At 35.0% G+C, this 72089-nt stretch overlaps 3 protein-coding genes across 13 annotated transcripts; all 3 read left to right on the top strand.

Moving 5' to 3' along the window:
* Positions 1–20410: 20410 nt before the first annotated feature.
* On the top strand, positions 20411–33438 carry ABCB15 (ABC transporter family protein). Its single transcript, XM_028204011.2, has 7 exons — positions 20411–20901; positions 21019–21073; positions 21169–21347; positions 21568–22025; positions 23756–24296; positions 28410–29309; positions 31872–33438. The coding sequence occupies exons 1-7, from the start codon at positions 20683–20685 to the stop codon at positions 33243–33245; spliced, it is 3726 nt and encodes a 1241-aa protein (XP_028059812.2). The 5' UTR covers positions 20411–20682; the 3' UTR covers positions 33246–33438.
* Positions 33439–36959: 3521 nt separating this feature from the next.
* Positions 36960–50858, top strand: LOC114263467 (paired amphipathic helix protein Sin3-like 2). 11 transcript variants are annotated; one of them, XR_014347182.1, is made up of 24 exons: positions 36960–37251; positions 37378–37453; positions 38360–38554; positions 38648–38831; positions 38913–39011; positions 39145–39318; positions 39531–39729; positions 40355–40491; positions 41059–41134; positions 41217–41246; positions 41681–41874; positions 41964–42118; positions 42500–42627; positions 42758–43012; positions 45900–46538; positions 46749–46837; positions 46998–47618; positions 47753–47853; positions 47941–48079; positions 48160–48312; positions 48404–48567; positions 49406–49577; positions 50283–50439; positions 50527–50858. XR_014347182.1 is itself a non-coding variant. In XM_028204016.2 (24 exons), exons 2-23 carry the CDS (start codon positions 37380–37382, stop codon positions 50412–50414), a joined length of 4053 nt encoding a protein of 1350 aa, XP_028059817.2. In that variant the 5' UTR covers positions 36960–37251; positions 37378–37379; the 3' UTR covers positions 50415–50439; positions 50527–50858. The 11 variants fall into 11 exon arrangements, 4 of the variants coding, with proteins under 4 accessions (XP_028059817.2, XP_082756007.1, XP_028059813.2 ...); XM_028204016.2 differs by having other exon boundaries at positions 41678–41874; positions 49406–49517; XM_082899881.1 differs by having other exon boundaries at positions 49406–49517.
* Positions 50859–57375: 6517 nt separating this feature from the next.
* On the top strand, positions 57376–59750 carry LOC114272416 (uncharacterized). Its single transcript, XM_082899887.1, has 3 exons — positions 57376–57631; positions 57782–57854; positions 58697–59750. The coding sequence occupies exons 1-3, from the start codon at positions 57563–57565 to the stop codon at positions 59557–59559; spliced, it is 1005 nt and encodes a 334-aa protein (XP_082756013.1). The 5' UTR covers positions 57376–57562; the 3' UTR covers positions 59560–59750.
* The last annotated feature ends 12339 nt before the right edge of the window (positions 59751–72089 follow it).

Consider the following 72089-nt stretch of genomic DNA (forward strand, 5'->3'; position numbering starts at 1 on the left):
TTCTTTTCCTTTTGCTTTCATTTGTATATTTCATTGGTTCATCATTTTGTCTTGTAAAACATCTCCTATATAATGGAGGCTCCATTTGGTTGCAATACACATCAAAAACACAGAGCTAATATTTGCTCTCTCAATCTATCTCAATTTCTTATACATCATAACACCATAAAACACCACCTAATTATGCTAGAGAATACCCAATAATTACCCATTATTAGGGCAGGGATCAACCCAAGTCATTTGTAACTTTAAGGCACCGAATCGATTCTGGGATCGAGAATCTCAACCACAATAACCTTATTGCAGCATTGGCACCAACTACTGCAGGGAACTATATATCATGCTACCTGTTAGCAAAAATATAATTTAAATCTAAACGGTGGTGATTAATCGATAAGTCTCAACTAATTTTCATACAAACATAAAATATTAGACTTGCGATTGAGTTCTATGTCTTAAGTAGATTAAGAATTTCCTTCAAAGTAATTAAATAAAAAAGAAATAAAACAGAATAGAATATGTATTATTCAAATAAATTGTCACTTGTTACAAGTTGCATTAATCTAAACAAGAACAAAAAACTGAAAATTACAGTAATCGACAAAAGAAAAAAAATGGAGGTTGAAAAAACTATCACTGATTTGTTCCTAAAATTGCTAATTTAGCTACTTTTAACTAAAAGCTAATATCACAATGTGTGAGTTGTTTGAGATGGTCCTTTTGATTCTTCGAGTCCTCTTTTTTGTACTTGCTTGATCATTCTCCAATGCAGTTACTCTTCCTGATATCTCTTGATCTTCTACTCCCTTGCATCCTTATCCCTTTATCTTCAATCCCCTGACTCTTGGCAACAACCAACTAATCTTTTTTTGTTTCGAAATTCCTCGTGACTTGTGCCTTTTTTCAAAAAACAGCCATGATCCATACACTCAGTGGGGGTCGCGCCCCAGTGACGTGGCGCGTCCCCACTGGCTGAAAACTTAAAAAAAAAAAAAAAAAACAATTTTTTTTTTGGACCAATCCGGGGCCGACACCTCACTGGGGATCGACCCAGTGGGGGTATGAAGCTTTTTTCTTCAAAAAAATCATGTCATGTGCCAACTCACCACGCCATGTCAACAACGTGTCGATTGGAAAAATTTGGAATTTAGCACCAACACTATCATGATTCATAATTACCTTTTTTTTTTTTCTTTTTTCTTTTTTCTTTTTTTTTGTGTTCCACCTCATTTTACTCTAGACTCGTGTGATCTCTATAGACGTTGATTTTGATTTTCCAAAGTGATTGTTCATTTATGTTACACTTTTTAATTGCAATAAAGCCAGGAAGAGTTCTCTTCTAACCTTATTTTGTTTATTATTTTATGTACATACACATATTTGTTGAATATAATGAGTCTCACATAATAATTATTATTAATCTCTAACAAGTGTGAGTGTTATAGAGTGCTTGACAGTTGTATCTGATTTTCATAAAATCAATCTTGTTTGATTTTCAAAATCAAAAAATGTTAGTGACATTTTTGTTTTTCATGCTTTTTCTGTCTGTTTAGCCTCCGTTTGGCAAGAAAAAGCCCAGGCTTTTTTGGCTAAAATAGCCACAAAAAACAAAATAGGCTATTTTAGCCACAAAAAACAAAACATCAAATCCAACCCATAATCATTACAATTCTCTTTCACAAAAAAAGTCAAAAAAGCCAAAAAGTCCTTCCCAAACCAGGCTAAAATAGCCCAGGCTAAAATAGCCAAAAAGCCAAAAAACCAACCCACTTCCCAAACGGAGGCTTAGAAAACTTTTTTCACAATTTTTTTTTTTTACTTGCACCCATGAACTATAATATTTTGTAAAGAAATCTAAAAAATATTTACTAAAGACAAAAAAAAAAAATGTGACGATTAAAAGTTCAGTAAAAACATTTTTAAAAAAAAGACACAATTCCATATTTTTTGTTATCTTTATTGAACTTTCAAAAAAATAGATCATTATAACATTATTTCAGAACATTTTTTATTTTTTCTGTGCATCTAGATTAAATATATTTAAAAAAATTGACTCAAATATGTAAATAAAAAAATTCATTAAAGATTAAAAAAAAAAAACTCAAAAACAATTTTAACAAACTAAACCAAACAAATTAAATAATATTTAAAATTTGATCATTGTAACATTATTTTTAAAAAAAATTGTACCCTCAATCGATTACTAATAAGAAGACTTGGGCCTCTTTTGGCAAATAGCTATTTTAGTTTAAAGTAAAAAAGTTACTAAAAAAATCAAAAAGTCTATAATTTATACTAAAAAGTCAAACATTCCATTTTCTCTTTATTTTTTGCATATATTTTCGTAAAAAGTCAAAAAATCATTCCAAACATATTAATTTTTTTACCTCATATTTTGACTAAAAAACTAAAAAATTACTAAAATAATCTATTCCTAAATATAGTGTTAAAACGTAAATAAACAACTATTACCAAGGGTTGAGCTTTCATAAGCTGCTCTTCCAATGATTAAAGCGTGAACGCTTTCACTGATAATGTGTAGTTAGGACCTTGTCAAAAATCTTTTATTGACCATAGCCACTTTTTATACCAACCTATCCTCAGGGACGGAGCCATGGCCCCTCCCATCTTTTTCAAATTTACTTTAATAGTATTTATAGGGTAAATTACCAATAAGGCTTAATAATTATATTTAATTCTCATTAAGTCTTATTGAAAATAAATTTTGATAAAATTGTCGTTAAAAATATTTTTTTTTGTGACAATTTTTTATATATGTCGCTAAAAATTAACAATTAGTGACTTTTTTCGGTCATGATTTTTATAAATTGTCACTAAAATTTACAAGTAGTGACGTTTTTTGATAACAAATTTTTTTCATAAGACTTATTAGACAATAAATCCATTTATTATGACCTACACGTAAGTACCCCTATTTTATAAGCATGTCTACTTATATATGTGATTGCCTTTAATTATTTCACATTATTACACAATAGAGTCTACACTATTAACTTTATTTTATACAACTTGTAAATTAGATTATTAATGTACATTATATCATTCAATAAAATTTCCTTACATGAAGGTCTAATCAAATTTTAATTATATAGCCTAAAATTAATATAAAATTTTGAAAAAAATATTAACAGGTGACTTTTAGTCCTTTTTACTGGTTACTTTTTTCATTATGTGCAAAAAAATTTAGTAATGTACCATAAGTGAACTTAATTTTTTTGATACACTTATCATGGCCCTATGAGAAACTAACTTTAATTTGGTTTTTGATAAATTGACCTTGGCCCGTCCTAAACAAAATTTATGGTTCCGTCCCTGTCTATCCTTATCAGAGATATCAGCTTATTGAATTTCTCAAATAATAATAATAATAATAATAATAATAATAATAATAATATCATAAAATAAAACATCAAAAGAATTTAAAAAAATTTCAAGTAAAACATCCTTAGCTGTAGGCATCCTCAGCCTAAAAAAGCTCAATGAGTTATGAGTTCTTTCTTTTATTGGAGTAGATGTGCCAGTTTTATACATTGAATCTATTAGAGCATCTCTAATAGTATTTGTTAAAATAACATTATCATTGTTATAATTTGACAATGAATGATGTTATTTTGTCAAATTATAGAAATAGTTTCCCATTGTCATATGTTTTTTTGACAAAGTGTTGTTTGGATATAGGTTTTTTGGTGATTTTTTTATTTTTTTATATCTTTTGCGACCTTTTTCTAATTATTTTAAACAAATTATATATTTACATTATTACCGACTAGACAAATATAAAAATTGAAAAAAAAAATTAAATATATCCCACCAAAAAATATACCACTACAAAATTATAGTTGTTGCTTGTATTTTTTATTTTTATTTTTTGAGGCAAAATAGCACGACGACTCTTTTGCATTTCCAAGACAAGATCACCACAATCCACATCCTCGGGTTTCAACAGTTGAGATGAATGATCTAGAATCATCCAACCCATTCCAAGCTAAAAGTGATGAAGTCTGTCTTCACTCTCCCTCTCCCTCTCACTCTCTCTCCGAAGACCATGGTGTTTCCTCCATCTCTCTCTTTCTTTCTCTCTCTTCCCTCTCTCCGGAGACCATGGTGTTTCTTCCTCCATCTCCCTCTCAGTCTCTCACACTCTCTCTTTTCGAAGACCAACTTTCCTCCTCCCCCTCCCTCACACTCACTCTCTCTCCCTCTAAAACCAAAGTGTGTAGAGAGAGAACCAACCTCCATAAAAATGCACTTCATTATTCTCCTCCTTCTACTCCACCTGCATGTTCACCCTTCCACCGCAACTCGATCAGCACGAATACAAGAATACAAAGCTCGCCTCTTCCTAAAAGCCTCCATCACCAACGACCCCCAATCAGCTCTCTCCATATGGAACATCTCCACAAGCCACTGCACAAGGGTCGGAGTCACATGGTATTTTTTGTTTAAAATCTACTTCAGATTTATTGATTATTGCTTGGACTGTTTGAGATTTGTTGAGATTACTTGAAATTTGTTTGAGATTGCTTGAATGTTATTGTTGTTTTAACGAAATTCTGTTTTAAAAAAACAAAAAAATTGTTGATTTTTTTTTTCAAATGTCAATTGCTGACACTGTTTAAACAAAGAAAAATGCTTTGGAGCTTTAATTTTTGAGCTCTAAAGCCAGGCAGTGGGTTCCATCTACTGTGATATGATGTTTTGGTCTTAATTTGTTTTTTTTTTTCTCTTTGCCATATTATTAGTGCTCTAAATCATGGCTGTTAAACAAATTAGTGAGTTTTGTTTAAAAAAATTCGTGAATTTCACAAAATGAAAAAATTGATCTGTTTTTGTTTGAGTTTTTCTAGAAAATGATGAGAAGGGAAGGGAGAGAAGGAAGAAAATCAATTGGTTTTGGGTGAGCTGGTAGATTTGCCATTTGCCAAAATTGTTGTCAAACTTGGCAATAGCTTTGGCATTTGCCATTTTTAATTGCTGCTATATCTCATTATTAGAGAACCTCTTTTTTTCTCAAAGTTGCTATATTGGTGGTGTTTGTTTGGACTTTTTTTAGCCAACTTTGGCTTCTGGCTTTTGAAAAGCTATTTTGCACTGTTTGGTAAAACTTATTTCAAACAGTTTCTGATTCTAACAACTTATTTTAAGTCAAAAAAGTTGATTCTGAGAAGCTGCTCACCCCTTACTTCTGATTATCAGCTTCTGCTGTGGACATGTTAATTTACGGTTATACTCTTAAATTTTTTTATTTTTTTATTTTTTGAAAATAGAAAAAGACCCAAATGGATTATAGAATATTATTATTATTTTTTATGAGAAATGTAGACAAGTAGTGAATGATAAAAAATAAAAATTAATTACAAAAGCTACTTCACAGCTTATTTAACAAACACTACTCAACAACTTAAATTTATAATCCAACAGCTACACCAAACAGATTAACAACTTCTGATTAAAGTCATAATTTATAATCTGTTAAACTATATAATTGCTATAGGGACAGACTTTATGGAGCAGTTGCAACCTTTGGGCTTTAATATTGAGCTTTGTAATATATATATATATATATATATAATCGGTAAAAGGGGAATGGTTAATTTGCATTTATTTATTTATTTAATTTGAGTCCAGACAAATTCAAACAAAGCAGAACGATAAGAAGGATAATTTGTAATTCACAATGAGAAAAAAAAAAAAAAAAAAGTTTCTATTTTCACAATCATATTGACTACTTCTATATATAATTTCTTCCAGGAGTTTATTGCAAGAATTTGTCTGCGTTACATTAATATATTTATACACATATATTATATTGTAATTAAAATAGTATTTTTTAACAAAATATAAAAATTTCAACCTTAACCCTCAACTAATGTAGTCCAATAGGCTTTTTTAAGGATTTATTTATTTATTTATTATGAATTGATAGAAGATTAATTACAAATATGAGAAGGTTTTTTTAGAGTAATCAATTTCACATGACAATTACTTTTATTACAATATATTCACAATACAATAACAATAATGCTGGAATGATAAGATTAAAGTGAATAAGAACTAATACATTCAAATTTATATTACTTCTAAATACATAGAATCAAATATAATACGCTCATATAAGATATGACCTATAAATATGTGAGTCCCACCTATATAACAGACTTATGACTAATTTAAAAAAAAAAATATATATATATATATATAGTATAAACCCCCAAAAAAGGGGGCACATCATAATAATTATTATGTCATTTTGCATTGTTGATTATACCAATTTTGTGAAAAAAATTACAAGTGAGTGATTTAATGGTGTGCACTTTTAAAATGAAAGCTACGAATATGGTGTGATTATGTTACGGACAAATCATTTTAGTGAAAAAAATGTTGTAGTTTTTGTTACATAATATTATAATATGCCCATATATGACCTATTTTTTTAAAAACTGCATACTTTAGCGGTTCCTTTCAGCTGGTGTTCGGATTCTTTAAACGTAAATAAATAAAAAAAATTTAAAAAAAAATTGTTAAATTAAATTTGGGTTGGCGTCCGATTGTTAGATGTCCTTAATCAGGGGTTGTGCTCGTAAGCGATGACGTTAGTCTCTTCTGTCTATGGCTCTCTCCCTCTCCTTAGCTCCCTTAAATTTCTCTCAGCCTCAATCCGAGTCAACACGGGACACACTCTCATACACACACACATACAAATACAGATACCAGCTATACACACAACATGTGCAATAAAAAGAAAGTTATCTCAACAACCCAAACTTTCATTCTTTTATGCTGTGTTTGGTTGGAAGATTTGGGGAGGGATTTGAAAAGGGAAATGGAAAAGGTAGGTGAAATGTGAATAAAACATTCATATATTTCACCTAGTTTCACACACCTTTTTCCTTTCCCTTTTCAAATCCCTCCCCAAATCCCTCAACCAAACACAACATTAATACATACAATCACGGCTCTATGTGACACACTTTCAATAAAAATAAAATCCCAACCTCTAATGCCGTGTTACGCTGTTTATAGCATAAATTATCTGGTTAGTTAGATTTATAGCATATGTGAATGTGATGCTTCTTTTTTAAAACACGTGATGATTTTGTTTTCCTTTTTAAATAAATTGATTTCGTGTCCCTCAACTGTTAAGTGTATCCAGTTAAGTGGATACACGATCACGGAATAGTCCAAACTTGTATCTCAACAATTAAAACAACCAAGACAAAGGCTGGCGCCAAAATGGTTTATTTTTAAAAAAATATATTTTTTGCCTGTTTTTTTAAGATAAATACAATAAAATAAAAAGTCTATAATTATCATATTGACCAAATTTTATTTTATTTTTGTTGATTAAAAATATATAGAGCGTCTTACAAAACAAGCAAATCGAATTATTGAAACCGAACCCATAATGACACCACATGCCCGAACACAACAGTCAAATTTGAACTTGAGAGAGGTTTAACTCTTTTCTAAAACACGTTTATATACTTTTATATACAATTTTTACACATTTCAATACATTTTGTATGTATTTTTCAACACTAGGCTTAAAGACTATTTAAAACATTTTTCATGGTTTTTTTTTTTCTTTTTTTTTGAGAAATTGTAAATAGGTGGGTCAATACAAAATAATTGTACTATGGATGATAATTTTTTTAATGTAACTTTGACACATAGGAAAGACTTACACTAACCATAAGAATGAACTTGCAAATTACACAATACACACAGTAAACTTGGACTACTATAAAAATATGTAATTATTTTTGCACTGCAACTCTTGTTGTCACAATTTAGTATATGTATGCATGATTGCCACTGAATAAACGAATCTGTCAATGGGATCGTAATTTATAAATAATGACAAAAAACTTAAAATACACAAATTTTTGTAAGTGATAAATTGATGACAATCGTGCTTAAGCGTTGGCATGTAAGCAGTGACGCATTTAGAAATATTGTAAAAGATAAAATTATATATTTTGAAATAAGTAAATTAAACTGTATAAAATTTTGAGGGCTAAAAAGTAATCTTGCTATAAATAAATATTTTAAAGAGTAATGCTAGAGACTCCAAATATTTTACCAAAAATTTTATCAAATGTCTCACATGGGTGTGGAACCCATGTGAGACATTTGATAAAATTTTTAGTAAAATTATTGAAATCTCTAACATTTTTGTACTTTAAAATTAATGTTTTTTTTGACGTTTGAGAGGGCTCAAGTAATGTGAATTTTATAAAGTTTTGGGAGTCGTGCCCCCACCCACTCCCAAGACTTTTATCAAGTGTGATGTTCTAGTTTAATTATTGTTATAAGAAAATTGAGAGAGATTGAGAGAGCAATTTAGTTCTGTATGTTTTTGATGTATTTAGCAATCAAATGGAACCTCCATTATATAGGAGATGGTTTACAAGACAGAATGATATGAAGCCACCGAAAGGTAGCAAAAGGAAAGGAAAGGCAAGCATCTCTGTGCTAGCACCAACTATGCAACAACTAGCAAAAGGAAAAGAAAAGAAAGCATACAACTATGCAACAACTATCTACAGATATTATCTATTAAATATAATATCTACATATATTATCTACTATTATAATATTAACATCCCCCTCAAACTCAAGGAGGACAAACATCAACCAACTTGAGTTTGGAGACAAGGTCAATGAAGCGGCCAGGAGAATGAGCTTTGGTGAAGATATCAGCAGGTTGATCAACAGAAGAGATCGGATGGAGATGGACAGTACCATGAGTAACGTGTTGCCGAATAAAATGACAGTCAATCTCAATGTGCTTGGTGCGATCATGAAAAACATCATTGTGAGCAATTTGAAGAGCACTGTGATTGTCACAAAAGAGGGCAGTAGCGCCAGAGGGAGTAACACCCATGTCAGCAAAAAGCCAACGAAGCCAGAGAAGCTCCTGAGTAGTATCAGCAAGGGCACGGTATTCGGCTTCGGTACTAGAACGAGCAGTAAGAGATTGTTTCTTACTGCGCCAAGAAATAAGAGAATCACCCAAAAAAAAGCAAAACCCAGTAGTAGAGCGGCGGTCAGTAGGATCGCCAGCCCAATCAGCATCAGAGAAAGCACGAAGCTGGAGAGAGGAGCGGGCGGAATAATGAAGACCATGAAACATGGTGCCTTTGAGATAGCGAATGATACGAATTAAGGCAGCATAATGTGTGGTACGAGGAGCCGACATAAACTGGCTGACAATATGGACGGCATAGGCAATATCAGGACGAGTAACAGTGAGATAGACAAGACTGCCAACCAGCTGACGATATAGAGTAGCATCAGAGAGAAGAGTGCCATCAAGAGGGGTAAGACGACTCTGAGGCTCCAGGGGAGTTGAGGCAGTCTTGCAATCGGTAAGACCAGCACGGGTGAGAAGATCAGATGTGTACTTAGCCTGAGAGAGAAAAGAACCCGTGGAATCATGGAAGATTTCAAGACCCAAGAAATAGCTGAGAGGACCAAGGTCTTTCATCACGAAATGATGGCTAAGAAATTGTTTAAGATGAAGAATACCATTGACATCATCACCGGTGATAATCATATCATCCACATAAAGAAGAAGCAAGGTGGTCCCTTGAGCAGTTTTGCGGATAAACAGTGCAGTATCATAAGAGCTGGAGGTGAAACCACAGTCATGAATAGTAGAGCTGAACTTGGCAAACCAAGCGCGGGGAGCTTGTTTGAGACCATATAAAGCACGTTGAAGTTTGCAGACTTTATGAGGTGGATAAGTAGACCCAGGGGGAGGTTGCATGTAGACCTCCTCAAGAAGAACACCATTAAGAAAGGCATTTTTCACATCCATTTGATAAAGATCCCAGTGTCGGGTAGTAGCAACTGCAATGAGGCTGCGAACAGAGGTGAGACGAGCAACAGGAGCAAAGGTCTCCTCATAGTCAATACCATATTCGTGATTGAAGCCTTTAGCAACAAGGCGAGCTTTATAACGGTCAATAGAGCCATCAGAACAGGTTTTGATTTTGTATACCCATTTACAGCCAATGGCAGTCTTGCCAGGAGGAATGTCACGACCCAAACCCGGCCCTATGGGTTTAGCACCGTAACCGGCCAGTAATCCGAGATTACCGAAGGCCTGCTTAACAGTAAATACAGTAAAACAGAGTACAGGGCCTGGCGGAAGCCAATACAGTAAATAAATAGTGTCCATTGAGCTGTGACAGTCTGTATGCAAAAAGGCTTTTCATACATTCGCACATAAACAGTACAGAACAGTATGTACAATAATCACATCCATTCGACTAGGGACTCAACCCTACAGAACAGTACAGAAAACATTCCGTCTGTACAAAACAGTACGGTCTATACCAAACAGTAAAACAGTACAGAAGGGGGAAAAGCAGACAAAACACCCCCAAGCCATAGCATGGCAACTCGGAACCTCACAGTGAGGCACAAAGGCTGGCTTGACAAAACTGGAGTAACCCTGGCGCCTCTAGCTGCGGTCTGGTGCCTGTACACCTACATATATATATGAGCAGTGAGCTAAAGCCCAGTGAATAACATAAAGCGTAAAGGGGTTTAGAATGAATGTCCTCACGGTATGAAAACAGTTCATTTCAATCAGTCATTCAGTTGTTCAGTACAGTAAACAGTCATATGTGGTACATCCATTAGCATAACAGTAACAGTAGGTCTTAAAAGACCGAACAGTAATGATGGCCATCAGTCAGTAAACAGTAGTGGTTCCACGAGGGGACCGACAGAGATCTCTGTGACAGTAACAGTAACAGTAAACCGTAGATACTAAGGATGCCACAGTACAGTTCAGAAATAAAGGACATACATTCATTCAGTAAATAATACCAGTTCAGTAAACAGTTCAGTTCAGTATTCAAAAGATATCAGTTGAACATATCTTTACACAGTTGTTACTCACAGAGTTTGGGCTACAGTAAGCTAGAGCGTGTCTTCCCAGTCGCCAACCCTACACAGTGAACAGATTGAACACACACTAAGCTACACAGTTGGGAAATATCATAACTTAATCCCTAAATTGCCTTGGTGTGTTCTACAACGATATCCTCATCTAGATGTCTTAAACTAGGCCTAAGAATGCCTAGAATGGGATGAGGATGCAAAGATGCACATTTAAAAGCATTTTCAGGATTTTCAGAAAAACAGAGTCCCGCTCGAGCGCAGGTTTCCCCGCTCGAGCGTACAGGCAAACAAAGGTACACGCTCGAGCGTAAACTTTCCCGCTCGAGCGTACTGTAAAAGTACTGGATGGGTGAAATCTCCGCTCGACGCCCGCTCGAGCTTGAGACAAGACTCCGCTCGAGCGCCCAATACTCCGCTCGAGCGGACTGCAAAACAGTGCAGAAAGATGCTGGTTGCTCGAATTATACGCTCGAGCGGCACTTCCTCCGCTCGAGCGGAAGTGCAGAATCTGGAAAACCCAGATTGCACCTCCAAGCTCAAAACCAAGTTGTTAACAACTCAAAACCGATCCCCTTGGGCTCATTTTCTGGAAAACTCTTATAAACACATAGAATATCATGTTTCAAAGCTCAATTTTAAGAAATCAAAGCCCAAGGTGAGTCAATTAAAACCATAATCAAACCCATTTTCAAGAACAACATTCAAACATGCGTGGATGAGTTTTAAACCAAATTAAAGCTCTAAAGCTTGCTCAAATGAGCTCATTTCTTTTCAAAACCAGATGAAAACATGGTCTATAACAACAATATGAGCATGCATGTACTAATGTCCATGTAATCAACCTCAAAATGCAACAATACTAACATGCATGCAAGAGATGAGCTTCAATCCACCATTAATGAACCAAATCATGACTTAGCTCTACAAATTAACATGAACCATGCATGAATCAACTTAAAGACAAAATCAAAAGATGAAATTCATACCTAGGTTCCTTGAATGCAAGTTTAGAGGTTCAAATATGCACTCAACCTTCAAGTTCTTCAATTAGCAAGCAATTTTTCAAGTTGAATTCCAATTTCTCTCACTCTCTCCCTCTCTTCTCTCTAAGTCGGCAAAGCAAGGAGAAAGGCTGATGAAATGTTTGGTTTGCTCACATACGTGGAGTGTAATGGAGTGTAAAAGGCTCAAGAGGTGTGATGTGGTGGCCACTAAGTGGCAGAACGGTAATTAAGTCCAACTCTTCAATTAGCTTATTTAATCTAATTTAATCATACCTAATCAATTTTCAGATAATTATACCATAAAATCACATTAAATATGAGGGTCGCGGAACATCAATCAATTTCTAATTCGGCCGCCGATATGGCCTTCAATTAGCAGTTCACACATATAAGCATGAACAGATAATCATACAGTCAAACAGATAGAATGCAATTAACTAACATATACTCAGTCAATTCAGTTTCAATTTCAGTCAGTCAGTTCAGTATTTCATTCAGTTCGATTATCAGTCAGTTATCAGTTCCGTTTAGCAGTAATCGGTGATTATCGGTAATCAATCAGTCCTTAATCAGTAAACAGTATGAGGGTTGTTACAAGGAAGATCAACAATGTCCCAAGTGTGAGTTTTGTCTAAAGCCTGTAATTCATCAGTCATAGCTTGCTGCCAAAGAGGATTAGAGCGAGCCTCCCGATAGGAGGTGGGTTCATGAGTAGAAAAAGCAGTAGAACCAACAATAAAGTCACGAAGACGAGTAGAAGGTTGGATTACCCGGTGTGGTCGAGCAGGAGGAGGAGGAGCCACAGGAAGAGACTCAACAGGGGGTGAGGAGTCCGAGGGAGCAAGATCAGGACCATCAGAGCTGGCAGGTGCTTGAGAAAGACCAGTAGGCAAGGCAGTCTCAAGAGAGTCAGGCATGGGCAGTGAAGGAAGCTCATCAGAAAACAGATCTGCAGAAGGGTTAGTAAAACACAGAGAGGGTGAGGGAACGGATAAACGGAATTGAGAGAGGGAGGAAAACATTGTGTGTTCCCAAAAGACCACATGACGAGAGATACGGAGACGCTGGGAGAGAGGATCCCAACAGCGATACCCTTTATGTTCAATACCATACCCCAAGAAGCAACAAAGGCGAGAACGAGGTTCAAGTTTGGTACGTTCATGAGGTTGGAGAAGAACAAAACAGGCAGAGCCAAAAACCCTAAGGGTGTCGTAAGGGGGACGGGTGCCATGTAAACGCTCATATGGAGTGTGATTATGAATGACTGGTGTAGGGATACAATTGATAGTGTAAGTAGCAGTGAGAGCGGCTTCACCCCAAAAATTTTCGGGACAAGAGGAAGAGAGAAGGAGGGCTCGAGTAGTGTCAAGTAGATGCCGATGTTTTCGTTCAGCACGGCCATTTTGTTGGGACGTACCTGGACAGGAACGATGAGGTTGAGTACCATGACTCCTAAGGAAAGAAAGAAAGTCAAAATCTTTATATTCCATGGCATTGTCGGAGCGAAAAATCTTGATAGTTTTAGAAAATTGGGTTTTAACCATTGCAGCAAAATTGTAATAAAGTTGTTTGAGTTCAGAGCGATTTTTCATAAGAAACAACCATGTAAAACGAGAAAAATCATCTATAAAAACAACAAAATAACGTGCGCCTCCCATAGTAGGAGTAGGAGAGGGTCCCCAAATATCAGAATGAATGAGATCAAAGGGCGCAAGAGAAACAGAATCACTTTTATTAAACGACAAAGCAGGTTGTTTTGCAAGTTGACAGGACACACAATTGAAAGCATCAGAACTTACAGTACCCAAATGACCACTAGAAATTAAAGACTTCAAACGACCAACAGAAAGATGGCCCAAACGATAGTGCCAAAGCTGAAAATGAGATAAAGGAGGAGCAGTGGTAGCAGTGGTAGGAGCAGTGATTTGAGAGGAATCCGGAACATGAAGATGGATAAGTTCGTAGAGACGTCCTTGCTTACGGCCGATCCCAAGAGTTTGCCCGGTCCGAGGGTCCTGCACCAAACAACCAGTATGGGAAAAGGTAACAGTTAGACCATGCTCACATAATTGACTAATGGAGATAAGATTTAAAGTGAGAGCAGGCATAAGATATACATGGGATAAAGATAAGTGAGAGGTGGAAACAGACCCAACATGACTTACAGACAGAAGAGACCCATCAGCAGTATGGATAGAAGGAACATGAGAAGTCGAAGAGAGAGGAGTAAAAATAGTAGGATCAAAGGTCATGTGATTACAACAAGCGGAGTCAAAGTACCAGGAAGTGTTACCTGCGGTGGTAGACAAAGCAGGAGATGGAGGAGTACCGGAATGCTGCCAAAAATGTTGAAACATGGCTTCAACATCGGTATGAGAGAAGACCGGAGTGGAAGGATCTACAGGGACAGAAGAAGGTGAATCTTCGGAGGCGGCAGCAGCAGTGCATGGAGCAGGCATGTTTTTAAATGGAGTCCCAGAACGGTGAGAGTTGCTGCGGGAAAGATTCCCGGTGGAAGGACCATGGCGAGAGGCACGGGTACGATTGCGGAAGCAATCTTGTTGGAGATGACCGGGGCCAGTCTTGTTGCAAAATCGACAAAGACGAACGGGACAATGAACCAGAAAATGAGTCGATGGAAGATTGCGGTTGTGACAATAGTTGCAGGTAGTGGACCGCTGTGGTGAAGGAGAACTCCGAATCTGGGGAGTAGCAAGAACAGAGTCCACAGGGTGTGGATGGAGAGTACCAAACCTGGTTTCCTCGGACAGGAGTTCAGCAACGGCTTGCTCAAGAGTGGGTAAAGGAGTGCGATGTAGGAGAGATGCGCGGACGGGCTCAAAACGAGGAGTGAGAGCCATGAGAAACTGAACCAAGCGTTGTTGGTCACGGTAGGTAGTAAACAAGGCAGCATCCTCAGTATGAGGCCATGGAGGCTCAGAAAGAGCGAGTTGATCCCAAACATAATACATTTGGGAGAGGAAATCATTAATGGTCTGAGTGTTTTCTTGGCGCATACGGTGAAGATGACTCAGAAGCTGATATTGGTGAGCAAGACTGGTAGTCTGATAGCGTTCTTGCAAAAAATCCCAGATGGCCTTGGCTGGAGAGGAAGCAGACTCAAGTTGGAACCTACCAAACTGAAGGCTGATGGATGTAATAGAAGTATTGCGAAGCCAGGTGATGATCTGATAATTTTTACTATCCCAATCTTCTAGTCGGTCGATATATTTGGCAGCGGAGTCCGTGGCAGCGGAGTCCGTGGCAGCGGATTCCGTGGTTGTTGGGACTGGTTTGCACACATCCCCAGTAATGATACGCCAAAGTTTCTTGCCTTTGAGGAAGCCAGACATGGCTTGTGCCCAAAGGACATAATTAGTCCCGTCAAGAATAACGGAAATAGGGTGATTAGAGGAATCCGGGCGATCCATGAGGGAAAAATAGCACAATGGCGGTAGAATCTGAAAAAACCGAGGTTACCAAAGAATTCAGAAGGCCGAAATTAGTGGGAAAAGGAGTGAAACGACCCAAAATATGACCACAGAGGCACAAAAATGAGAGGCAAAGGGGCGCGGCGCACGTTAGCAAGAAAGGCGCGGCGCACGTTAGCAAAAACAGGCAGGCAGTGCACGGTAGCAGAGAGGGCTGACGTGTGCTGACGTCAGAAACACGCAGCGCACGTTAGCAAGGTAGTGCGCGGTGCACGTCAGCACGGGACAGTGTGGAGGACGCGTAGAGCGCGTGTGTGGCGGATGGCGGAGGCAGGCGACGCGCCGGTCACAGAAGCGGCGCGTGAGAGCGCGTGTAACGTCTGATGGGGCTGAAATTGGTGGCGTTAGAATTGTCCGGAGGAGACGAAGGCTCTGGTGTGGTGAAAAATGTATTTCAGAGATGGACGAAAAAGGGATACAGATGAAATGCAATCTGTAGAAAAAAAAAATATGTTGGCAGAAGAGGCTAGGCAGAAAACCTGTGCTCTGATACCATATAAGAAAATTGAGAGAGATTGAGAGAGCAATTTAGCTCTGTATGTTTTTGATGTATTTAGCAATCAAATGGAACCTCCATTATATAGGAGATGGTTTACAAGACAGAATGATATGAAGCCACCGAAAGGTAGCAAAAGGAAAGGAAAAGCAAGCATCTCTGTGCTAGCACCAACTATGCAACAACTAGCAAAAGGAAAAGAAAAGAAAGCATACAACTATGCAACAACTATCTACAAATATTATCTATTAAATATAATATCTACATATATTATCTACTATTATAATATTAACAATTGTCGTTTCACATTGTAATTTTTTTTTCTTTTTCCTATCTTATCAATTGTCTAAGAAAGAAAGAAGAAAAAAAAAATGTTAACTGACGAAAATAAATTGTGTTAACTCTTAGATTTTTTTTTTTTTTATTATTATTCACAAATTAAGTGACAGTCCTTCTATATTCATGAATCATGGGATCGAAATATATAGTTAAGAAAAAATATAACCAAAAAAAAAAAAAAAATTCTCATAATTAGGATTGATTACAAGCCCCAGTATATGTAAAGAAAAGAGTAAAACCAAGAATAGTTAACTACATTACATTTATTAAGAAAAGCATTTAATTCTACCAATAGATTTTTAATGAAACATGAAAAAGCATTGAACACTACTCCAACTAGCTTTGTAGATAAATTAACTTGCATTTTTTATTTTTGTAACTTATTAACATACTTATCTATATATGTTTTATTTTATTTTATTTTCACTTTTTATACCTATAGATATTGATATTGGAGGTCAATTTTTTTCTTTTTTCTTTTTTCTTTTTTATAAAAATAAAAATAAAAAATTGGTATTATAAGGCCATTCCTGATATCCCTAACATGTGAGACATTTAATCATTGAGGTCCACTTTTGGTCATTTGTGGACCTCACACCCATATGAGATATTTGATCATTTGTTTGATAAAAAATTTGGTATCTCTAACATAACATTACTCCGATGGAAAATGTTATAGACCCCAAATTTTCTACTAAACAAATAACCAAATGTCTTACATGGGTGTGGGGTCCACCCACCAGACATTTAATCATTTATTTACTAAAAAATATAGTATCCCTAACATTATTCTCATGTAAGACTTTTTTTTACATGTATTCATGTAGAAGGTGGGGGAAAAATCATGAAATTCAAATTAGTAAGATGTTGGGAAGTAAAGTAAATTACTAATGTTATGTCACGCATGAGACTAAAGTATGACTGGATACCCGCCAAGACAATATACATGTATAGAATAATGTTTGACCTCCTTAACGCTGTCTGTTATGAAAGGGAATATCGAATCCTAATCATTCTAATTATTATTATTAACTTTTAATTAATGGTTTTAGTTATCCTGTGGTGAATCTTGTCAACAGCTATCCAGGGCGCACATTTACCTTTCTTTTTTTAATTAAAAAATTAAGTTGAAAACCTTTTATAATTAAAGAGGTTTGTCTCCCAAAGGGGATGGTGGGCATGGGTTCCGTTTTAAAATTTTAAATCATTAATTATGTTAAGTGTTTGTGTAGTTCATTAAGAAAAAAAATTAGTGTGATCAAATAACAATTATGCTAGGTATTATGAAAAATTTTAAGAAAATTTTTCATCTTTGAATTAATTTGTAATATTTTATTATATATTATACAATCACTCTTCAATTAGTTTCATGAAATTTGTTATAATATGCGTAGCATTACTCATCGAATAATCATAATTATATAATCTTTTAAAAAAAATGGATAGCAACAATCTTCATTTTTTTAAACAAATATAATAAATTTTTATCATTATATTTGTTAAATTAATTTAATTTTTTTTAAATACTATATTTAAAAATTTTAACAAATTAAATTATCGAAATAATACTGCCCAACAAAGAATTGAAGGTAAATCTCTTACTTCGATTATACAGTATGTTTGATTGGGTGGATTAGAGCATGGGATTGAGATTATTAATTCGTGGGCATAATTATCCTACGTTTGTTTTAACATTTTGGTTTAAGATTATTAATTCAATGGATAATTAATCCAACAAATTTGTAGGATTATTAGTAATGGAGTAGGGGTGAGATTATTAATCCAATAGATATTAATCCAATTGGATAGTGAATACCACACTAATTTAATAGGATTATTAATACTTCACTATTAGTCTTGTGAATCAAACATGACCGATAAGCATTAAATCTAATAAGATGTACTTGAAAATAGCGTAGTCCGGGGATGTGAAATTTTTAACAACAATAATAGAGAATTTTAATTTTAGAATTTTAAAGAGAGTTTTAATGATATGATAAGAAAATATATATATATATATATATAAACATTCATATCACATCACATCACATCACATGTAGATTTTACTCTTTATCACATCACTATAGTTCCAAAATTAGAGTTTTCAATCTTTATTCAATTTTTAAAAGGGACGACAAAATCAACGAGAAGTATTTTAAATAAAAAAACTTTGGATAAACAAAACAAAATAAAAATAGGGCGAATTACGTTAACAGTCTCTATAGGTTGGAGCTCATAGCACTTTGGTTATTGACTTTTTAATTGTGACATATTTGACCTTAAATTTTGAATATTGTTCCAAATAAGGACAATTGAAGATACCATTGTTTAATTTCGAAGGCAAAATCATCAATTTAATAAAATATAAACTAATTTGACAAAAATAAATGTCAAAAAAATATTTTTGAATTTTTTAAAATTATATCTACCCACCAATGATAAAATTATGTAAAATTAATAAATCTTTTACACATTTATTTATTTTACCAAATTAATTTTTATTATGTACTTGGATGATGATTATGTAATAGATGATTGTTGGGATGTTAATGTACAATCGATATTTAATATATAAAATGTTTTTAGTTTTAGATTTTTTGATTTAATGGATTAGTTTAATAATGATATCAAACTTGTTGTCAAATTTCCTTATTTAGAATAAAATTTAAAATTCATGATCAAATGTATCACAATTGAAAAGTTTTGGACTAAAGTGACACAAGTCCCAAACTATTGGGACCGTTAGTGTAACTCGCCCATAAAAATATTATGATCATCAGATTTAAATAATTTTCCTCATGAATGATGCACAGGAAGACCATTATAAAATGAATGGTTCAAATCATTGAAACAGAACTATCTACCTCCCAATTAATTCTCTTAAATTTCGATTTAAATTTGAATAAAGTACATTCATACATTATGATTTCAAAAATTTGAAGAAAATTTTATTTAATTTAAAAAAACTTGGAGGGTGATGGTCAAGTAGAGATGAGATTTTTTATTTTATTTTTTTTCAAATGACCATCAATACTATTGTATCTTCAATTTAATATTATTTTATTCTCAATTTTTAAAAAATTAATTCTTACTTAAAATATATATATATATATATATATCTAAAATTATTATTTTTATATCAATCCATAGAATTCACTGTCGTTCTGGTCCCCTTCAATCCCTGTATAGGTCAGTCAGCCACTAATTAATAAGGCATACATACGTTAAAAAAATTAATAAAATTATTTTTTAGATTTATAAAAAAAATTAATAAAATTATACATTACTTATTCTCCTCACATATCTTACATAATATATAAATTTTATGTTTTTTTAATACGTGTTTTAATTGGCACGTTATTAAAATTATTATTTTATTATTAAAGAAATTTTTATATTTGAAAAAGATATTTAAAAAAAAGTTTGGGACAATTAAAAAAAAAAACTTAAACTTTGAAACTTATAACAAAATAAATCCTACATTTTTAGTTTTGTGGATTTAAACATCAATTTTTTAATTTACTTTCAATTTAAACTATTCATCAATTTTTGTTTAGTAAAATTGATAGAAAAAATATATATATTTTAGTTATTAAATTTAATGTAAGTATACATAAAATATTTAAAATATTATTTTTTATTAAGTTTAATTATTAAAATACTATTTTTTTACTAATTTTATTTGATAAAAATAGAAAAATATTTAAATTAAAACAAATAAAAAAAATTAAAATGTAAGTTAATATTTAAAATTCAGAATTAAATTTGTTAAAAGGTGAAATTTTTATTTTTATTTTTTAATTTTCCAAAAAGTTTTGTTGGAAATTGATGAAACTGAAGTTGAGAGTGGTGGACCCCAAGTCCATAGCGTCGTCATTAATGACGACAACTGTGTAAAGAGTGGGTGTTTATTCAATACTTCTAAAATATAATCATATAGTGTTTCGTAAGGTTTTGATTGGTAAAAAAAAATATAAAGATTCACAATTTATGTTAGAAATAAAAGAACAAGATGAGATTAAATAATTAGTAATTAACTTAAAATAGTGATGTTTTAAGAGTATTGAATAATTTCTCGTAAAGGGTAAAATCAACCGTGATCCCCTCTCCTCAAACCACATGTATCGTACTTACCATAATATAATACAACCTGACACACGCTAGCACCTTAACTAAACTCACCATATGATGAACCCCTCCCCCTCTTCTCAACACTTCACCTCTATATATATAACCATCTTCATATTTACATTCTCTCATCAGTTGATAGTTAAATAACTGCTGCTTTTGGACCAAGCTACCCATCAACTCCTCTCACAATCTTACTCTATAGTATTTTCTCATCTCCATCTCAAGCGCGCGCGCGCACACACAGAGAACAACTATATAGTAGGTAAGAATTGAAAGATCAAAGATGGGAGAGGAAAGTATGGCGATTGAAAAGAAGAGAAACGGGTCTATTCGATCCATTTTCGTGCATGCAGACGGTTTTGATATGTTGTTGATGGCTTTTGGCATCCTCGGTGCCCTCGGGGATGGCTTTTCCATGCCCGTGGTATTGTTTATTACTAGCAAGATCATGAACAATATTGGTGGCACAGTTTCAGATTTCTTCACTCAAAACATCAGCAAGGTCTCTCTCTCTCTCTCTCTCTCTCTCTCTCTCTCTCTACATATAGACATCAATTGTGTATGTATGTATGTATTGTTATGTGAATTTAATTAATGTGTTTGGTCTCTTGGGTTACAGAATGCAGTGGTTTTGTGTTATGTGGCTTGTGGACAATGGGTCGCTTGTTTCCTTGGTGGGTTTTCCTACTAATTTTTTTTTTTTTTTACATGAAAAGTTCTCCTTTTTCTTTTTTCTTTTTTTCTTCTGACTTTGTGGGATATTTTTCAGAGGGATATTGTTGGACAAGAACAGCAGAGAGACAAGCTTCGAGAATGAGAACAAGATATTTGAAGGCAGTGCTAAGGCAAGATGTGGGTTACTTCGATTTGCATGTAACAAGCACCGCAGAGGTCATCACTAGCGTCTCTAACGATAGTCTTGTAATTCAAGATGCTATTAGTGAGAAGGTCAGTACTCTTTTTCCATCCTTTATTCAAGTTTCGTTGAGTTTTCAAAATCCGTTTTTGAATTTTTTTCAAAAAATTATCAACTAATTTTGATAAAAATAAACACCAAAAAAAGATTTTTTTTTTTTTTTTTTTACTTCATCGTGTTGTAAAGAAAAAGTCTGGAACAAAGGATTGTGTACAATGATATGATAGCTAATGGGTTTTGATTTCATAACAGGTCCCAGTGTTCTTGATGAATTTAGCAACATTCATAGGGTCCTACGTAGTGGCATTCGCGATGCTGTGGAGACTAGCAATTGTGGGATTTCCATTTGTGGTACTTCTTATAATACCTGGTTTGATTTACGGAAGATCATTGATGGGAATAGCAAGAAAGATGAGGGAAGAGTACAACAAGGCCGGTACGATTGCAGAGCAGGCAATCTCATCAATCAGGACCGTTTATTCTTTTGTGGGAGAGAACAAAACCACAGCTGAGTACTCTTCAGCTCTTCAATGGACTGTTAAGTTGGGGCTGAGGCAAGGCATGGCCAAAGGACTTGCCATTGGTAGCAATGGCATAGTGTTTGCAATATGGTCTTTCATGTCCTATTATGGTAGTAGAATGGTCATGTATCATGGTTCTCAAGGTGGGACCGTCTTCGCTGTTGGCGCCGCCATCGCCATCGGTGGATTGTAAGTCATCTCCCTCCTTTTATATTTCTTCGTCTCCCAAAAGGATATTACCAACAAGAAACAATTTTCACGTATTTTAAAATATTTTTTACTAATTATATATATATATATATATTATTTTAACTTTTTTTATATTCCAAAATTATTATGCCATATTTTGGTTTCTTTTGAGAAGTAGTCAAAAAAGTTAATTTTTTTGACTTTTTAATTTTTTTAATTCAAAAAAATCAATTTTTTTTTTATGAAAAATAACTCAATTTTTTGTTAAAAAAGTTATTAAAAAAATCAAAAAATAAAAAAAAAATAATTTTTTATCAACTTTTCAAAATGCTACTGTGTTGTTGAGTTGTCGGTTTTCCATAAGAAGCCTAATGTGCATCTTCATTTTCTAAAAAAATAAATAATAATAAAACAAACTGAAAACTGAAAACTTTCACAATCCACTTTATTTTTTTTTTGTCAACTTTACCTTGCCACCTAAAAGGATGAAAAAAAAAAAACAAAAAACACAAAACAAAACAAAAGGTTTTCTTTTCATTTTCATTTTCATTTTTTTTTTTTTTTTTTTTAATCTTGTTTTCTTTTGCTCTGTAAACCATATTGGGTATGGCTAATTTCATTGAGTTTTTTTTCCCCTCATTTATCAGCTCTATAATAAGTTGTAATAAATATAGGAAAGCAGTTTTTTTAAGTTTAAGTAATTATTATAAACCCCGTAAGGACAGCTCAGTTAGTTGAAAATAGGAGATCAGAAATTTAGAAATATATTCCTTTTTAAGTCTCAAGTTTGAATCTTAACGGGTCATTACGTCTTTATCTAATTAATCCATTCAAAATTTCGAAATTAATCGAGCTACGACGCTCCAAAATGGTGCTAGTCAGCACACTCGGTTATTAAAAGAAAAAATTATTATAAGACGAAGGTGGGTATAAAAAGTAAGCTGGACCCACCACTATGCCACAATTCCTGTTTTCGGCTTCTGTTTCCACTAATTTTGAAATTTTGTTTGGTTGTTGCTACACGAAATGTAATTTAACATTCAAAAACAAAATATAAAGATCATAAATACTATTATTCACAAAAATATTTTTTTTTTAAATTAAAATTAAACTTAAAAAAATTATTAAATAATCACAACACACATTAAGTAAATTGTTTCATGTCTCTCAACTATTTGATAAAGTCATATTTCATTCATAAAATTTTTCAATACATAATATTTAGTTGTAATTTTCCAGTATATAGATGCTCGGAATATACAATAATTATTTAATGCTTCTCTACGAAAATATTAAATGCTACAAACAGGTGTTTCCAAAACAACAATGCTACGTACCACGAAAAAATTTTCATAAAAATAATTATAAATGTTTTGTGACCCTTAAACTACACTTAGAATAAAGCACTACACACTAATCAAGGTAATCCAAGAATTATAAATTTTTCATGATCATTTTCATGAAATTTTTTTCATAATCCCTAACTTTTCCCTTTTCCAAAATGGAACCGCATGAATGTAACGCCTAATGTGATTTTGTGTTCATGTATGTGTGCGCCTTAATAGTGATGTCCAAAAAAAAAAAAAAAACATTTATACAAAACATTATTATACAGAATGATATATTTTTTAAAAAAATAATATCAATAATTATTATAATAATTTATAACTATATAGAAATTGTGTATAGAAATTTATTCTAATTATTTAATATTTCTTGACATGGATCAGATCACTCGGATCGGGATTATCTAACGTGAAGTACTTCTCGGACGCATCAGCAGCAGGAGATCGAATAATGGAAGTAATAAGAAGAGTACCCAAAATCGATTCCGACAACATGGAAGGCCAAACACTGCAAACCGTTTCAGGAGAAGTTGAATTCAAACACGTCGAATTCGCGTACCCATCGCGGCCCGAGTCGCCGATTTTCCGAGACTTCAACCTGGAGATTCCGGCGGGGAAGACGGTGGCGCTGGTGGGGGGGAGTGGGTCAGGAAAGTCGACGGTGATAGCACTGCTGCAGAGATTTTATGATCCAGTGGGGGGAGAGATATTGCTTGATGGAGTGGGCATAGAGAAGATGCAGTTGAAGTGGCTGAGGTCACAGATGGGGTTGGTGAGTCAAGAGCCAGCGCTGTTTGCGACCACGATTACGGAGAACATACTTTTCGGCAAGGAGGAGGCTGACATGGATGAAGTTATTGAGGCTGCGCAAGCTTCTAATGCTCATAATTTCATTTCTCAGTTGCCTCAGGGATATGATACTCAGGTTAGTCACTTATTCTTGTCCTCTACGGCGGTCTAAAGTACCGCCAAATTAGTCAAAATTACATTAAATCGTATTAATTTCTATCCTTCTATCGGTTAATTGCGATTTAGGTTCTATTTTTGAAATCGTTTCGATATAGTTAATGTATATTTTTAAATTATAGTAAAATATCAAAATAAAAATAAGTGTGAAAGATATTTAATATGTCAAATTTATTAAAAATTAGTAGTTATGTATATGAAAAATATTATGTAAAATTAATTTGTATTATATATATAAAAAATATTATACAAACTAGTGTTATATATTATGCAAAGGCTTGATAATTGATTAGAATATCCTTTAACCCGTCAATTCGCCCAAGACGCCTCACATCGTAATTTAACAATTTGTCAAGCTGCTAATCTGTCATTCAATTTATAATTTTACTTTCAAATCGTCTGAATTACACCGCGCCTCCCTCTAGCTATCTCACCTCACCATTCTTTAAATTTGATACTGTCACTCTTTTTTTTTTCAACACAGTTTTGAATATTCAAGTTTTTTATTTTTCATATTTTGTTTTATTAGTTTTTTTTTTTGATACACATCTAGATGTACTTTAAAAATAAAATATTTATAAAAAAAATTTACTAATAAATACAAAAAAAAATGAAAATATATTGAATTTTTGTATTTATTGATTTTTTAAAATTCATAAATTTTATAACTTTTAAATATATTTAGACTAAATAGATCTAAAAGATTGGTTAAAATATTAAAAAAATACTAATAATAAATATATATATATATATATAGATAGATATAGGTTGAAGACTCAAAAGTACTTTTAAAAATTGAAAATTCAATATTAATTACACAAATAATTATCACTAAAAAAACTAAAATACCCTTTTTAATGGGTATACAATTTTATAAGAGCAAAGTTGAATACATATAATTCGTACGCAAAAAATAATCAGAGTATTAAATGGATTGTCTAAAATCATTTAAATTTGAGTTTCACCGTATAAGAATTTCAACTTCACGTTATCTTTATAAATATGTTTCTGTGCAAGAATTATGTGCACATAATTTTATTTAATTTTATAATTACAAACACATGGCTACATGTGTAATTAGCACAACACTTAAAAAGTTATTGGTTGGTTCAACAGCAGTATCACGTGACGCTCAACATGTATTATAATTGGTGAATAGAGTGGAACCTATGATTTTGTGTTAGGTGATTAGAGAACGTGAGAGGACATAAAAATTTGTGATTGACTTGAAATATGATCACGTGATACTCCAAGACCAATCAATAATTTTTCTTGACAATCTAATGTCCTAACAATTACAAATTAATTATGGAAAATTTCACAAATCATACAATATGGATGAAAATGTAAGGCTCTTTTTTTATGTAGGTTGATTGATAGCAATGACAATTAGGTAGAAGTGGCCTTGTCAGAGATGTTCGATGTATCAAAATATTATACTATCATCCTCACAAGTCAGATTACTAAGGCTTGGTTTGCATCTTCAAAAAAAAAAAAAAAAAAATTTAAAAAGTTAAAAAGTTGTTATTTTATTTAAATCACATTATTCTATTTCACATTACTTGTCTATCAAATCACTTCAAACTCAACCCATATTTTATAAAAAATCAAAAAATACATTTATTTAAAACATTCTAAACTAACTATTTAAAAAGATTTATATACAGTTCACACTAGTTATTCTCATACAAATCCAGCAAGAAAATGTTCCGTGGCCCCCCATACTTGGAAAGTGGCCATCTCTTTCTTTATTTATTTTTTTTTTTTTTGGAAAGGGACAAGATTAGGCACAATTTCCCGAAACATCATAAAATTTCTTTATATGGATGCATTATTAAATAATAATACAGTACTTACTTAGATTTTAAGTTCCTTAATGTCAAAAAATTCTTAATTAATAAATCTTAAGATTGGGTACAGCCTTTCAACGGCAACATCATCTCTCTGCCTCCCACTACTATGGCTTATTTTGGCAACATAGTTTTTAGTCACTTTTTTTTATTAGTAGCAAAAGTCAAAAGTTGGTTTTTTTGGCTTTTTTTTCATTTGGGAAGTTGGTTTTTAGCCAACGGTGAAATTACAATTTTACTCCTCATGGGTCAAAATGTGTTACATAGATAAAGTTATAAATATTTTAAATAAATGGGGGTAGTTTGGTCATTTTATTATGATTTGACATCATAAACAAATATTAATCAAAAAAGTCAAAAGTCACTTTTTACCAACTTCCCAAATCATTTGTCTAAAAAAGTCAAAACTTAGTTAAAAGCCAAAAAATCACTTTTTACCATCTTCCCAAAACAATCCTAATACTACATCTCCAGATAATCACTTTTTGTACTTTATTTATTTAAATAAAAAAACAATTCAACATCATTAAATAATAATATAGTACTTACTTAGATTTTAAGTTCCTTAATGTCGAAAAATTCTTAATTAATAATTCTTAAGATTGGGTACAGCCTTTCAACGGCAACATCATCTCTCTGCCTGCCATTACTAACACTACATCTCCAGATAATCACTTTTTTTACTTTATTTATTTAAATAAATAAAAATTCAGCTAATCAGAACAATCTATTGGAGCCACAAGTATTCCCTTAGCAAAATATAAAATTAACATCCTAATAGTACATCCATTCAAGATTCTATACATTGGAGTTGACCAAAAATGTTTGGGAGTTTTAAAATAAGTGTTTTAAAGAAGTTCTAATTGTATGGACAGCGATGTGATATTTATGTTTTTTTTAACCCTGCCACATCAATATTCACATCAGTATTCAGTAGAGTTCTGTTTAGAACTCTATTATTAAAGCTATAAAGTGATGGAAACTTGTGTAACTTTTATTATTTTTGGAAAAGATATTGAAATAGTTAAAACCAAGCTCAATTATGATATGTGTAGATAATGTGTTTATTAGAGGTATATGATTGCTGGAGTTTTTTTTGTAGGAGAAATACAACTATGAGGTATGCATATTTATAACTATTGTTGAATTTTTGATGGTTTTCATGTCGTTAATTTCTCTTTTGTTAATATTTCCTTTATCTACTTTTTGCTTTCGTTTTGTGTAGTTATATTTTTAAAAGGAGAATTGAGAATTCTAAAATTGTATGATTTGTTTCTTTTCTTTTCTTTTCTTTTTTAAAGAACTTACCATATTGATTATTAGACTATTTAATGAAATTAAAAGAAAATAATAGTAAATTGGAAAGAACCAATAGAATAATTACAAATGTATTTTTTGTATTTAAAAAATAAAAAATCATAGAAAAATATTAGAGTTTTGAGACTCAAAGAGCTCACAACGTTTTTGCTTATATTATATAATTTGTATTTGTCAATTTATTATCTAATAAATTTCAAAAAAATTTAGCATATCAATATTTCAAAGTTTGAATGGAGATACTCTAACAAACTATTATATATTTCAAATAAGGGTAAATTACACTGACACCCTCCGAAGTTTATATTTATTACTGTTCCCCCCTCACATTTGAAAAATTACACTGATCTCCCTTGTTAATTTAATTTTATGTATAATGATCATTACGGTGAAAGGGGGAATTGTTATGAAACTTTAAACCTCAGGGAGGGAGATGTAATTTTCAAAAAGTGAGGGAAGGAACTACAATAAATATAAATCTCAGGGGTGTCAATATAATTTACCCTTCAAGTAGTTATTAGGGCTTAATCCTGAAAAAGACCTCAAGTGAAATAAAAAAAGATTTTTTTCACGATTGCCTCTTAAAATTTGAACCCATAATTTTGAGTTACACTATTTATTTATTTTTTCTAATTTAGTTACCAAAAAAGATTTCAAAATATCTTCATATTACGATTGGAATTACCATTAATGTTGTCTTAAGAGCTAAATAGTGAAAAATGATATATGTTATCGGATTAATTTTATTAATTTTTTCACTTCTTGCATACATTCACAACAAGTAATGGCATCGTTTGAAAAATTAACTATTTTAATTGATAAAGCATACATAATATTTACTGTTTAAATTGATGGGATAAAAAAGTGAATAATTTTACTAATTGCTATATATATATTTTTTACAGGTGGGTGAGAGGGGTGTCCAAATGTCTGGAGGCCAGAGGCAGAGAATCGCAATCGCAAGAGCCATAATCAAGGCACCACGCATTCTTCTCCTGGACGAAGCCACAAGCGCATTAGACTCCGAATCCGAACGAATCGTGCAAGAAGCACTCGACAAGGCCGCGGTTGGCCGCACCACCATCATCATCGCCCACCGCCTCTCCACCATCCGCAATGCCGACATCATCGCAGTTATCCAAAACGGTCAGGTAATGGAAACCGGCTCACACGACCAATTAATCCAAGATGAAAACGGCCTCTACACATCCCTAATTCAACTCCAACAAACCGAAAAATCAGACAGCAACAACATGACAGCATCAACATCTTCCAATTCAATTGCGAAATTCGACACGAACAACACGAGTAGTCGGAGACTGTCAATGGTGAGTCGATCTAGCTCTGCAAACTCAGCCGCAATGAGCCAGAGAGCTGAAACTAATGATAAAATCAAAGAAGAGCAAGTTTTTCGAGTACAGTCATTTCGGAGACTGTTAGCGATGAATCTGCCGGAATGGAAGCAAGCGATTATGGGGTGTTCCAGTGCGGTGTTGTTTGGTGCGGTTCAGCCAGTTTATGCCTTTGCAATGGGATCGATGATATCGGTGTATTTTTTGCCTGATCACAGTCAGATTGAGTCGAGGACGAGGGAATATGCGTTGTGTTTTCTTGGATTGGCGGTGTTTTCGCTAGTGATTAATATAACTCAGCATTATAATTTCGCTTACATGGGAGAGTACTTGACGAAGAGAATTAGAGAGAGGATGTTTTCGAAGATACTCACTTTTGAAGTTGGGTGGTTTGATCGGGATGAGAATTCTAGCGGTGCTATTTGCTCTAGCCTCGCCAAAGATGCTAATGTGGTATGTTTACTCTTCTACTATCTCAATTTTATTTATTTATTTATTTTTTTCCCATATACACATAATACAATACTGACAATATTATATTCTGTGCACGTTTCTCTTCAAAAATTTACTACAATCATTTGCACTTCATACACTAGGCTCTCCCTAGGTAAACATTTTTTTTTTTATATGATGGGGTGTCCGATGGCATACCTCGACGAAAATACATTAAGTTGATCATTGGAAATTAAGGAGTTGTTTGGTTTTTGAGTTGAGTTAAAAAATTACAAAAGGATAAAAAAGTAAAAAAATCGCAAAAAGTCAAAAAAGCAATCAAGAATACCAAACGAACAAAAAAGTCTCAAGTTAAAAAAGTTAAAAAAGTCAAAAAAAATAAAAAAACTAACTAAAAAAGTCATTGCCAAACGAAGGCTAATTTAGTTACAGTGAAATATAGGTAACGTAGAGAGTGAAGTTATTAAGCTCTATATATACTTTGTGATCAATGTAGGGGTGTAATTTTAGCCCGTGGGCCGCGGGCGACCTGAAGCCCGTCCGCAGCCCGAGGTGGGCCTGACTCGTTTAGGCCTGGGCCCAAGTCCAGCCTGAGACCTTGGGCCAGGGCCTGGGCCATCGTTTTGAAGCCCTGCCCATGGCCTGACTCATCGGCCCGGTCAAGGCTCGCCCAAAAGCCCGACCCGAGACCCTGCCCGCTCGGCCTACCTGAGGCTCAGTGTTATTTTTAATGGAAAATAATAAAATTTTGATGGAAAAAATTTAAAAAATTGTTTAGGTCCGCCCAAAACCCGAATATCCTTGAGCTTGGGCTTATTTTTTTGCCCGTGGGCCGGCTCGGCTAGGCCCGATTTTTGGCAGGAGCCCGCAAGACCCGACATAGGCCGGGTTGAGCCAAGCCAAAATTACACCCCTAGATCTATGTCACTGAATAAGCGATTCTTAAAAAAACTACTAACTAACAATCATGCTAAATATGTTACGTCTTATCAATATAGTACCTTTAATCTATCCCTAATGATGTGAAAGAGAGAGAATAGAGGAGGAAAAATGCTTGGAAAAATGCTTTAGAGCTCTAATTATTAAGTTCTAAAGCCAGTTCTAATAAGTTGGTAGTGGGCTCCACCCATTTTAATGTGATGTTTTGGTCTTGGTTTTTTTTTCCTTCTCCTTGCCATGTCATTAGTGCTTCATTAGAATATCAAAATTAGTGCTTTGAATCATTGCTGAAATGCTTGAGACACCAAATTTATCACCCTTAAAAATCACCCCTAATGATGTGTCTAATAAGTGTCAAATTTTTATTTGTTAAATATTCTATTACGTGGGGTCTAGTCTCAATATCATATCATTAAGAGTGATAAATTAGAAAGGCATAACATTGTTAAAAGAGAGAGGAGTGTGGGTTTCTCTCTTCATATGATTCATTCCATATCATTTGGAATGATCCATTTCATCTCATTAGAAATGAATTAGTAGTGTCAAATTAGTACTCTCAAACATTTTTCACCAGTAATGACATTCACAAAGAGTATTTGTTCTTGAGTGGTGCCACGACCCTATGAAACACCAAATAACTTGGCGAAGTGGTAGTTATATTATACACTGATTATTGTTAGTTTGATTGCCTCAGAGTTCTTTGGTTAAAATGATTAAACTATGATATATGTAGGTTGTTGAAGAACAATTAATTTTTTGTTAGTTAAAATGATTAACTATGATACATGTAGGTTGTTGAAGAATAAGAAAAAAAATTTATTATTTAAAATGATTAACTATGATATATGTACGTTATTAAAGAATTATCAGATAATTACACATCTATTTCTAGATCTAGGGTGATTGGCTAAGATTCTAACAACCCTTTTAAAATCTCGAGATTAAGGATAATGGTAATGTGTTTAAAAAATGAACCTACCTCTACAAAGAGGTTAGGTAAAGACTCCAATAATTATTCTAATGATCTTGCATGTAATTAAGGGTGCTAATCTCGTGCATTTATTAAAAGTGTAAAATTCGTATATATATTAATTAGACTCATTGTCAACTGTGACTTGAAAGCAACGTGTGACCTTTACTTTTATTCTGCACAACTTAAATGAAATGAAAAATACTTTTGTTAAGAGTGTGTTTTTTGTTAAGAATTTTGAAATTATTCTACGCATAGACCATTTTTTTTTTAAAAAAATGTACACTTATTTGTAAAATACACAAATGAACCTTTTCCATTCTGTTAAAAATAAAAAATTTGTTTGTTCCTAAAGGAACAATTAAAATCTCATAGAGAATTTTTTTAAAAATAAAAGAATTATGAAGAAATTTATATATATATATATTCTTTTTAAAGTTTCCTTTTAATCTTAAAACTAGAGGAACTAATTGGACCATACATGTAATTAACTTACTGACAGGCTTGGTCCAAATTCAACTCAGGACCAAACGATATAAAGGCCCAAAGTAACTAGGACCAAACAAGCCCAAGTGAGCCCGTTGGGACTTGAATTCCTTACATTTACTTTTAGCTAACTACTACTGGGTGTGTTGTTTTCACAATTTTTGCAGGTGAGATCTTTGGTGGGTGATAGAATGGCACTCGTTATCCAAACCTTCTCAGCAGTAACAATAGCTTGCACCATGGGCCTGATCATCGCATGGAGGCTCGCGGTTGTCATGATCGCTGTCCAACCCCTCATCATCGTCTGCTACTATTGCAAACGTGTCTTGCTCAAAAGCATGTCCAAAAAGGCTATCAAGGCCCAAAATGAAAGTAGCAAGCTTGCGGCCGAGGCTGTCTCCAACCTCAGAACCGTCACGGCCTTCTCCTCCCAAGCCCGAATCCTCCAAATGCTGGAAAATGCACAAGAAGGCCCACAACGAGAGAGTATCCGACAATCATGGTTCGCTGGTATCGGGCTTGGTACCTCCCAAAGCCTCATGTCATGCACTTGGGCCTTGGACTTCTGGTATGGTGGCAAACTCATATCTCAAGGCTACATTACTGCCAAAGCCCTCTTTGAGACCTTCATGATCTTAGTGAGCACGGGCCGGGTCATTGCAGATGCGGGTACCATGACTAACGACCTTGCAAAAGGGTCGGATGCGGTCGGATCAGTTTTTGCAGTACTGGACCGGTACACTGGAATTGAGCCCGATGACCCAGAAGGTCACCAACCTAACAAAATAACAGGCCATGTGGAGCTACGTGAGGTCCAATTCGCGTACCCGGCGAGGCCTGATGTGATGATCTTCAACGGCTTTTCAATCAACATTGAATCAGGGAAATCAACGGCGTTGGTAGGACAAAGTGGGTCCGGCAAGTCCACCATCATTGGATTGATTGAGCGATTCTACGACCCACTTGGCGGGGTAGTCAAAATCGACGGTCGTGACATAAGGACATTCCATCTGAGATCATTAAGGAAACATATAGCGCTTGTTAGCCAAGAACCAACTCTATTCGCTGGGACCATCCGCGAAAACATCACATACGGAGCGTCCGATAAGACAGATGAAACAGAGATCATCGAGGCCGCTAAGGCAGCCAACGCTCACGATTTCATCGCGGGACTGAAAGACGGGTACGACACATGGTGCGGGGACAGAGGATTGCAGCTCTCAGGGGGTCAGAAGCAGCGAGTTGCTATAGCTCGTGCTATACTGAAAAACCCAGCAATTCTATTGCTAGACGAGGCGACCAGTGCATTGGATAGCCAATCGGAGAAAGTGGTACAGGACGCACTTGAGAGAGTAATGGTGGGAAGGACTAGTGTGGTGGTGGCGCACAGGTTAAGTACCATACAGAATTGTGATACGATCGCCGTGTTGGACAAAGGGACGGTTGTGGAGAGAGGGACCCACTCTTCTTTGTTAGGGAAGGGGCCCAATGGAGCATACTACTCACTTGTTAGCCTTCAGAGAAGGCCCCATACAGTTTGAGTCATCAATCAACTAATAATAATAATGGGTGGGGATGATGATGATGATGATGATGATGATGGGGTTGGCTGCAAATTAGGCCTTTTTTTTTTTTGCCACCTCTCAAGATGATTGGGGTTGTTGAGAAGCTCTTTATCTTGAATTATTATTATTGTTATTATATGTATGAGCTTTGAATTTGCCTTTGTAGTAAGGATTTACTAGTCTATCACCGTGCATGGAATAATTATACATATTTATATTTATTTTAATTTTTTTTAATATATAAATTATGTTTTTTAAAATTTTTTATAAAAATAATTTAACAATCTTATCACTAATCATAGTGTATAGGAAAAATTAAAAAAACTACTGCAGTAACTATGCACGGGCTGTATCTATAATTATTTGTATGAGGGGATTTTAAATGCTAATCAGAGATTTTGACCAAATCAATAAATGCATATATGTGGATTGAAAAAAGTTAATAAATGCTGATAAGGGAATTTTGACCAAATCAATAAATGTTGAGATTTTTTTTTTTAAATAAAAAATTTAGAAAATTAAGATTGAGAGATTGGAGCTCCCACAAGGCTTGGGGTTTAGAAACCCCTTTTTTCTTAATATATTTACAATTATCTATATATGTGAATTGCGATTTTTAAATGTCTTTTTTTTTTTTTAAATGTCTTCTTTTTTTTCTTTTTTATATTATATTAAAGTTTAATATTTTGATAATAATTATATGTGTTGGACTTTTTAAGGAATTAAATATCTTTTTTTTTATTATATTATATTAAAGTTTAATATTTTGATAATAATCATATGTGTTAGACTTTTTAAGAAATTTTTTTTATGTTTATTCTTAATGCATTAAAATATTATTATGAGGGTAAGAGTTGGAGGTTGGGAGAATGGTGTATTATATATTAATTGTATATATAGCTAGAGTCAAATTTGCTTTACCAAGGGAGTAAAGCGGTTTTATGTTCTATTTTTCTAGAAGTCTACTAACTTCTTTTTTTTTTTTTTTTTTTCTTCAAAAAATATACAAAACGTAATGTTGGTAGAGTGTAGTGGGTCCATAGCATTTTCCAATATGCAATGCTACCAACTTTTTATTCTGTGTATTTTGTGGGAAGAAATATGAGTTTGTAGCATTTTTGTTTATTATTTTATCATCACTTACTATTGAGCGCATTCAATTTATGAATAAAAAGTAAGATTAGATTAAATAGTCTCAAGAAAATAATATAGAATTTGATTTAGACTTTCGATTTATAATAACTTGACATAACACTTTTATCGCAAAATTTTAAAAATGCCCCATTTTAAAATAAGTTATTATGGAATTAACTATCTTAAAGTAGCTTATAATGTCTAATATTTTTAAGTTGTGTGCACATACTAGGAACTGTTATTTTTTGTTTTTCTTATGGTAATTTGTCATTTTCAACATTGGTGATGATTTCAGAAAGGTGTAATGTGGACAAATGATTGGAACTATTAATTGGTAATCAATCCCAATTTGTCTGAGAAAAAGGTGGTAAAATGGTGACCATGGTGGTCTCATATTTGGTAAAAATAAGTTTTCAAATTTCACTATCATTGTTTTTTAATGGTGACAATGGTCTCATATTTGGTAAAAATAATTTAAAAAATTCATATCATTATCTCTCTTTTCATTACAAAAAAATTGTAATTTTTCAACATATCATCTCTTATGTATATAGATTTCTGTTAATGACCTATATCTATTTTTTAACATTCAACAATCTTACATCAAACAAAGGGGTCAATGTAAAAACGTGCCAACCATAGGTGAAAAAAGTATGTATTTCTCATCCTACCTAACATTATAAACTATATAAACAAACTATTTGTTTTGAAAAATGCTTGTGTATATACCTTTTATGAAACAAAGGAATCAATGTGAAAACTTGTCACAAGTAAAAAAGCATATTTTTTTTCATCCCACCGTACATGGTAAACTGTATAAAAACTATTTTATTAGTTTGTATTTATAATTAGTTATTAATGCATTACTAAAAGTTTTCAATACGACATCAATAAATGTGTAAATATTAAATTTTACTATAACATATAATTTCAAGATGCTCATAACTGATTCATACAATCGCAAATCGTTACATCTACTAAAAGCGATATCTATTTGTTTTACTCGCGAATCATAATTAATGTTGAGATTCTTGTTATTTCTATTTTTGTTGAAATTTGTTCTTATTGAATAGTTTTTACCTTTCTCATTGCGATCGTGATCATGATCATGACGGTAATCGTAATCCACACTAATTATTAGTTTACCAACCCCATGTTATTGGGATTAAGTTCCCCTTTTGTCTGAGTTTTTATTTCATTTCATGTTCTAATTACTCATTATTATTATTATTATTATTTACACTCACAAACAAACCTTCACCTAAAAATCAAATTGTAATGGAGCCATGAAGTTCTGGGCCCAATCTATACTTATGCGGACTTGAATGCAGTTATGGGCCTAAACTATGAGAAATGTTACCAAGCAAGCGAGCCCAGCGAGCAAAACAACCTCATACCTTAGACCAAGGCCATCCACCTAATTTTTAATTGAAGTTTATAGCCACCGCATAAAGTATTGATTAAATTATTCTTATGTAATTATTAGGTGGATTCGATACACTATATGATCATGTGTCTGGTGAATAATATTTGGTGACTTATTTATTATTATTTATATTTTTTCATTTTGTACATGGTATTTTTAAAAAGTAAAATAATTATTCACGTTTTAAAGAGTTTTATCTAGCATATATGCATGAATGAAATTAGGAAAAAATTACGGGACCATAACTCTCCTGTTTTATAAATAAAATGATGTATTAGTATAAAAGATGTATATTTCATTCTTTTTCCATCTTGCATGCTCTTTTTATTTTTTATAATTTTTTTTAAAAATTATTTATATGATATTTGAAAAAAATTTTATGCGTATATATAATTTATATATCGTATTATACATGCACATGTGTTGTCTATACGGTGAAAAAATATTATTTATCTTCTAATCCTTGTAATGATGAAATCCTGATTTCGTCCCTACATATATGTACTATAGAAACAAATAATGATCTTATCATGATTTTTTTACAATAATAATATTACTATTTTTGTTTCACGATAATAAGATATATTAATTAAATACATAATTTATTAGTTTAAATTTAAAACCGAAGTAAAAATATATATTTATTATTTTTCTATAAATTTTAAATATAAATGGTTAAGATATAAATAAAATCATGAACATGTGAGGTTATTAGTTTTATGAGAGGGATTAAGGCATTATTTTATAGAGTATAAGGTATTGGCACAAAAAAATTTACACACCAAATTATTATTTTTTTCACATAAATATAAAATTCACATCATCTGTGAATTCTACAACTCATATCATAAAAAAAATAATTTAATATGTAAAATTTTATATTTTTTCATTTTAAGGTAGTTAGTGATGATCTAAATAAATTTATTTTTTATTTTTTATGAAATATACATTGGATATAGGTTGAGTTTGAAATAATGTGATAGAGAAATAATATGATTTAAATAAGATAATGTAATTTAAATAAGATAATGACTTTTTAATTTTATAATTTTTTTAAATTACGACAAATAAGATCTTAATTATGTCCAATTGCATTATTAGTATTGACTCGGATTACAAATAAATACCCAAAAAATATGTAACACTGTCACGTAAATGAAACCAGGGAAGGAAGGGTACACATTTTTTCTCTCCCCACTTTTTTTACCTCCTTGTTCCTCAACTTGGCTGTTTCCAAACGTTAGAGAGAGAGAGAGAGAGAGAGAGAGAGAGAAGAAAGAAAAATTAGAGTAGAAGACGATTCGTTCTCACAAAAAGTTGATCGAAAGAATTGAACTCGATTTTGCTTTTCAAGATTGTTACTCGTTAGATCTGCTCACCAGTTCTCTGTTCCTTTCGCGAGAAAATCTGGGGGAACCAGTGGTAAGAGTACAGGACTTGATTGGAAATATTTTTTTTTCCTTTGTTTTTTTGTTTTTTTTTTGCGGTTTTTGGTTTGACAAAAAAAAAAATGAAGGAAAAAAAAAGTAACTTTTGTTTGTTGTGCAGAGATGAAGCGATTACGAGATGATGTTAATGCTAACTCGCAATTTAAGCGGCCATTCAGTTCTTCTCGTGTGGAATCGTGAGCTATATCTCTCTCTCTCTCCATATAATTATGTCTTTTTATCATATGTATCTCTTTCTACAATTGTTGGATTCTCGATTTGTTCTTTTGTTTGATTTTGGTAAATTATGAATCCTGTTGGTTAGAATTTTGTATTTAAAAAAAAAAAAAAAAAGGTTTGTATTGTAATGGTTTTACTGTAAGTTGATCTGTTTCTTTCCTGGTAGGCGACCGTAGGGTTGATTTATTGGGTTGTTGTATTGTTTATTTTTTTTATTCAATGCTATGTTTTATGATGAGTTACCATGGGATTTCCTTGAATTCTGTGAGGTCTTGTATGTTTAATCACTGATTTCAGGTACATGGTTTCAGTAGGAAAAATTTGTGATCAGAATCTGGTGATATCCTCTATTTTTACTTACTTCGAATAGATTGTATGGTCAACCACTTTTTTGGTTGCCAAACTAATCATGGAAAAGAGATGCAAATAAAAATTACAAACAATGAGCCTAATAGTTGCATCTAACCATGTAGAGTGTAGGATTTTATTTTCTGTGCTTTCAAGTAATAGAACCTAAACTCCAAGGGGTTTGCCGTTTTATGAGTTGATTTGTGATATGTGCCTTAGCAAGCATAGGTCACGAGTTCAAATCTTATGAAATATCTAACCAGGAATTATGCTGTATGTATTAGATGGTGAAACTACATGTATTTGGGGAGTAGTCGGGGCAAAGCTCCGGATATCTTTGTTATCAAAAAATTATAAAAATTGATAGAAAACCTATCACTCTCAGCACCAAAATTAGCATTTGCAGAATATAAGATGAACTGCAAATCAGCTGTTCTATGGATTTTGGTTTACTGGTGTTATTATTGAGTGAGTTGACCTTTTGTCAAATTATAATATTTTTTCTGGTGATGAAGCAATGGGCAGCCCCAGATCCCTGGAGGAGGAGGAGGAGTTGGAGCTGCTGGTGGTGGTGGTGGTGGTGGAGGTGCGCAGAAACTAACAACCAATGATGCCTTAACTTACCTCAAGGAAGTTAAGGAAATGTTTCAAGATCAAAGAGATAAATATGACATGTTCCTTGATGTCATGAAAGATTTTAAGGCTCAAAGGTACATAGTTTTCTCCTCATCTGTTTATCACGTTGCAAATGGGTCAGCACTGAATATTTCATCAAATTCATTTAATGGACTTAATTTTTTCAGAATCGACACTACTGGTGTCATAGCGAGGGTGAAAGAACTATTCAAAGGGCACAACAATCTAATCTTTGGGTTTAACACCTTCTTGCCAAAGGGTTATGAAATTACCCTCATTGATGAGGAAGAGCCCCCGGCAAAGAGAACTGTTGAGTTTGAAGAAGCTATAAGTTTTGTAAACAAGATAAAGGTGAAATTGTTTTAGATTGTGTATATTGAGCCGCTGATTATAATTTATGGGGCGTCTAATAGATGGATTTTTTCCCTACAGAAACGTTTCCAAAATGATGATCATGTATATAAATCATTTCTTGAGATCTTGAATATGTACAGAAAGGAGCATAAGGGCATTACTGAGGTCTACCATGAGGTAAAATTGTAGTATCATTTATTTTTAACTTAAATGACATAAATTGCTTTATATTTGACCATCCATTGGTGTGTGGATAATTTTGTTATACTGATTTTTATAGTTTTAGAGATTATTTTCCATTGCTTTGTAGGTTGCTGTACTTTTTTCAGACCACTCAGATTTGCTTGATGAGTTCACAAGATTTTTACCCGATACTTCAGCTACAGCATCAGCTCCACATGTTCCACTTGGCCGACATTCTTTTCATCGCAATGATGAGAAGAGTTCTGCTATGACCACATCACGGCAGGTACCTGCAGACAAGGTAAATTCTTGTTTCCTTTCATGGTTTCTTTGTTTATTTTTCTCCTCCATGTTTGTGTATACTTGTTTTCTAGTTCTTTCATAATAAAAGGATGAGCCTCCTTTGCTTTTTAGCAACGCCGGCGAGACAGGAGTATTACACCCCACACAGATCATGATTTAAGTGTTGAACGCACTGACATGGATGATGATAAAACAATGATGAAAATGCAGAAGGATCAGAGGAAACGTGCTGAAAAGGAGAACAGGGACAGAAGAAATCGTGATCAGGACTACAAAGAATCTGAGAATGATAGCAATAGGGACTTCAGCATGCAACGCCTTAATGAAAAGAGGAAATCTGCCCGGAAGGTTGAAGACTTTGGAGTGAATCCTGTTGTGGCCTCTTTTGATGATAAAGATGCATTGAGAAGTGAGTTGATGATGCCACTTGTGATTATAAAGATGCCTTCAGAAAATTCCTTTTGTTTTATCTTTTTATTCCAGTCTTTTATATGTAGAAGCAGTTGTGATTTGTCATGTCATGGTGTGCCTTGAAAAATCAGCTCTTAAGTCACATTTATATGATTTTTGTGGATTTTTTTTTTTAAATGTTGGGTAATTGATAAGTATTTGTTATTGGTCTCTTGTTTCGGATGAATGATTATTTGGTGGATTTTGGAAAATAATAGAGGTGATTGAAAAACTCAGTCCATTATTTCTGAATCATGAGTTCATGTTGTCATGGAAATTCACTCATATTGTTTTTATGTAACTTGCTAAGGATATTAGCTGGTTGCCAGAGAAGAGTGGAAGCTGTCCACCCCACTTTTCTCCTTTTCTGCTCTACTTCTAAACTTTGATTTTCCCATGTTGATGAGAATGAATTTTGCCTGTTATTAGATTCTTTTGTCCATGATCTCAATGTTTTGAAGTTAAAAAATGTCAGTTTTGTGTCTTATGTTTTTTTGGTTGGATTGTTGCCACATAATGCATAGTCTCGTCATTCCCTTGTTTCTTAACTTTTAAAATGTTTTGTTTGCGAAATGTCATTCCAGGCATGTACAAGCAAGAGTTCATTTTCTGTGAGAAAGTGAAAGAGAGGTTGTGCAGTTCAGATAATTACCAGGCATTCTTGAAGTGTCTTCATATATACAGCACAGAAATAATCACAAGAAGCGAATTACAAAATTTGGTATGTGCCACTCTATCAATGCTATCTATTTGGGTGGCAAGTGTCTTTTGTTTCATCTTTTGAACTAATTGCTCCGTTCATTAATGATAAATTGGGTTAACCCCCCTTGCTAAATCTGGGCACTGTTGATTCTGTATGGTGTTGGCACGTGGAAATCTTATTTAAGCATGGAAAAAGTTGTTGGATGATTGTTGCCCTGCGCTGGCCCATCTGAATGATTGACTCGAAAATTTTAACCAAGCTTCTGTCCGATTTTCAAGATGCCCAGAGTTGAGACTATGCTCCCATCCTTTGATGATTGAACGCTGCCCATATGTATATATATATATATTTGATATGTAGTCTGGGTATATCTTATAGATCTTTTAGCCCTTCTATTGGTTTGCTATCAGTTACAAGTTATTTCTTTGTCAGCCTGTTGTCTGTCCATGTCCACTGTGTATGGTATATAGAACCAGACTCAGGCCGAAATAGCTTCCATCCCTCCTTCCCCATTTTGGCCAAGGATTGTTCAATTTGTACCCAATTAGGTTGATTTACATTGTTCGAAAACTTTATTCATTGCAGGTTGGTGATTTACTTGGAAAATTTCCAGACCTTATGGAGGGGTTCAATGAATTTTTGGAGCGTTGTGAGAATATTGGTAACCCTTGGAATTTTATTGTTGTTTAACTTGTTTGATCTGGACATATTAAGGTTGTTTCTGATTAATGCGTCATTTGCAGATGAATTTCTTGCTGGAGTTATGAATAAAAGTATGTAACATTGCCTTGTCCTTTATCCTTTATAATAGAATCATTAGTTTTTGTTCAATTGTTCAACTAATAAGAGCCACTAGTTCCGTGTTTAAAATGCGGTCTATCAGCCTTGAGGTTGTGGGTTCAAACTTGAAAGCAGACACTTTATACATATATTGCCAGTGGTTAGGACTGTAGCTAATCTACCATTCACAGACCCTCATCCAATGTGGAATAAATTTGGCATTTTTTTTTTTTTTTTTTGGTGCTCAACTAATGAGCCTTTATAAAGCGAGACTTTAATTAGTAATTGTGAATGGAGGACAAGATTTTTTAATTTTTTATTTAAATATTTTTTTGACTGCTTGGTTTGAGCTAGTGGAACAAACATTTCGATATTTTGCTTTTTCATGTGTTTGCAAAGTTTGACGTAGCTTTTCTGTTAATAGCAGAACCTTTGTGGACTGAAGGGCATGTATCCAAAACGGTGAAGGTAGAGGACAAAGATAAGGAGCAGAAACGTGAAATTGAGGGAGCAAAAGAAAAGGATAGATACAAGGAGAAGTATATGGGAAAATCTATCCAAGAACTTGACCTTTCTAACTGTCAACGCTGTACTCCTAGCTATCGACTTCTGCCTGATGATGTGCGATTTTTATTTTCTTCTTCTGCTTTTGTTTGTTTGTATATCGTAACTTCGTTGTTGATTGCGATTTCATTCTTGACACTATGCAGTATCCAATACCTTTAGTAAGTCAGAGATCAGAGCTTGGTGCTCAACTGTTAAATGACCATTGGGTATCTGTAACTTCTGGCAGTGAGGATTACTCTTTTAAACACATGCGCAGAAATCAGTACGAAGAAAGCCTGTTTAGATGTGAGGATGATAGGTAAAAACTCTCTCATATTGTTGTTTTAGTTTAGGTAATATAGGCCTTATTTTGTATATTTTATCAATTTATTTACATCACTGTACAACTAATTATTACTGTGTGGAATTAGAAAAATCCATGTTCCTGTATTTAAGAATTGTTTTTTAGATATCCTTTATTGCATTCTGCACTGCTTGAATGAAACTTGATGTTTATGTTGAAGACAAAAGTTCCTTTCTATTAGGTTTGATCAAGGATTCAAGGCTTCATTGACTCGACTTGTTTAATGATGGAACTTGGCTACTGCACTTGTTTAATTCTGCACCTTGGTTGTTGCAATTTTGTCTACGTCATTTTGCTTTGGTAAGTGATGATGGTATTGTTGTCTAATACTTTCAGGTTTGAGCTAGACATGTTATTGGAGTCTGTGAGCTCAACTTCTAAGCGAGCAGAGGAATTGTTGAACTGCCTTAATGATAATACAATCAGACCAGAGAGTCCAATCAATATTGAAGACCATTTTACAGGTGTTCAGTTGTTTTATCTTAGGGCATGTATTTAAACATTGTTATTATGCCTTATTTGTTTAATTGCTTACAAATAGTCAAATACTATACATTGATCATATTGTGATTGTGCTTTTCTCTCATCATGTAGCTCTTAATTTAAGGTGTATTGAACGACTCTATGGTGATCATGGTCTGGATGTGATGGACATATTACGTAAGAATCCATCTGTTGCATTGCCTGTTATACTAACTCGCATAAAGCAGAAACAAGATGAGTGGAACAAATGCCGCTCTGATTTTAACAAGGTTTGGGCTGAAATATATGCTAAGAACCACTATAAATCGCTTGATCATCGTAGCTTCTATTTCAAGCAACAGGATTCAAAGAACTTGAGCACAAAATGTAAGTTGTAGATGTTAGATGATTTGATTATTTTTCCTTTTCATTATTAGCTTTATGATGTCATGTTCATTGTATGGTAATGAGTATGCAGTAGGACAATAGAAAAAATGCATGACTAGTGGGGGAAAATTCAGAAGTGTGCAAAATTATAAGAGCAGCTGCAAGTCTTTATATCTTTTGGCTTGTAATTGGCATAGAATACTCTCAAGAAGCCATTTCCATTACTACTAAATCATTCTTTACGTATGTTTCTCTTTATTATTATTATTTTTTTCTGTAATAGTAAAAGTTATGAACTTATTTTATGCATGATGATCTCATTTGTTGATTTGCTTTGTACAATGCACAGGTACAAACTCGTCACTGATTATTAGTCCACTAAGTGGAGGCTATATCAGTGCTAAATATTTCATATAAATTAACTGACCACTTGAGCCAATTAAACATTTCTTAAATGATATGCTTTGCATCTTGCATTTTTAAGGAGGATGCCATGCAGCATTAGTTCAATGAAAGGACATAGGGTTCAGTGATGCCTGTAGTTGTATGGCAAATCCTTAATTTTTAGGCTCTTTCAAGCTTAAAATGCCAGTGATTACTGATGACCCCAGTTTGATTGTAGGGAAATGATGACCCCAGTTTTCCTTGATTACGTACAAAACAGGCTCTATAATTTTTGCTTACATCAGAATATTATTGAAGAGTGATACTTGTCAAAATATATATATATATATATTGAAGAATGATAACTATAGTCCAATTGCTATGCATTTTTCATGCATATCTCATCTTCATTCTGAATGGGAAAATTTAGAGGCTATGGCCCTTTTGTTTTACATTGTGATTAATGCAGATTTGTGTTTGGTTCAATGTTGTAAAACTCAGACTGAGTGGCTAGAAGTGGTTACTAATTTATTCAGCAGGTCCTAAGCAAACACCCAAGTTGCAACCCCTCACCTTCCTCCAATGCAAAAAAATAAATAAAATAAAATAAAATTGAAAATTCTCCCCAAAATTCATTTGAAGGAAAACTATCTGAACCACTAGATGAACCAGCCATCCTAAGCATCATTCATGGGTGAGGTGAACAAGGCAGGGTAAATTACATCAAGTTAAAGTAACTTTTGGGGCTTCGTTTTATAGTTCTCACGTAAAATTCTGTCTCCAGCAGCTTTTGACAAGCAATAGGTTTTCTTGCTCTCTGATGTATCACACAGGTCAGCGGGTGTTTATCAGTGTCAGGCCAGCCTCTGATACATTGTGCATGAATCTCAAACCTAGTGGAGTGACATTACTCCCGAGTCCTTACGCTATTTTTGTTCCATGGGTTCACTCCCCCAAAGGGAGAGTGCAAGATTTAAATCTTGATATAGGTGTGGGTGTCATACTAACTAGAGAGAAAGGGGGGGGGGGCTATTTTTCTTCCATGGGTTCACTTCCCCAAAGGGAGAGTGCAAGATTTAAATCCTGATATAGGTGTGGGTGTCATACTAACTAGAGAGAAAAAGGGAACCGGGGGGGGGGGGGGGGGGAACGCCGTTACTTTCGAGTTCTCTGGAAGATGCATTGCTGATTGTTAGGCAAACGTTGTAGATAGAAGAGTTGTATGTAAGTTTACTTAGTTACATATTAAAATAAAAGGTCACATGTTTAGATGAAATCATAGTGATTTCGTCATTCCAAACCATTTGACCTTTAACCTGGTCACATTTATGGGGGTTGATACAAACAATCTGGTTTCAAATTATTTGGTTTGGTTAGATCAGTCTCAAATGCATTATTGGCTAACAAATTCTCAAGATATAATGGGCTTTCTCCATCATTTTGAAGTTTGGGCTTTGTCACCAAAAATGATGCGGCGATTTGGCAACTTTTAAAAATTATAGATTGACTTATTAAACTCACTCTATCAAGTTAAAAATTATGGTTAGTTTCATACTTAAGATATGTTCATACTTGATAAATAAACCACAATAATCACTATTGATTCTATTGAATTCTGCAGCTACTACTACAATCAGTATTGCTGCGCTGCCAACTCCTCTATTAATTACTATCACTGGCATCTTTATCGTTACTGTGATGATCATCTTTATCTGCTGCCATTACAAATGCCATTGGTAATACCACCACACTATTACTGCCATCTTCTTTGATTTTTTGCCAGCATCAGTGTCACTGCTGCTGCCATGAACCTGCCACCACGATGCTTACACCTTTTTTTTTTTTTTTTTTTTTTTTTTTTAAAGGTTTTTGTTACTGCTGCTGCTGCCACAATTTCTAACTTCTAAGTATATAGCATATTTGCACCAATTTGCCGCACCTTATGACTAGGAAAATTGGTTTTTAACCTTCATGGCTTTACCTGATATGATGTTGGCAGACATTGTTCACCAGTTATAATTGGCATCCAATGATAACTTCATATTATAATCTGTACACAGATGTTTCATCTGGAAATAATGGGTACGATATTTGCCAGAGATTTCAGTCTTTGTGCTACTGATTTTTCTTCTTCTTAATACCACGTTTCTTGTAATGGGTTGTTTGCACACCAAGTTTCTTAACCTTTTCCACTGAAGTAAAATTATTTTATGTTATGTTTCTATTAAGTGCAAAAGCATTAGTCTATTATTTCATTGATCTTTTTTTTTTTTTTTTTATCCATAGTTTTTTTGTGTGAATAATTTTTTTTTACCCATAGCTATGTCTAACTTACACAAGAATTTTGAGATGGTTCACACAAGGTTGCAATATGAGGGTTTGGTTATTTAAATTTTTGTAAAGACATTTTTTTACGTGTACAAGGTTTATTTTCATATGTGCTTTTGTTCATGTACTTCCACTGTTTGTTCTCATGGATCCTTTCCATGCTTCTAATGAACAGCCTTGGTGGCCGAGATCAAAGAAATTAAAGAAAAAATGCATAGAGTGGATGATGTGGTTCTGTCTATGGCTGCTGGAAGCAGACATCCTATTTGTCCAAATCTTGAATTTGAGTACTCCGACACTGTCATTCATGAAGACTTGTGCAAGCTTATTAAATATTCCTGTGAAGAGCTTTGTACATCAAAAGAGCAATTGAATAAAGTTATGAGGCTTTGGACTACCTTCTTGGATCCAATGCTGGGTGTTCCTTCTCGGCCTCATGATTTAGAGAGCACTGAAGATGTTGGAAAGGCTGGACATCATACTGGGAAAGGTACTAAAACTAGTATAGTAGAATGTGATGGTAGTCCAAGTGCTGCTGCTACTATCTTGAATGCTAACCAATCAAAACCTGTCAACAATGGTGATCAAAGCACATTGCTGAAGCAAGCAAATTCTTGCAAGATTAGTTTGGCAAATGGGGATACTTTGGCCAAAGATAATTGTTTTCATCTAGAGAAGGAGCCGAAGATTATGGCTGTTGTGGATACAGTGTCTCGAGCAGTGGGTTCCATTGAACAACTAACCAATTCCACAGCATCACTGGCTATTGGAGCAGATAACATTCATGGGAGAGTCGGTATGGAACTAACATCAGGTTTGTGTATTGGGGTTACACTTGCATGATTTATATTATTTTATGATCCATGGTGTATAATTGACATCACCACTGTATATGTAGAAGTTTTTTTTTATCATCATTGACCTAGTTATATGTAGATCTCTCTCTCTCTCTCTCTCTCTCTCTCTCTGATTTTTGTGGACTTCTTAATCACCTCGCAATGCTGAGATTATTTTTAATTTCAAGGACATGGAGCAACTTCTCTTGGACCTGGTCGCGCTGCTGTTGAAGATAATGAGGCCAAGTCTTATATTGATGATGTGCCTTCTTTAGAGGTATGTGTATGCAGTTTTAATGAGCTGAAGATCCTATTTGCATTGGTTAATGGATATGTCCTCCAGTTTTTATGATATCATGGATGCTTCCCCTTGGTTCTCAACTTTGTTATTATCTGTTAAGATGATATCATGATAGTGTACTTCTCTTCTGCTCTAGGGTGGCAATGTTTTGAGACCAGTTCCCCTGACAAATGGAGTGCTCACAGAGGGTATTAACGTCAACGGATATCACAAGGAATCTATTGAGTCGCCCAAAATTGAGAAAGAAGAGGGTGAGTTATCACCTAATGGTGATTTTGAAGAGGATAATTTTGTTGTCTATGGAGATGGTGGTGGTTCACAGGTTATCCCTAAAATGATGCGTAGTTCTGAAAGCATGCAATACAAAGCTGTGAATCAGGAAGAGCTCTGTTGTCAAGATGCTGGAGGAGAAAACAATGTAGATGCTGATGATGAGGATAGTGAAAATATTTCTCAGGGTGAAGATGTTTCGGGTAGTGAGTCTGCTGCCGATGAGTGCTCTCAGGACGAGCATGAAGAAGATGAAGATGGAGAACAAGATGAGATGGATGGTAAAGTTGAGAGTGAGGGTGAGGCTGATGGGATGCCTGATGTGCGCTTTGTTAGAGATGGCATATCACCACCGTCAGAAAATTTTCTTCGGACTGTGAAGCCTCTTGCAAAGCATGTCACTTCAGCATTACATGATAATGAAAAGAAATATTCCCGGGCTTTTTATGGAAATGACAGTTTCTATGTGCTTTTTAGGCTTCAACAAGTGAGATTCTATTCTTTCCTTTCTTTTTTTCCCCCATCATTTCTAACTTGGGCATTGTTGGGATGCAATTCAATTTTCTTCTTAATGATTTATGATATACTCTTTTTTTTTTTTTTTTTTGTCCTTTCTTCCAGATATTGTATGAAAGATTATTATCAGCAAAACTGAACTCAACAGCTGCCAAAATGAAATGGAGAACAGCAAAGGAAGCTAACCCCCCTGATCCATACAGCAGGTAGTTTGACATGGCATCGTTGGTTCTTAATCAACTCACAATTTCTTACTGTATTTTTTTTTTTCATGGACTGCATATGCTGTGCAGATTTATGAGTGCCCTATATAATTTGCTTGATGGAGCAGCTGACAATGCGAAGTTTGAGGATGATTGCCAGGCTATTATTGGAAATCAGTCTTATGTGCTATTTACATTGGACAAGTTGATATATAAGCTGGTGAAACAGGTAATGCGTCTGTGAGCCCTATTTTGTCTTTTTCATCACTGTTTTCCAGCAAATGTTCTAATTTGTTGTTTTTGTTGTAGCTTCAAACTGTTGCCAGTGATGAGACTGATAATAAGCTTATTCAATTATACGAGTATGAAAAATCTCGGATGCGACAGAATTATGTGGATTCAGTTTATTATGACAATGTACATGTTGTTCTTCACGATGAGAACATATACCGATTTGAATGTGTAAGTTGCTTGCTCGTTGTTTTCTCTTATTAGTGGGGGTGTTTTATATTTTGTCACATGGATGTTTAAATTGCTTTTATACTTGTTGCAGTCATCTGCCCCATCTCGTTTGTCCATTCAGTTGATGGATGATGGGAATGACAAGGTTGACATGGTTGCCGTCTCTGTGGACCCTAATTTTGTGGCTTATTTGCACAATGATTTTCTTCCTGTTAATTCCCGAAAAAAGGAGCCATCTGGCATATTTCTGCAGAGGTAATTGATTTCAAGCTTATGAAGTTAACATTTTGATTTTTTTTTGGTTATGCTGAGTTTTGTTGGACCAACCACTACATGGGCTCTCTTAAACAGACTATTATTGCCAACATGACAGTCATATGGTATGTTGATTGATTCATGTCCATTCTTTTTCATTTATAAGTAAATGATATTTATTTATGGAAAGGGCGCTGCTATGGTTCCATCGGGATACAACTACGAGAGAAAGAAAACAAAAGACCTAAAAGGCCTATACCTTGTCTCTTTACTCAAATGGCTCTGCACAGTCCAAAAGTTGGTTCAAGGACAGATCAACTCTACTCAATGACCAACTATACAAAAAAGAAAATTATATTCTTCCAACCCATCAAAGTCCCTCCAATTGCTGTCCCCAAATAATTCTCATCAAAACTTAAGGTGACCAAAAACTAAGGAATTTTTCTTCTCTTCTGTCACATCCCTAGGGAACACTCACACTAAAGGTCTCTAGCCACCTTACCATGAATAAGGAGGTGATATACTTGGTTCTGAAATTTGCTTTCATTTTTAAGAACATTGATATAATTAGTTTTGAAAGTGTTTATGGTTTGTTTAATTTTTGTCTGTGTTTTGTTAGGTGGGTTCAATAATAGTGTGTCCTTACATTATGTTTCAAGCAAATTGTACCTTATTACAAGGTGCTTATAGGGATTGGATGGGTGCTTATCCCATGGACTACTCTTAGAATAAGATGTCTCGAAGAGCTTTACTTAGAATTAGGATATTGAAATTATTGGATAATTAAATTCAACAGATGATTTACTTATTAAGCATGTATATATGGATAAATATGCAGAAATAAGCGCAAATATGCAGACTTTGATGAATCTTCTGCCATATGCAAGGCTATGGAAGGCGTTTGTGTAGTCAATGGTTTGGAATGTAAGATGACTTGCAGCTCATCAAAGGTATTTCACTGTCACTATACTTGCAGGCTGAGACATTGAAATATCCGCCGGGATTATTTGGTAATTGATTGACCTAGGAAAGCTAATCGCAATTACTTAATATTGGCTGCATAGCATTTACCTTTTTTCTGTTTTGTTCTCTCTCACACACGCAGGATAGCACTAAGAAGCTCAAATTATTTGGTGGGAAATCTAGACAACTAAGAAGTATGGACATTTTTAGGAATGTGAGGTGTTCATGTCAGACTAGTGTTCAACCGTGTACCATTTTCTTTTTAGAACCAGACTTGTTTTGGACACTCAAGGGACATACAATTCCATCACAAAGACACATATCAATCAAATGGCGTTTAAAAGGAAAAAGGGAAAAAAAAAAAAAAAAAAAAAACATTGAAGCCAATGATTAAAAATCAAAACAATGATGATGTATACCTATCAATCCCTTTTTATTTTAGGAACTCTCAAGTCTAAACAAAAATCAATAGAAAAGAATGTTGAAGGCAAAACTGGAGAGGATATTGGGATTATTAACATCAAAACTGACGGTTGGTTGTGGAGTTAGGGCATATAAGTCACTTTTAGAGGCCTTCTGGAATTTATATGCATAATATATATATATATATGAAGCAGGTCCTTGTGTATGTGTTGTGGAATTAATTGTGTGAGCCTTTCTTACTTGGGTGGAGAGTGGATGATGTTGGTATCCTTGTTTTGTGCATGGTCAATTTTCTTACTGTCACTAATCATGAAAGCTTTGTGTGCCAGATCTCCTATGTTTTAGATACGGAAGACTATTTCTTCCGCTTGAAAAGGAGAAGGAATTTGTCAGCTGGCAGATCGTCGTGCCATTATCAGACCAGAGTAGAGCGTTTTCACAAATTTTTAACATCCTTATAATAATAATGCCTTTTAATTGATGAAGGTAGATATGATCTTTCCTTTGTCTACTGATTTTATTTATCAAATTAGATTGGATTATTCCAATGCTATTTTATGTTTATTGTCACAGGCATGACCGAACAGCATGTTTTTTGTATTCTGCATTCACTGAAATAGCCAAACAGAGACTCAGACAAAGGGTATGCTCTGAATCTACTATCTCATATACTTATTTGGGGCATTAATGTTCTGTAAATAGGTTGATCTATAATGTTACTGTAGAGTTGTGTGTACACGTATTTGTTCTCTGCTTCATATAACTTTTTTATTTATTTATTTTATGTTAATGGTGCCTATTGGTGGCACCGAGTTCTGTAGTAGCACAAATTTGTAAGATTATGTAATTTAAAAGTGATTAAATAGGGAGAAAATGAATATACCACAAGAGCTTTACATTTGAAACTTGCATCATCATTTCTTGACTCTTATGAATTTGAATATGGTGGCATATCTTGATGTTTGCTTTTCAGCATATGGACCTCTGGTTTATCAAAGTTTTAACTTAGTGTGTTTGGATTTTGAATTTATGGAGGAAAAAGAGTGAGGAAGAAATTCGTAGGGGCAAATTTTTTTACCTTATATTTTTTCTAATAAATCTAATCACATCTAAAACAATAAAAATTATGTATGTTTAAAATTTTAATCCCTTTTAACCTGCACTATACGTCACTTTATGAGGCTCTGGTAGTGTATTTTTATCCCAAAAATAAAAATTTGAAGAAAAAAAGGTTTACAAAAATTCCTGACTACAAAGAAATAGGCAAATACTAGTAATGAGGTGGTGTTTAATAATTCAATATATTGTAATACTTAAAATTGAATGTATTAAGTGGAAATTAAATAAGTTTATTTGATAATCATAATTTTTAAAATGTAGGTTAAGTTTTTTTTTTTTTAACATTGAAGTAGATTTTTTTTTTTTTTTTTTTTTTTTTGAGGACAGCAAGATTTTATTTAATATTTATTAAATTTATTATTAATTTTGCATAAATATCAATGTGCATTATTATGATGCCATCACCATTACTGTTACTCCCTTGCCTCAGCACTGCTACTACTATAGCCGCCACCACTGCAACTATCACTACATTTACTATTATTGTCATCTTTATCACATGTACTACAATCGTTATAAATATCACAACCACAATTAACTACTACTACAATTGTCCACTCTCACCATCATTGTTACTACTACCATAGCCATCACCATCAATTTGCCGCCGCCTCCACCACCACCACCACCAGAGGCATCACCATTGTTGCCTCACCTCCACCATTGTCACTGGTCTTATAATTGCCACTATCATAATTCAAAAATTGATAGAAAAAGTTTAAAATTAATAATTTTAAAATTTTATTTTATACATATCAAATAAATTATTTTAATTCAACACTTAGTTTTACATTGATTCTTATTGTTTCAATTTGAATAGTTTGATTCTTACATTTTAAATTAAGTTTCAATTTAATTCTTCCTCAAACTTTTATTAGTTTTTTCTACACATATACCTTAATAAATTAACAAATTAACTTTATTGAAAAAACCAAATTAAATTTAGATTTAAAATATAAAAATCAAATTATTTAAAATAAAATAAAATTTAAAAGTGTAATTTACACAAAATAAAATATATAAGAAAGGACCTTTGTTTCGGCCAGGTATAAACAGCTCCAAATCGGGCCCACCAAACTAACAACAACAGAGACGTAAATCTGCAATTGTTCAGACTGCATGCATCTTAACTGTTTAACGGTTTAAAAGTGGGCCGTCCACATGTGTTGGTACCTCTTGCCCTCGTCCTCGACGAGGCCGCCACGTTCACCTTCGGCAATTGTCGGCCCCACAGCAGCTAACAAATCGTGTGGCATGTGAGCCAATTGTCACGTCTCGCGAAATTACTTACCAAGAAAAAGTCCTAGGAAAGGCAAGCTAATAAAATATTTCGGAAGCAAAGAGTTGAGTTTAGAAATAACAAAGGTCGTGACACTGTGCTGTGTTATTACTAAAATACCTCTTCATATTACATATAAATTTGAAAATAAATTATAAATACATCATTTGAAATTTACTTAAAATATGAAAGGAGTCGCTATTCTCATTTCGTTTTATTTTAAATACATTTCTTTATTTGTTTTTATTATACATAGATACGTTAATACATTTGAAATTTTAATTTTTTCAGGAACTATTTTGTTTGAATGAATGTTAGTGTAACTATGTATAATAAGAATAAGAAAGATAGTGTATTTGAAACAAAATGGAATAGGAATAGTGGCTCCCAATATGAATTGTCTAATATAGTTTGAAAAATTACAAATATTTTATTGTCATAAATTTTTATTTAACAGAATTAATTAAAAAAATTAAAATTTGTAACTACCTAAATTATTAATTAAAATAAAATTTTAATATGATTAAAAACTTATAATTGACTTAATTTATTAATAAAATGAGTCATTTGTTATGAAATTAGAAATTTCAATGGATGAGATATAATTTCTAGAATCACAAAAAACAAATTATATTTTAACCAAATTTTAAGAGGCGTATTTATAATTTACTCTAAATTTATATATTCACTCCTACTTATTTTCCTTTTATTTGAGGGAAATGAATTTCGACTTGAATTATGTTTGTAAGATAAATTGATAGAGAGAGAATAAATTGTATGTATTATTGATTGATGTTATTGATATATTGAATGTTATACACGGTCTCCTTTATATAGGAGAAAATGACCTAAGTGGTATACACACTATACAAAACAACATCATGGCCTAAAGGGAAAGTGGTCACCGAAAGGGGAAAGCATACACTTTACATATTATATTCTAACAATGTTATGTGGGAGTTCCCTGGTAGTACAATTTATTTATTTATGGTGTTTTGAAGAAATTTTATCACATGAAATTTTTTCGGGAGGATGATAAATGCACTTCTGGTTGTGCGAATAATTATATTACCAACATATTTATTATGTAAATAGCAATAGTTGGTTTGTTAAATGAACAAAATGAATAATTAACCACCTAATCACTACGACAAAGAAAAGACAGTCACTGCATATAAATTAATCGAAAGATGTGATTAGTATCTTAGAGCATTTCCAACCCTGAACTTCTTTTGTCATTAAATTTGATGAAAAAAATGATGCTTTCCTCAATTTAATACCATTGGCTCCAATGCTTCACTTTTTATCAAATTTGTTCCGGGGACAACCAGTTGGTCGACCGGTAAGAGGAATTTTTTTTTTTGAACTGTTTGAACCAATTTTTTTGAACTGTTTGAACCCTGTGGTGGTCGACTGGTTGGTCGACTAGTAAGGAAATTTTTTTTTTTTTTTAACTGTTTGAACTTTTTTTTGGAACTGTTTGAACTTTTTGGTGGTCGACCGGTTGGTCAACCGGCTGGTCGACCGGTTCGTCTCCCTCAACGATCATGCACAGTGTTTTGGTGAAATGCGGAGCATGTCCTCACTTTGGTGAAACGTTTAGTGAATTCTCGATTTGATATTAATTTGGTAAAACCGTTGGAGCTCCAAATAGTGTTTTTTTCACTAAATTTCAAATTTGATGACAGGTTTGGTGAAGCGTTGAAGATGGTCTTATATGAATTCTTTTTTAAACTTCAAATTAATGACTTTACATCAATTTAATTCAAGTTGCTAATCTTAAAATCATGTTTGATCTCCCAATAAACATATAGATTGCCTTATAAACCTTTATTATTGAATCTGTTATAGAAAAACTAATAATAATAATATTCAGTGTGTTTGGTTTGAGTTTTCTAGATTAAGTTTTTTAAAAATTGAGTTTTGTAATTTTCGTATTTTTTTATTTTTAGTGAATATTTTTAAAATTTTAAATATTTTTTTTTACTTTTTTAGATGTACCTTATTTAGATATATCTAAAAAGTAAAAAAAATGTGAAAAAATATTTAAAAAAAATTAAGAAATACATAAAAATACAAAAAATGTACTGAATTCTTATATTTTTTTTTGTATTTATGGTATTTAGTGAATTTTTAAAAGATTTTTTTTATAATTTTTTTACTTTTTAGGTGTATTTATGTTAGATGTGTCTAAAAAGTAAAAAAAAAATTGCATAAAATATTAAAACAAATTCAGTAAAAATAAAAAAATACGAAAAATAAGAAAGTAGAATTTTCTGAAAACTGTTTTTAAAAAAATAGAACCAAACATAGTGAATATTGTATGAAATACAAAAAATATGCTTAGTCCATATTTTGGTGTTATTATTGCAATATTATGTGTCTATGACCTTAATGAGTTTTAAGCATGTTCAGCTCAAATAAATTATAAAATGAAATGAGCTGGAGTTGTTATCCTACCCTTACACTAAAAATTTTAAATTAAAAAAATCCTTCATTCTAATTTAAATTTTAATGCCTATTAAATTAATTGGATTAAAAGACTATAAAGCCCATTTGAGTGAGTGAAGCATAATAGAAGCCAAAATGTTTACATTTTCATGTTTGGTACGATAGAATGAAATGAGAGTGAGAATGAAATATAAGATTGAAAGGAATGGAATGTCCATTCACATTCCATTATTTGGTTGCAAACATGGAATGATATAGGAATAGGATGATACTTCACAATCTCATGTTCAGTTATATATATTAAACTCATGGAATTTATTTATTTATTTTTTAAAAAAACTAGTAAAAAATAAATTAAAAATTTATATAGATCATGATAATATTGATAATTGTGAAAGTGATGTTGTGAATCGTAGTGGTAGTGGTGGTGGCGGCGGCAGCATTGGTGGTGGTGATAACTGACCTTAGTGGTAGTAGTGGTGGTGGTGGCGGTAGTAGCAGTTGCAGCAGTCAACGATAGTGGTGGTGATAGTAGTTGCAACATTGTAATATGGTAGTGTTGTGGTTGTGGCGGTAGCAGTGATAATGATAGCGATAAAGTAGTGGAAATGTTGAAAGAATGAATAGACATTCTCACATTTTGTTAGAATAGTCATTTTAATAAAATAACTATTCACATTGAAGTAAGGCATACCAAATAAAGGAAAGAGAATACAAAATTAGAAAGGGCATTTCATTCCAACCTATTGCATTGTACTAAACATACTGTTATGTTAGGGTGGAGGAAAGAATATATATTTTCACATTTTATTGGAATAGCGATTCTAATAAAATGACTATTCCTATTTAAATAAGACATAAATAGCTACTATATGCCTCTACTTTTTTATTTTGGCCCTTCTATTTCTTTTTAACCCCACCGACATAATTAAAACTCATATTTTCTTTTTGAGCTCCCACCATAACACAAGCTATATCCTTATCTTTGGACACCTAACTCTTTTTCTTTTTTTTAGCAATGTTTCCACCGACAGCAATCCTTCACCGGCAACCTCCACTCTTTCCATTTCCAAACCCTAACCCAACCCCCCTCTCTCCCTCTCTCACATCCTATACCTTCTTCTTTTTCAGATCCATGCTCCGAATCTGAAACATGTGCTTTCCAAAAACCCAAGATTCCAACACAAAGCCTCCTTACCTCTGGTGACTACTTTTCCTCAGACCAATCTCTAACCACCAATCCAGATCACAAAAATCCCAGATAACCCAACCCATTAATTTTACTCATCCTCAAACCACTCCAATGGCTCCAAATGCTCTCAAGCCAGTTCAACCCGAGCTTCATAGTCGGCGTAGTCCTCATCTACAGCCCTAACCATGTTGCAATCGCAGTGCGCGCGCAGAGAGAGAGAGAGAGATGATGTTGGGTGGAGATGGCAATGGGTGGTGATGGTGGTGGTTAGGGATGGGTTAAGGGTAGCAATGCAGTGGAGAAAGGACAAAAAAGAGAGAGATCACCGGAAGAAAGGTCATAGAGAGAGAGAGAGAGAGAGATTGGAGGTCGAGATGATGCTGGGCTATGGCGATGGTGGGTGAGAATGGGATGATAGGTGGCCGGGGTGGTGGACGAGGGTCAAGGGGAGATTGGGGGGTTGGGCGGAGACGGTGGCAAATGGCGGCAAGAATGAGCTGAGGAGCGTTATCGGAGTGCATCGCCGGAGCTTCAGTGGGGGCTGTTGACCAATGTGTAATCACTGTTAGGGTTAGGGTTTGAAAAATTAGGAATAAAATGATAGAGATGAAGGTAAAAATATAATTTTATGTTTGGACAAAATTAGAATTAAAAATAAATAAAAGAAACGAGGGGTCGAAAGAAGAGAAGTAAGTGCCTCTAAGGCATATAAAATAAGAAAAAAGAGAATACAAAATTAAAATATACATTTCATTCCAACTTATTACATTGTGAAAGAGAGAAATTAATGTAATTGCTTGATTTCTAGTTTTTTAAAACACTTTTCAAAAAATTCAATTTTCTTATTTTTTGGTATTTTTTTGTTTTTATTAAATTTTTTTAATATTTTAAATAATTTTTTTACTTTTTAGACACACTAAATATAAATACATCTAAAAAATAAAAAAATTATAAAAAAAATCTTTTAAACATTCACTAAATATCAAAAATATAAAAAAAATATAAGAATTCAGTACATTTTTTGTATTTTTATGTATTTATTAATTTTTTAAAATATTTTTTCACAAATTTTTTGCTTTTTAGATATATCTAAGTAAGGTGTATTTAAAAAAGTAAAAAAAAAATGTTTAAAATTTAAAAAATATTCACTAAAAATAAAAAAATATAAAAATTCGAAAATTCAAATTTTAAAAAATTTAATCTAAAAAACTCAAACAAAACACAGTGAATAGTATTGAAAATACTTTTCTATTTCCAAGATGGGTCTATAATATTTCCAAGATGGGTCTATAAAAAATGTTCTTATTTGGGACTACTTCCGTAAATACATAAAATATCAAGGGCATTATGGTATATAAAATTGATAGAATCAGAGTGGGTCATTCCAGGCCGTGAAAGAAACAGAGACACTCTCCGGACGCAATCCAGGAGTTTATTTGTTATCTACTCTCTCTCTCTCTCTCTCTCTCTCTATCTCCCTTGATATTATTTCTTGTGTCTAATTGTTCGCCAATTAGGGTTTAGCAAATTATTCGCAACAAATTGAAGAAGAAGAAGAAGAAAAAGCAATGGGTCCTGATTCGATCTTGAACGCTTCTCTTCCTGCTCTCTCAAAGGACCTGGGGAAGAAAAAGAGGGTACACACATTCTCGCTCTATCTATATTTGTAATGTGTGTATATATATGAGTGTGTGAGTTTATATTTATGTTGAATTGTTTTTGATTTTTCGTTTTTTTTTTTGTTGTGTGTGTGTGTGTGTGTGTTTTCGTTGTTTCTTGTTCTGTAGACGAACAGATTGGCGAAATTGAAACAGAGCAAGCTTGATGTTCGTCGTGAGCAATGCCTTTCTCAGGGTGCAGGTAAATTTCTCCTGGTTTCTTAGGAAGCATAATATTGGAATATTTGTGCAAAACATAAAGTGAAATTTTGATTGTTGATCAGGAAAATAAAATTCATTCTTAATGCTTCTTTGGTTGATTGGAAATTTAAGGACAAAGAATAAATAACTGCAGATGAAAATTTGCATTACGGGGGTGAGAATTGGATTGTTCAAACAATTTTACTGCTTGTCTTAGTTGAGATTTCAATTGTTGGAAGCACATAAAAATGACAATACACATATCCCGGCCCCTCCTAGGATAAAATATTGGCTCCGTCCCTATGTGGGTGTGAACATATGATCATCCCTATATCCCACAGTGGTGGGAACCTCAAGCATTGGGCTACCCTTTTACTAAGTTTATTGGTTCAAAACGAATGAGGAATTAAGATTTTGGTTGTTGAGTTGCTTAATGATTATTTCTAAAGAATGAATCAATCAGGAGTATTCACGTAGGTAATGATACAGAATGGCGACATATAGCATTTCTTGTGTTGAAAATGTCAGAAAGTGTAATAATTGGATGTTGATTCTTAAGTTAATTATACTTTTGAGTTGCTTTTGTTGGAATATGTTTTGGTTTTGTGACAGATGCTGTGGTCTAATGAAAGAAGTGGATTTACCGGGTCGGTGATTTAGTTCCCTTAGAATGCAATGACCTGTGATAAATATGACATTGCATAACCTGTGACTCTGATAAATATGTCTTGGTAAAATCATATCGAGAAAGAATTGTGTTTCGAAAAGGCAGGTTTCAAGTACTGTTTTAGATTGGCTTGCATATTTCAAAAAGCACTAAATAAAGCTGGGATTGCAATGCAGTCAAGAATGAGGCATGTAAAGCGGATTCAAATGATAGGGGCAGATCTCCTCCCGCATCATTGCAGATAGCTTATGAGGGGAACAGATCAAAAGAGAATATTAAATTGAGGTCTAGAGAGGTGGATGCTGAAGGGTCAAGTTTTCATGAAAGTGATATGGACTCCCTGATGAGCTCCTCTGTTAGCAGCAGTTTGGGTCAACACGATTCAATGAAGGATCTTCCTGGGACCAGTTGCAGCAGTGCCAGCAGCATGTGCTTCTCCAGAAGTGTCAGTGAAGCGGATGAAGATGATGGTTGCTTGGATGATTGGGAGGCTGTTGCAGATGCTTTATCAGCCGATGAAAATCAAAATTTAGATTTACAAGCAGGATTAAAAACCAAGATTGTACTTGCTGATCATGAATTACCTAAGAAGAATTGTGGAGTCAATGTCATAAAAATAGAGAGCAAGGTAATGGTCCCCAGGTCTCATTTGAATGACTTGAATTGTCGAGCATGGTGCCCTGATGATGCTCTCCGTCCTCGGGGTCTGCCCAACCTGTCAAAGAAGCATACTTTAACCATGAATTCAGAGTGGCTTTGTGGCCATGGAACCATTGCTCGTGGGTGGCAAAGTGTCCTGTCTCAACCTTCTCCGTGCCCTATATGCTATGAGGATTTGGATGTTACTGACTCTAGTTTTCTTCCATGTTCTTGCGGATTCCGGCTTTGTCTTTTCTGCCACAAAAGGATTCTTGAGGCAGATGGTCGATGTCCAGGCTGCAGGAAGCATTATGAACAAATGACAGCGGATGTAGGCTTTAATGGAGGTGTCACATCTTTTTGTACGGGTCAGCCTTTTAGTATGAGTACAAAGTCTTAGAAACATAATTTTTTTTGGTTTATAGAAATATCATGTAAACGGGGTCTCTCATCTATGGCTTATGTGTCATCTGTGTTTTTGTTCCTTTTTAGGGATCCGATAATCGTTGTGGAAGATGTGATTGTAGTGAAGGAGTCTGAAGCATTTTTTGGAAACAGATTCAGACTTTTAATGAAATCAATTATTTCTTATATGATGTTTTGATCATTTTTCTGTAAAAAATTATGTAGCTATGTGAATATGTGATCAAGTTTCTCTCAATGGAGTTTCCTTGATGCCTTTTAATAAAGTTGGTTTATTTATCCAAAAAAAAGAAGTTTCTCTCAATGGAGTACAATATATTTTTATTTTGTTTGTTTATTAATTTTTTCCCCTTTCCATTCTTGTACTTTGTTTTCATAAACTTGAAGTTTAAATACCATTTTGCATTGTACCGTTAATGTAACTGTCTTGATACTTGTTATCACAGATACATCATTCCTTTACAAATCCCTTGCAATGTAGGTTGCCAGATCCACCGTTAACAAGGTGCAAATTTATTCTGTTAGTTAAGATGTTTTACATATTTATTTGCTCCTTTTAGGTGGTGGGATGTCTTTTCATGTTTGTTTCCCATTTTTAACATGATGACATCATTGTTTTTGTGAATTTTTCTTTAATTCTTCCCCAATTATGTGTCCTAGCATATATTTACTTATCTGGTTTTAATGTTTTGACTAGGAACCAAATGACTAATAGAAATCACTACTCACACATCTTACTATGTTTTACTTTGGTTTTTATTGTCTCATATCAACATTGTTTTTTAATATATCTGGTTTGTAGATGCTTTTTACTATCTGAGAACCTTTTCGGGCAAAAGTATGTCTATCTCCGGTTATGTTTTTTATTTTACTGTATGAATTGTTTTAGGAACATTTTATGGTGAATTCTAATTATGTAGGCTATCTAACTGAAATAGTAACGAGGACAAAGAATTGCTCAACTTTTGAACCTGTTTTGCATGTTAGTCCTTGATTTGGCAGACTCTGTTCAAGAAGCTACAAGAAAGAGTGTCATTTGAAAGGAATGTTGCAGTGGCTGCTTATACTATTAAGTTTTTGTTTTGTGATGAATTCTCAGCAATTTTATGTTTCTTGAAGCAAAGACAGCATTTGGGAGAAAGCACAGTGATGCAGATGGAAGGAAATAAATTCATGTTGTAATATAGCAAGAAGGCATTTATAACATATCTCTGTCCTTATTGACTTGGGAAGTTTGAATGGATTTTCCACGCATGTATCTGTATCAATTGAGTGAATGTGCTGTGAACATTTGCTTGATAGAAGCTAGACGAAAAGGAAAGTGCTTCTTTTTTTTTTTTGTGTCAAAAGATCCAAGAGAAAGTACATTGACCATCGGTTCATTGGCCTCATAACCTTAAGGTAATGAATCCAAGTTTCGGAACAAATACTTTATGCACTATGCCAAAAGTTAGGTGTGTATCTAATCTTTCCCTTTCTAAACACACATTAATTTGTTAATATATTAATTGGGTGTTGCTTTTTTTTTATCCAAGAGAAAGTACATGAAGGCATTGCAATCAAAGGTAAACAACACTTTTTGTATAATTAAGCCTTCATCTGGACTCAAATCCCGTTAGATGACGGGGTTGGCAAGGTATAAGCAACAGAAAGGGGGCAACCCAGTGTGTGCAGCCTTACCCATTTCTGGTTTTAGATATTTATATATGTATATATATTTTGGGAAAAAATTTATTAGGAATACAAAATTTTGAACTCTATATTTGAAATTTGTTTGTCTTAATCATTGCCTTGTGCTTCTCAATGTTGTTTGCATTTTATTTCATGCCAACTGGTTATCCTAGTGCTGGATTTCCCATGAACACTTTTCAATGTATTTGAAGGGTATTGGAGTTTAGGTGAATACTCTCATTCACGAGCAATCACTTTCCTTTTTTTTCGCCTTTGTTTATTTGCCATTATGCTTACTGAATTTTTTCTGACTTCCCATTCAAGTATTGAAGTTGCAAGTGTCACCCAATTCTATCAACTATAAGCAGCCTTTCTCTTCTCTTATGTGGCTAACTTGATCTGTGAACGCAGATGTTCGGTACCAAGGTTAAAGACAAGAAGCATGAATGAAGATTTTAGTTCAGCCATTACTGTATTTCTTCGTGTTGGTTATGCTAGGTGATTTGTCAGTGTTTCACTTCGTGGCTTGCTCGCACTAGTGATTTTAGCAATATTGAATTACCCTTTTCTTGCACATAAACAGTAAACTTATTCCATTTCATGAAAATTCTTATCCTCCTTATCAACATATATATGTTCTCGGTATTATTAATTAGTTTGATGCCACTCTTATGAATTATTTGGATGGTTAAAATTAATTTCATGTGTGTCTTATTATATAAGAATAGATCCCAACCACGCACAAATTTTCTAGTTGAATTTCTGATTTAAATTCCTGAATTCGACTTTTCATACAAATTTTTTTTTTCTTAGGAAAATTGTTGGTTAACGATTCAAGATGGATTTTTGTCTGGTAATGCTCTCTGATTCATCACGTGCTTGCCACATGTAGAGGCTCTGCATTCGTTGTGTGTTCTCCGCCGCCCCATCCCCGCTCTAGAGATTTACAAATGAATTTCGTTTTTCCTCATCGGCCAATGTTTTGTTTTGATACTGTCAAAACTTGTCTACTCGTGTCCTGTTTTTTCATTGTAAAGAGGGATCACATATTTTAAAAATTAATGATCTTGCTTGGGTACATTTTTCTAAAAACAGTTTTCAAAAAATTCTACTTTTTTATTTTTCATGTTTTTTTGTTTTTACTGATTTTTTTAAATATTTTATGCAAATTTTTTACTTTTTAGACACACCTAACATAAATACACCTAAAAAGTAAAAAAATTGTAAAAAAAATCTTTTAAAAATTCACTAAATACAAAAAATACAAAAAAATACAAGAATTTAGTACATTTTTTGTATTTTTATGTATTTTTTAAATATTTTTTAAATATTTTTTTTATTTTTTAGATACATCTAAGTAAGGTGCATCTAAAAAAGTAAAAAAAAATGTTTAAAATTTTAAAAATATTCACTAAAAATAAAAAAATACGAAAACTAAAAAACTCAATTTTTAAAAAACTTAATCCAGAAAACTCAAACCAAACACACTGAATGTTATTTATTAATTTTTAACAATTTCATGGTCATAATACTTTCAAAATGTCTAGAAAATCACATGATTAAAATTCTTCTTATCAAACTAAATTTTGTTGAAAAGATTAATGTGTTTTTTCGGCACATTCTATATAGGAAAATGTTTGGTAGCTCAAATTTTTGTGGCTCAAATGGCTCAAATCTGTTAAAACGACGTCGTTTTACACTCAAAATCTGTCAAAACGACGTCGTTTTGACAGATTTGAGCCATTTGAGCCACAAAAATTTGAGCAACCTAGCATTGTCGTTCTATATATTTGGTATGTTTTGATTTTTGAAAATAAAATGAAAAAAAAATTAACTTTAATTGAAGTAAAAGTCTATCATCGTAATTTTATTATTAAAAAAATATTACTATACACATCTTCTACTATAAAGAAGGTAAAACTACGGATGATAAATTTCTTATAAAATTTTGTAATTATATTCTGTACGGGGAGGAAATAATTCTCCTCGTATAATCCTGTTGACCAAGTCCACGCTCCTCCGTACGACGTCGCTTTATCACCTGAAAACACAAACGTGAGCTAGCCGGCGGGTATGTGCCGGAAACCTCTCCGATGCCTAAGTCAGTAAGCTTGACAAATAGACAAAGATTTATGCTCTCAAAAAGGTTGTGTTCAATTACCTCCTCCAAGGTGATGTTTGTGAGCTTTTATAAGTTTTCCGCGGCACAATCCTAGTAGGACTTGTACTTCTCCATGCAGAGTCCTCCTAGGATTCATTCTCCTAAGGATAATGCTTATCCTTTTACACCCTCCCCCACTGCTTAAACCAAGTGGGATGGTTTTCTTTATGGCCGAACTTCCATTTGACCGAAGTAAAATTGGCTATACCGAGCCACAGAGGGTCGAACTATCCTTAGCTCGGTCTTCTCCTCTAACTTCTTACTTCGGCTGCCCCTGTTCAACCTTGGTGTGCTTAGATCAAACTTCCAAATAACAAGTTCTGACCGACCTAACCATTGTAAGTCACGACCGGACTAATTCCGAAACCGGCCTTCCCAGAGCATACTGCGACCGGACTAACTCTGAGACCGGCCTAACTCCGAGGCTACTCCGGACCGGAGTAGCTTTACTCTTCCTTGGGCCGACGCAACTATCTCTTCTTGAGCCGGAGTAATCTCACCTCCTTGGGCCAGAGTATCCATTACGGCCTTTTTACTTAGTCCTTTGCGTTTTGGGCCCCAAAGCCCAACTCGAAGCTCGGCCCAATTTTTCCCAAAAATTACCCTCTCAATTGCCCCTTAATTCCTATCTGCGCAACATGATTGGGATTACCAGTCTACTGGCCGAGCTAGGGTTTATTAAGCTTTTTCAGCCGAGCTAAAAAACCCTTTAGCCTCTCCAGCCGAGCAAAAAAACCCTCAGGTTCTCCAACCGAGCTAATTTTACCTCGGGTATCACTATGTCCCGTCAAAACGTCTCTTCAATCACAGCGACTGTAACGCTTCCCATTCCAGTGACACGTGGCAAGCTCTGATAAGCTGTGGCCAACTGTCATGCCGCCCTTCAGAAAATTTGTACTGTTCCCGCCTTTTTTTGCCGCCTTTTTCTCTCCCTTCTTTCACAAAACAACCTTTCTTCGTCTTGAATCACTTCACCTTCTATTCTTCACTTTCTCTTCTCCCCTATTTCCTGGGCCTTTGAACTTTTGAGCTTTGAGCTTGCTGTGTTCGTGTCTCCATTGCTGCCATTGCCTCCACCTCTAGCTCCTCTTTTATACGGGTAAGCAAGCCTATCCTTCTTGCTTTTTCGCCTGTTTTTATTTTGTATGCTTTTGAAAACACTTTTCTTCATCTGTTGCTTTGCTTTCGTACTTTTATGAAAAAACCAGTAGACCTCAACGTGTGTATGAACTATTATGTAGAAAACCACTTTTAGATCCAAAATCACATAGCAACCGAACTAGGATCCTGTTTGCCCCCAAATAGATAGATCTTTGTAGTCGAACTCGCTTTAGCCGGAATAAGATCACCAAATTTTGAATATAGCAAACTAGGAACCTCGGTGGTTAACCGAACTAAGCTTTTGGGGCCAAGTCGGCTCTCTTGGTTCCTAAACCGAACTCAGAAAGCCGCCCCCAGAGGCTTAATCGAAGTAACTCTATTCACACTGCAGCCGATTTAGGCCTTGGGGCTAAACCAGCTCTCTTAGTCTTTTAGACCGAACTCAGAAAGCTGCCCCTAGACGTTAAACCGGTCTACCGAGCAAACTGCTCAAACCGAGCTGCCAAACCTTTAGATGAACCGAGATAGAACCAATTAATTTGAGGCCGAAGTAGGGCTCTTATACCTTGCTTTTAAATTGTAGCACGGTCCATTGATCAGTGCTTTAACCCCCTCTGCTTTTTACTTTGCAGACTTAGGTTATCCAGGCACTCCTACGTGCGCTCAACCGAGCTACTGAGCACGATTTTTGCACCGAAATAACTTATCCGTAAATTATACAACAAATGGGTAAGTATAGGTATTTAGTTGAGACCCCTGGTGGGATGGCCGAATTCAGGAAGGACTATAACATACCGGATGACGTCCATTTGACTTTGGCCGAAAAAGACATCACACCCTGGGATAATGAAGGCTTCGTCCCCTTTACTCTTCAATCCATAATAGAAACCGGACTACGGTTTCCTGTCCAACCATTGATCTGTGAGTTCCTTAGGCAGACTAGGTTATGCCCCACCCAACTGTCCACCAATACATACCGTATTATTATGGGAATAGCCGCACTAAACCACCAAACCGGTTTAAACCTTGGCCTTGCCGAAATATTCCATCAGTATTCCATCGGCTCGAAAGATGCTGGGTGGGTCTATTACCTTAGGATCCGCCGCCGCCGAGAGAAGATAATTAAGCACACACCGGACAAAGACCTTAATGATGATGACTTCTTCTGGGTCTCTGGGAATTTTGAGGATTTTCAAGCCCAAATTCCTGGCCGACCTATAAATTGGAAGAAGGGAGAGCCTGGTAATTTAACTTCGGTCCTCTTCCTTGTATTTTGTTTCGGTTTTTGTTAGTCTACTAACCGAACTAACACTTCTTTTTTTTGCAGATTTCGCCCATCTTCATTCCTTATATAGTTATCCAAACCTTGCAATTTTGCGAGCCGCCCTACGGATTAAAGAAAGAAGTTGGGCAAAGCTTCTGAATTTTGAGCCGACCTACCGGTACAGCGGTCGCCGAAAAGCAAGAGTGACTGACTTCCTTCTTGAAGAAGCACCTGAACCGGACCCAACTTTGCCCGAAATAAGACTTGTTCCACTAACCGCTGAAGAAGAGATGGCGAAGAGGAGCAGAGTTAGGGCCCTTCTCACCTCGACAACCAGAGCCGAAGTACCAGCGACGATTGAGGAGCAGCCTGCCGTTGTGGCCCTCCCCTCTCAACGGCCTTCTTCATCTCGCCCTTCCAAACGCGCCCGATCTACATCGACCGAACAGCCACTTGTTGATGAGGTTGAATCCATCCCCCGAAGTCCCCAACCTTCCCCCCAACCGGAGCAAACTGACCGAGCTGAATCTCCAAAGTGGGCTCCGCCGCTAACCTTCAACGACCGAGACATCAAAGCTACTGACTCGGTCGTGGCTGAAAAAGACCACCAATTGGCCTTTAACCTGGCCAAAAGTGTGTGCCTCCCCAAGGACATGGAGCACCACTTGAAGCAACTGAACACCGAAATGAAGTCAATTCGGTCTGCTTCCAAGTCCATGATCTTGGTAAGTAGCTCTGTCTGTTCTTTCTGTCTAAATTTTTCCAACTTTTACTTCGGCTGAAAAGAAATCTTTGTTTTGTCAGGCCTTGCAGAAGAACAACATCACTTATAAGAAAGTCCAAGAACTCCGCAAAACTACAAGGCAGGCGATGGCGGAAGCCGAAGCAAAGGCGGCCAAACTAGCGGAGGCCGAAAGGAAAATGACCGAGCTTCAAGCAGAGAACGGTCGGCTTGCCGATCTTGTTAGCTCGGCTGAAGCGGAGAAGTAGAAGGCAGCCATCGTTATGAAGGACAAGTATCTGCGGGAGTTGTTGAAGCTTGAGAAGAGAAAAGACGCCGAAATAAGCGAACTAAAAGAGAGCGTGGGGGCGGCCGAAAAGGAGGGGTACAAGAGAGGTTACAAGGAGGCAGAAGATGCCTATGTCAAACAATGCGACGCCGCCAAGGAGCTTTTCTTCAAGTGTGACCGAGCTTTTCTTCAAGCTCGGTCATGATCAACAGACCGAGGTTTTCGACCCTCCAGCATATTTTATACCGAAATCCCTTGCGGCGTATGCAGACGCCTTGCAACAAGAGTTTCTGGAGGACTCAGACACTGATGACTCCTCTGCTCCTGAAGACATTCCGGTTGTTGGTGCAAGCCCGTCACTTCGGTTGGAGCCCATGGTGGAGGAACCACCTATTGAACAACCAAGTGACACCGTGGTTCCAACCGAAACCAACCCGGCGACCGAGCGTGATCTTCCCCTTGAAACCGGTTTTCAAGTTGATGGTGATGCGGCCTTTGACGCTGAAATACAAGAACTCTTTTCTTGACTTTGTACTTTTTATTTCGTCTTTGTAACCGGGCTTCGATCCTTGCTTTGTACTTATTTTGATCTTTAATGAAATGGAAATTTGCTTGAACTCTAACTTCGGTTTTGATATGTATGTCTGTACTTTGTAATGCCTTTTATTACTCCAACTTGTATTTCGGTTTTGGCTTTTTAAACTATGCTTACCAGCCAACCACTCCTTAGCCGATATACTTACTTCGGCTAAGGAGTACAAAGTGTTGGTTTATTCCAGCCAACCACTCTTCAGCCATGCACTTACTTCGGCTGAAGAGTAACAAGAGTTGGTTTATTCCAGCCAACCACTCTTCAGCCATGCACTTACTTCGGCTGAAGAGTAACAAGAGTTGGTTTATTCCAGCCAACCACTCTTCAGCCATGCACTTACTTCGGCTGAAGAGTAACAAGAGTTGGTTTATTCCAGCCAACCACTCTTCAGCCTTGCACTTACTTCGGCTGAAGAGTAACAAGAGTTGGTTTATTCCAGCCAACCACTCTTCAGCCATGCACTTACTTCGGCTGAAGGGTAACAAGAGTTGGTTTATTCCAGCCAACCACTCTTCAGCCATGCACTTACTTCGGCTGAAGAGTAACAAGAGTTGGTTTATTCCAGCCAACCACTCTTCAGCCATGCACTTACTTCGGCTGAAGAGTAACAAGAGTTGGTTTATTCCAGCCAACCACTCTTCAGCCATGCACTTACTTCGGCTGAAGAGTAACAAGAGTTGGTTTATTCCAGCCAACCACTCTTCAGCCTTGCACTTACTTCGGCTGAAGAGTAACAAGAGTTGGTTTAAGCTGAAGAGTAACAAGAGTTGGTTTATTCCAGCCAACCATCGAAGTTAATTTTTCCAGCTAACTTATAGTATTTGGTTATTCCGACCAAATGTCCTGTAGCCTGGATCCTTATCCTGGGCTTAGGAAGGGTGTTGGTTTATTCCAGCCAACCATCGAAGTTAGTTTTTCCGGCTAACTTAGAATGAAAAAAAGCTTGCAATGCGCCTAATCTTTACTAAAGCTAACTTTTACAAGGAACAACTTGTGCTCAAAAGAATTTCTCATTTTATTGAAGGAAGAGAAAATTACATGTGTTTGAAAAAAGAAAAGCTAAAAGTAAAATAACTTGAGATTGGCCGTATTCCATGGCCTAGGGATTGCCTTGCCATCCTTGTCTTCTAGGTGGTATGCCCCTTTGCCTGCTAACCCAACCACCTTATAAGGACCTTCCCAATTTGGGCCTAACTTGCCGTCTCCTGGGATCAAGGTGTTTCCCATTACTTTGCGTAGTACCCAATCCCCAATCTTGAATTGTCTTGGATGCACCTTTTTGCTGTATTTTCTGATTAACTCTCGTTGGTATGAGGCGATGTGGACCAGCGCTCTTTCTCTTCTTTCTTCTGCAAGGTTGAGTTCTAAGGCTATGGCTTCTCCATTTAAGTCTGGATCAAAATTTTCGCTTCGAATTGTGGGGAGGCCAACTTCTAGTGGGATCACCGCTTCCATTCCATATGCTAAGGAGAATGGTGTTTCTCCAGTTGATCGCCGGGGCGTGGTGCGATAAGCCCATAAGACGTGAGGGAGTTCATCTGCCTACTTGCCTTTTGCTTTCTCTAGCCTTTTCTTTAGTCCATCCAAGACGACTTTATTTGAAGCTTCAGCCTGTCCATTAGCTTGAGGATATGCCGGTATGGAATTGTAGAACTCTATCTTGTATTCTTCACAAAAGCTTCTAAAGATTCTGCCATTGAACTGAGTTCCATTGTCTGAGATTAGTGCTTTTGGTATACCGAACCGAGTGATGATATTCTGCCAAACAAACTTCTTCACGTCTTTTTCTTTGATTGACGCCAATGCTTCTGCTTCCACCCACTTTGTGAAGTAGTCTGTTGCTGCGAGAAAGAATTTTTTGCCGCCAGGTGCAGTTGGAAGTGGTCCTACTATGTCCAAGCCCCACATTGCGAAAGGCCATGGGCTAGTTAAGGGTAGGAGTTCTCTTGCTGGTTGATGTATTTGGTGCGCGAATTTTTGGCATTTCTCACACTTCTTCACATATTTTTCTGAGTCTGCTTGCATATATGGCCACCAATATCCTTACGAAATAGCCCTGTAAGCGAGGGACCTTCCCCCTTGATGACTTCCGCACACCCCTTCGTGTATTTCGAATAGGAATGCTTCTACTTTGCTGGGATGAACGCACTTGAGGTAAGGCCCAGAGAACGACTTCTTGTATAATGCCAAAGATGGAGATAGCCAAAATCGCTGCGACTTTGCCCTTATTCTGTTGGCTTCTTTTTTCTCTTCTGGTAGGACGCCGTCTTTCAGGAACAGGATGATGGGATCCATCCAAGAAGGGCCTAATTCTGCGCAACATACTTCTTCTGCTTCGGGGTCTTCTATGCTTGGTCTTGGTAAGAAGTCGACGAGTAATGGATGAGGGATCGATGTATCTGCCATTGACGCAAGGCCTGCTAGCTCGTCCGCTCGGCTGTTTTCCTCCCTGCCAATTTGTTCTATCCTTACCACATCAAACTTCTTGATCTCTGTTCTGACTAACTCTTGGTACTTGGCCATTCTGTCGTCCTTTGCTTCGTATTCGCCAGAAATTTGGTTTACCACCAGCAGAGAGTCACTGTATACCATTATTTCGGTTGCTTTCATGAAGTGTGCTGACTTGAGTCCTGCGAGAAGCGCCTCATACTCCGCTTCATTGTTGGATGCTGGGAAGCCAAGGTTGATTGCTTGCTCTATAACCAGGCCGTCTGGAGAGATGAGGACTATGCCAAGCCCTGCACCATGTCGGTTGGATGCTCCATCCACAAAGAGCTTCCACATCTCTCCAACGAATAGTTTCCAGCAAGTGGAAGGATCAGATGATGTCGTGAGGTCAAGAATGGTGTTTTCTTCAAAGTCCATGTTGGCTGTCTGCCCTTCGTCCTCTGTTTGAACTGCTGGTGAGCCTTTGTTTGGCTCTTCCTTGTTGTCCTTAGTATGGTCTGCCTTTGTGCTTGATTGACTACCTTCCACTAGGGGTTGCGCTATTCCGGCGTCAACTTCCGTCCCTAGTTCGGTTGTGTCAGTCAGGTCGACTGGGCAGATATGATGACTTCCAGGAGTAAACTCTGCGACGAAGTCTGCCAGAGATTGGGCTTTTATTGCGGTCTTGGGTTGGAACTTAATGTCGAATTGACCCAACTCCACTGCCCATTTTAAGATTCGCCCACTAAAGTTCGCCCTTTCAAATAGAGCTTTTAGTGGAAAGGCTGTGAGGACGACTATGGTGTGGGCGTGAAAGTAGTGTGCCAATTTTCTGGATGCCATCATTAATGCTAATGCTAGTTTCTCCAAGGGCAAGTACCTTGTTTCGGCTCCCAACAATGTCTTGCTGACATAAAAGATGGGCAGGTGTTGTATTCCTTCTGCACGGACCAACACTACGCTGACTGCGTGCTGAGAGACTGCCAGGTACAAAAAGAGTTCTTCACCAGGTACTGGAGTAACAAGTAGTGGTGGGGAAGACATGTACTCCTTCAAGCTTTCCAGAGCTCGGTCGCATTCTTCATCCCACTCAAACTTGGCTTTTAAAGCCTGGAAGAACGGTCGTAGTCTGTCCGACGATCTGCTTATGAACCGGTTGAGTGCAGCCGCCATACCAGTGAGATGCTGCACTTCTTTGACTGAGTTTGGTCTCTCCAACTCCTGGATTGCTTTGATCTGAGAGGGGTCGGCTTCTATACCTCGGTTGGTCACCAGGAAGCCCAAAAATTTGCCAAATCCAACTCCGAATGCGCATTTGGACGCATTGAGGCGCAGCTTGTGTTTCTTCAGGATCTGGAACATCTCGCCTAGGTCTTTAAGATGGTCATTCTCATCCTTGCTTTTGACCACCATGTCGTCGATGTAAGCCTCCATTGTTCTGCCTAACAATGGTTCGAACATCTTGGTGACCATCCTTTGGAATGTCGCCCCAGCGTTCTTTAGGCCAAAGGGCATGACCTTGTAGCAATATAACCCCCTTGGTGTTGTGAAGGATGTGACTTCTTGGTCTGGTTCATGCATGGCGATCTGGTGGTAGCCTCTGTATGCATCCAGAAAGCTAAGTCGGTTATGCCCTGCCGTCAGGTCCACCAGTTGATCTATCCTTGGTAGAGGAAAGCTATCTTTTGGGCACGCCTTGTTGACTGTTTTGTAGTCGACGCAGACACGCCATTTACCATTCTTTTTCGGCACTACGACTGTGTTGGAGATCCATCTTGGGTAGTGCACTTCTCTTATTACTCCTGCCTCCAGCAGGTTGCCTACCTCTTCTGCCACTATTTCGGCGTGGTGGAGTGCCGATCTGCGCGTGCGTTGGATGACTGGTCTGGCGGATGGGTGGACATTGAGTTGGTGACTGATGAAGTTTGGGTCAATACCTGGCATGTCGTAGGGCGTCCAGGCAAACACTTCGATATTAGAGGTCAAGAATTCCAAGACCTCTGATCTCTCAGTGCTGGACAACGATGAGCCAAGCAAGAAGAACTTATCCGGGTTCTTCTCATCTATTTTTACCTCCACCAGGTCCTCTACCGCTTTCTGATCAGCCTCTTTGCCGACATCCGCGAATAGTTCATTACTTTCTGGCTCTTCCACCGAATGAACGTATCCTTTGGCCGCTCGGCTTCCATTCGCTGTGGCGAAACATTGTTTTGACATGATCTGATCGCCATAGACTTCTTCAATTATGCCGGTGTCGTTGGGGAACCGCATTACCTGATGG

Source organism: Camellia sinensis, chromosome 1, assembly GCF_055761805.1.
Source record: "Camellia sinensis isolate YWXY chromosome 1, ASM5576180v1, whole genome shotgun sequence".
NCBI classification, from domain to species: Eukaryota; Viridiplantae; Streptophyta; class Magnoliopsida; order Ericales; family Theaceae; genus Camellia; species Camellia sinensis.

What these genes read in the sequence shown, in the direction of transcription:
- ABCB15 (XM_028204011.2), top strand. Translation starts at nt 20,683, where the DNA reads ATGGGAGAGGAAAGTATGGCGATTGAAAAGAAGAGAAACGGGTCTATT. An exon ending in TCACTCAAAACATCAGCAAG is followed by an intron (nt 20,902 to 21,018) that starts GTCTCTCTCTCT and finishes CTTGGGTTACAG; the next exon opens with AATGCAGTGGTTTTGTGTTA. An exon ending in AAGATGCTATTAGTGAGAAG is followed by an intron (nt 21,348 to 21,567) that starts GTCAGTACTCTT and finishes ATTTCATAACAG; the next exon opens with GTCCCAGTGTTCTTGATGAA.
- LOC114263467 (XM_028204012.2), top strand. Translation starts at nt 37,380, where the DNA reads ATGAAGCGATTACGAGATGATGTTAATGCTAACTCGCAATTTAAGCGG. An exon ending in AAAGATTTTAAGGCTCAAAG is followed by an intron (nt 38,555 to 38,647) that starts GTACATAGTTTT and finishes TAATTTTTTCAG; the next exon opens with AATCGACACTACTGGTGTCA. An exon ending in TGCTGGAGTTATGAATAAAA is followed by an intron (nt 41,247 to 41,677) that starts GTATGTAACATT and finishes TTCTGTTAATAG; the next exon opens with CAGAACCTTTGTGGACTGAA.
- LOC114272416 (XM_082899887.1), top strand. Translation starts at nt 57,563, where the DNA reads ATGGGTCCTGATTCGATCTTGAACGCTTCTCTTCCTGCTCTCTCAAAG. An exon ending in ACCTGGGGAAGAAAAAGAGG is followed by an intron (nt 57,632 to 57,781) that starts GTACACACATTC and finishes CTTGTTCTGTAG; the next exon opens with ACGAACAGATTGGCGAAATT. An exon ending in ATGCCTTTCTCAGGGTGCAG is followed by an intron (nt 57,855 to 58,696) that starts GTAAATTTCTCC and finishes ATTGCAATGCAG; the next exon opens with TCAAGAATGAGGCATGTAAA.